Here is a 72,089-nt window from a genome sequence, read left to right as displayed (position 1 = left end):
CTACAGTTCACTGGTTTTGTACAACAGGTTCACATGCAGTCAAGGCCAAAAGAACTTTGAATTTTTTTATAACATGCATGGCAGCTTCAGTTTATTCCTCACACTGTCTAAATTGGTTGGTTTGAGAACTTGTTCTTTTAAATTCCACCTTTCTATTAACCTGCTTTGCTCTGATTGGTCAGAGCAAATACCTGCCAACACTACCGCTTTTCCCTGGGGTCTCTCGTATTTCACACCCATCTCCTGCCACACTCCAGTTTTTTTTTTTTTTTATTTCTCCTGGGAAACGCCTGTAATTTGTATGGCCCAATCTAGTTACAAAATGATGAACCCCATCACCTCACACAATTTACAAAATATTTACAACTTAAGGAATTATTTTGACCTCAATCTGGCAACCTACGTTACAACACAGTTGCACTGTTGATATATGTGCCCTTTTCTTTTTCTTTTTTTTTTTTACATACAGCCTGAATTACAGTCTGAACTACATGCAATCTGATCTACACTTTTTTACATGAAATCTGATCTATACTTTTTTAAAGAGCCCATATTATGGGTTTTTGAAAATTCCCCTCCATGTAGTGTGTAACACAGCTCTAAGTGAAGTGAAGTATCCAGCTAAGGCTTAAATCTGTTAGTGTACAGTGTTTAAAACTGTTGATTCATCTATAAAAGAGTCGACTCATAGTGCTTCAAACGAGTCGCCTTGATACCGATTCATTAGGTGTTTCGCCATGACGTACGAACGAAACCAAGTTATTCACGTGCACGCGCAAACCCGGGAGATTTCAAACCTGAGGCCCCGCCCTCTGACGCAGAAACCTAGACACACACACACACACACACAAACATGCAGGTCGATTGAAGTCACACTGCAGATGGATATATTGAGTCTCTACCCAAACATGAAACCTCAGCATTATAGCCAAGCAGTTGGAAACTTCTGGAAACTACATGCTACAAAGAATACTTCATCAGCGTTTGTTAAAGGAAGGATCAGTAAAGAGTAACTTACTGATGGACGTCAGAATTAATTTTTCTTCCTCCATTTCTCAAGTGTAAGTACGTGCGATTAAAGTTGCCTCGTTGACTCTAGCTTGCAAATGTATTTAGTTGTGATTTGTTACTTGTAACTGCGTGTACTGTATCAGGTTAACTGGCTATATTCTCATATCGCGTGCAAAATCACGTTAAAAACGCGACGCGTGCTGCTTTGTTAACGGAGCTCTGTGGACGAGTAGTAACGTTAGTGTGTGTGTCTGTGTGTGTGTGTGCGTGTGCGTGTGCGCGTGCTGTCGTCCGGAGGTGTGTGTGTGTGCACGCGTGCGCGTTGTCGTCCGGAGCAGGGTTAAGTGCGTGTGTGTGTTTGACAATATGTGTGTGTGTGTGTCTGTGAAAAGAGCAGAGTGAGAAGCTAGGAGATCTCCTCAACTGTTTTTGGAGTTTTTGCTCAATAAAATAGTCAGTCGTCTGTATTTTCAAGTCCATAGTCTGTATTTACATTGACCCACTGGCAGCTAAAATCCACGCCTACACTATTGAGAGTGTATGAACTGTGATTACTTTTATATTGCTGATTAGCTGTTTGGCATTTCACTCTCTGACTGAAGGCAGTCGACCAATCGCAACAGGCTGTCATTGGTCCAATCAGCGCAGATTAGCTTCGCGCTAAGGAGGGGTTTGGGAACAAATGAATCACTGGACGATTCATACAGGAGTCGCTGGGATAATTAGGTAAAAATTAATGCAGATTATAAGACCATGAAAGTGTTTTTTGACCTTGCATGCATATTAAACTGTTGTTGGAGACCCTTACAACCAAGATATGACCCTATTTCATGTATAATATGGGCTCTTTAAGGGCTATCTGATCTACTTTTTTTTTTTTTTACATGCAATCCGATCTACACTTTTTTACATAAAATCTTATCTACACTTTTTAACATACAATCTGTCTACACATTCATTTTACATGAAATCTGATCTACACTTTGTTTACATACAATCTGATCAATTTCTATTTTTATATGTAACATGATTTTTACATGCAATCTGATCAACATTTTCTTTTTTACATGCAATCTGATCTAAATTTTGTTTACATGCAATCTGATCAATTTCTTTTAACATGTAATCTGATTTTTATGTGCAATCTGATCTACTATTTGTTTTTTTACATGCAGTCTGATCTACATTTTCTTTTCTATGTATAATCTGATTTTTACTTGCAATCTTATCTACACTTTATTTTTACATGCAGTCAAATCTACATTTATTACATGCAATCTGGTCTACACTTTTATTTTTGCATGCAATCTGATCTAAAATGCATGCAATCTGATCTACATATAAATTTTTTCATGCAATCTGATCTACATTTTGTTTACATGCAATCTGGTCAATTTCTTTTTTAAATGTAATCAGATTTTTTCATGCAATCTGATCTATGTTTCATTTTTTAACATGTAGTCTGTTTTTAATGTGCAATCTGTTCTACATTTTCTTTTTTTACACATGTAATCTGATTTTTATAAGCAATCTGATGTACACTTGTTTACTTGGAATCTCATCCACATTTTCTTTTTTACATGCAATCTGATCTACACATTCATTTTTACTTGCAATCTAGTCTACATTTTGTTTACATGCAAGCTGATCTACATTTTGTTTACATGCAATCTTATTTACATTTTCTATTTTACGTATAATCTGATTTTTATGTGCAATCTTATCTACACTTTGAGAAGTTTCACAAACTAATTTTGAGTGGAGCACGTAATATGATTGACTGCAGCTGGCCACCCATCTACAATCATTAGTTAGCCTATTAGATTAATAAATCAAATAAGTAGCCTAACTACTACTCCCTTATTTTCGTTTTCCGAAGAAACCCCCCCATCCATGCCTTCTCCTCCATTCCTTCTTTACCACGGGGAGCTCTCAAGAACCACCTGATCTCATACTCCCCTCACATGCTCTATGGACCAGGCGGGAGCCCTGGGATCAACTACATGCAATCTGACCTACAGTTTTTTTTTTTTTTTTACGTGCAGTCTGATCTACACAATCATTTTTACTTGCAATCTATTCAATTTCTTTTTTTACATGTAATCTGATTTTTACATGCAATCTGATCTACAATTTCATTTTTACATGCAGCCTGATCTACATTTTCTTTTTGATGTATAATCTGATTTTTACTTGTAATCTCATCTACACTTTTATTTTTACATGCAGTCTGATCTACAATTTTTAAATGCAATCTGATCTACTCTATAATTTTTACATGCAATCTGATCAATTTCTTTTTTTTTTTTTACATGCGATCTGATTTACACTGTCTTTTATACATGCAATCTAATCAACATTTTCTATTTTGCATATAATCTGATTTTTAAGTGGAATATCATCTACACTATCATTTTTACATGTGGTCTGATAAAAAAAATACATGCAATCTGATCTACACATTCATTTTTACATGCAATCTGGTCTAGATTTTGTTTACATGCAATCTGATCTACATTTCCTTTTTACATGTAATCTGATTTTATGTGCAATCTGATCTAAACTTTCATTTTTACATGCAGTCTGATCTAAAAAAATATGCAATCTTATCAACACATTCATTTTTACATGCAATCTGATCAATTTTCTTTTACAAATTTTCTTTTTTACATTTGTGTGCAATCTGATCTATAATTTATTTTTTACATGCAATCTGAACTACAATTTCTTTTTTTACATGCAATCTGATTTACATTTTCTTTTTTTACACATTTTTTTTTAGATGCAATTTGATCTACACTTTCCTTTTTATTTGCAGTCTTATCTACAATCTTTTACATGCAATCTGATCTACACATTCATTCTTTCATGCAATCTGATCTACATTTTGTTTTTCTGCAATCTGATCAATTTCTTTTTTACATGTAATCTGATCTACACATCTATTTTTACATGCAATGTTTACATGCAAATGCGAAGTTTTTTTATGTGCAATCTGATCAATTTATCTTTACATGTAATCAAAACTACATTTTTTTATGTGCAGTCTGATCTACAGTTTTTTTTATGTGCAATCAAATCAACACACTCATTTTTACATGCAATCTGGTCTCCATTTTGTTTACATAAATCTGATACATTTCATTTTTTTACCTGTAATCAGATTTTTACATGCAATCTGATCTACGATTTCTTTTTTACATGGAATCTGATCTATTTTTATTAACAATCTGATCTACAATTTTCTTTTTAAGTATAATTAGATTTTAACATGCAATCTGATCAACAGTCATTTTTAAACGCAATCTGATCTATTTCTTTTTTACATTTTTCATGCAATCTGATCTATGATTTATTTTTTTACATGCAATCTGGTCTATGATTTTTTTTTACACGTAATTTGATTTTTACATGCAATCTGATCTACATTTTCTTTTTTTACATGTAATCGGATTTTTACACGGAATCTGATCCCCACCTTCTTTTTTACATGCAATCTAATTTACAATTTCTTTTTTTACATTCAATCTGATCTACACTCTTTTTTACATGCAATCTTATTTACACATTCCTTTTCACATGCAATCTGATCTACACATTATTTTTACATACTTTCTTTTTTTTTACATGCAATCTGATCTACACATTCTTTTTTACATGCATTTGGATCTACAATTTATTATTACATGCAATCTGATCTACACTTTTCTTTTTACATACTTTCTTTCTTTACATGCAATCTGATCTACACATTCTTTTTTTACATGCATTTGGATCTACAATTTATTATTACATGCAATCTGATCTACACTTTTCTTTTTTACATGCAATCTGATCTACACTTTATTTTTTGTATGTAATGTAATCTATGGTTTGTTTTTACATCCAATCCGAACTACAATTTCTTTTTACATGCAATGCGATCTACATTTTCTCTGATCGTCTATCCAGGAAGCCCAAAAGTATCTTAGCTGATTTTAGACATGTGCTAGGGCTTCCCTTTCTGCAATATGCCTAGAATGCGAATTTCCATAAAACCTTGTCAGTGGCAGGGAAGCGTTGTCTCTCAATTGAGATATCTCAGAAATGGAGGAAAAAGAGTTAGAGACCTTTTTACATTCACAAACAGCTACATTACACACCATGTTAAAGGTCATATCTGAAAATCATTTTAAAATGCAGTGTGCTTTGGATCATGATCTAGGCTGCATGGTTTGCGCGATTTGTTCCCCCTAAAGAGTAACTAATCTTATCTTCTGCAAAAACATCAATATCTATCAAGAGCAAAGGACCAGTCCGTCATTTTCTGTGATGCATGTTGACTGTTTACGTGTTTCTGTTGGAGAGGACACGCTGTTCTGATGCCTGTAATTACGGACTGAAGGACATTCATTTGTCTGTCCTTCTATTGAGCAGCACACGCATGAATGCAAACTCAAACAGAGTATACTGTGAGATTTGGCAGAAACCTCTCAATAAGGCTTTGTTTTCATTTTTTTCGATGCAAAAGAGGTGATTGGATAAGTTTATCTCAGGAAGACCAGCAGAATACCTGCTCTCCCTGCATATGATTTGATAGATGAAAATGTTTGGCTGTATTGACAGTTCTGTCCACCTGCAATCAGATTTCTGAAAATGCATCGAAGTAGCTAGTGTAAACAGAGCCCTTTGTGCTTTATATTAGCATAGCATGTAAATTAAAAAAGTGTACAAAATAAAAGCATTTCAAGTGTGTGCATATTGCATATTGTACGTTATTGTAGCGGAGGCAAGTTAGCAAAGTGCTATGCAGGTAAACCTCCCTCCTCAGACCGCTAAAGGTGCTCTAAAGACAGATGCTAGAGGCTATGGCCTTTAGCTTCCTTGCAAAAGCAACCAACTCCCATGCAAAGAATCGCCAGTTCAGTCCCAGCTTAGACCAGGTTAGGTGCAGTAGGACTGGTGGGTTACATGTGGGGGATCGTCCGGGATGGGAGTGAGGTTTAGGGGGGTGAGTGTAACGGAGGCCACCTAGCGAAGTGCTATGCAGGTAAACCTCACTCCTCTGACTTCTAAAGGTGCTCTAGCGACAGATGTTAGAGGCCATGGTCTTTAGTCTACTTTCTAGAGGAACAGACTTCCATGCAAAGAATCACCAGTTCAATACCACCTCAGGGTGCAGTAGGTCGGGTGGATTACACATGGGGGCTCATCCGGGATGGGAGTAAGGTTTAGGGGGTTGAGTGTGACAGACGCCAGCTGGCAAAGTGCTCTGCTGGTACACCTAACTCCTCAAACCTCAAAAGGTGCTCTAGCAACAGACGCTGGAGACTTTCTTGTTAGAGCAACATACTCCAATACAAAGAATCACCGGTTCAACTGGATAGGAGCAGTAGGACTGGTGGGTTACATTATATATAATAATTAATATTTTAATATCGATAATTAATATATATATATATATATATATATATATATATATATATATATATATATATATATATATATATATATATATATATATATTTATTTTTATTTTTATTTTTTTTTGATTTGCCATAATTACACAATATTTGACTAGATATTTTCAAGATACTAGTATTCAGCTTAAAATGCAATTTAAAGATGTAACTAGGTTAATTAGGCAAAACGGTGTACAACGGTGGAGTGGTTTGTTCTGTAGTCAAATTGTGTAGTAGTTTTTCCAAAATAAATCAATATAAAGATAAATATAATATGCATTACCTGACAAAAGTCTTGTCATCGATCCCAGTTGTAAGAGCAACAACTAATAACTTCACCTCTAGTTGATCATTTTAAAAAGTGGCAGAAGGTTGATTTTCCCCTGAATCATCTGCTGAACTACATCCCAATCATCACAAATACTGCAGAAGATCCACTTAAACCCACATGGACCCAAGATTCTCATAGAAATCAGTCAAGTTTGGTGAAGAAAATCTCATGGTTTGGGCTTAAACTCAGCATGAGGTCATGCGAGAGATCTGCAGAGTGGATGGCAACATCAACAGCCTGAGGAATCAAGACATTTGTGCTGCTCATTACATTACAAACCACAGGAGAGGGCAAATTCTTCAGCAGGATAGCGCTCCTTCTCATACTTCAGCCTCCACATCAAAGCTCCTGAAAGCAAAGAAGGTCAAGGTGCTCCAGCATTGGCCAGCCCAAGCACCAGACATGAACATTATTAAGCATGCCTGGGGTAAGATGAAGGAGAAGTCATTGAAGATTAATACAAAAATCTTGATGAACTCTGGGAGTCCTGCAAGAACGCTTTCTTTGACATTCCAGATGACTTTATTAATCAGTGATTTGAGTCATTGCAGAGATGTATGGATGCAGTCCTCCAAGCTCATGATGGAGTCAGACACAATATTCATTCTGTCTCCACTGCAGCATGACTTTATATTTTTTACTGGACATTATTTCTTTTCAGTGACAAGACTTTTGTCTAAGCAAAGTCAGACCTTAATGTCCTCATTAAATCATTAAAAATCAAGGCATAATCATATTTTATTTTGGCAAAATAAGTGTAATCTAGAGGCCTTTGGCTTTAATACAAGCCACTTCTTATACCAAACGATCAACTAGAAGTAAAGTTATTATTTGTGGTTCCTAAAACTTGGATAGGCGGCAAGACATTTGTCAGGTAGTGTAAATAGTTTTCCATTATAAATAAATATAAATATATTCCAGCCTAACTAAAAGAAATGAAAAGAAATAAGACCTATTTAGAAAATAAAAAAGAAATACTTAAAATGTCCTTGCTCTTTTTAACATAGCTTGGGAAATATAAGAAAATGAATTAAAATTCTATAATTTTATTTAATAATAATTATTTCTTCAATGGTGCCTATGATGGAAAATGTGCATAATACATACAGTTGAAGTCAGAATTATTAGCCCCCTGTTTATTTTTTCCCCAATTTCTGTTTAACGGAGAGCAGATTTTTTTCAGCACATTTCTAAACATAATAGTTTTAATAACTCATTTCTAATAACTGATTTATTTTATCTTTGCCATGATGACAGTAAAAAATATTTGACTCAATATTTTTCAAGACACTTCTATACAGCTTAAAGTGGCATTAAGGGCGTACTCACACTATGCCATCCGTACCGTGCCCAGGCCCGTTTCCCGGATCGTTTGAGAAGTGTGTGTGTGCTGAATCGGGCTCAAGCATGGTTCACTTGGCCGCCCCTGGCCCGGTTGGAAGAGGTGTGCCTGGGCGCGGTTCACTTGGGCTTTGGCACGGTACGCTTGTGTGTGAGTGCAAAACGCGCCAAAGCCCGAAACTGAAAGCGAGACGTGACTTTTAAGGGACTGTTTCATATGGATTTATTAATCATTCTTACTGTTCAGTGAACGCAAACTGCCGTAGTTTATTAAAGACGCAAACTCCTCACAGCACGACAGCTACACGCCTTTAGCAAACCACCTCATTCCTAAATAAAGCACGAGAGCTTTATGATTGTTTATGAGCGCTAAAAGTGGCGGATCTGTTCGACGAAATATCTGACTGCGTGTCCCCGCATTCCTAAGGACTGTTTGGCGAAATATTTGACGGCATATCAAACGACTGAAACGATTTAACTAGAGAAATCTCCACTGTGCTGCTGAGTGAGAGAGCGCTTCTCACAGAACAGCACAGCAGCGATGACGTAAGCGTGCCGAAGCCCGTTTGTGGTGTGAGAGCGGGCCGTCGGGGGAGACGGGAGGGGGGACAAGCGTGCTTTGGCCCGGTTCGAGGCAACTGTACCTAGTGTGAGTACGGCCTTAAAATCTTAACTAGCTTAAAATAGGTTACCTAGGTAGGTTAGGGTAATTATGGCAAGTCGTTGTATAGTTTGTAGACTATCGAAAAAATTTGTTTAAAGGGGCTAATAATTTTGACCTTAAAATGATTTTTTAAATTTTTTTTTATTAAAAACTGCTTTTATTTTATCCTAAATAAAACAAAAACGTATTTCCCCAGAATAAAAAATATGATCAGACATACTGTAAGAATTTCCTTGCTCTGTTAAACATAATTTGGAAAACATTTAAAAAGAAAAATAAATAAATCAAAGGGGGGCTAATAATTCTGACTTCAGCTGTACATAGGAGTTAAATATATGCATATTTTATACAAAAGACAGAAACAGTCCTCTACTTTAATACTTCGCATACTGCCTCATAGCAGGAATAGAAGAGAGTACAGTACATGGTGTATAATACAGTATGCAGGACGCATACAGGACACAGTCCTACATTTTAACATTCTGAGCACTCTGTAGCTTTCTTTTAAAAACAGTAGATATGGTCTAGTCTACAGTACTCCCAGAGAATTTGCATTATAAATCTATTGAAAGCCATTGAACTTGATCTCTGCAGCAGACGGCACGTCCTCAGTCCATTCACTGACCGTCTGATGCATACCGCACTCATAAAATTAAACACACTAGCAGACACTGGCAGTTTAATCTAATTTGCTGTTTTCTACGCAACATGAAGTCATGCTTAAAGGATGCCAGATTGATGCAGGGATCTTTTTTTTTTTGAGAAACAATTAATGACTAAATGCCATTTTCGGGGCTTTCTTTGAATTTCATGGCTGCAGCCCAACACCGCAGTCATGCTGGTTCATTATTAAAGTACACCAAGAACTATTTGGTGCACAAATCCTTTCAACTCAGTGTTTTTCACAGCTAATTGCAAAGAAACAGCAAGCAACACATTAAATTACACTGGATTTTTTGAAGCACAAAGGCTGAGATTTAGCTTTTGCGAAATGAGCTCCAAAAATCTTTGTAAAAATCTAACTAAATGTCTGTAATGGAAAATAAAATACAAAAGCGGGTCACTTTGAAGAGAAAAGGCTGCAGTGAGCAGATTTTAAGGCTTTTCCCTGGTCACCGCAGTCTCTCTTTATGGCAGCTGTGTTTGTTTACTGTCCGTGGAACCCAATATCTCTAATTACATGAGCTTCAGATTTTGCCACCTTCATTTTTCCGTCAGTTTCCATTAATCCACCCACCTGCTCTCTCTTCTTTTCCTCCATAACTGTATTATCCATCCACACACTAAGCCTTCAGATAGATAATTCCTTACTCGCCTTTTTATTCATTTTCCCCTGTCCGGAAACTCGGCCTCTCCACTTCTACACTTCCTTGTTTCCCCTAACACCAGTGCTCGCACCAGAATCTCTTGCCAAATCTTTAATATATGTTTTCTTCTAATCTTTTTATTTTTCTCACACAGTCTCGCTGTTAAACAGCTTCTGGAACTGTGAAGTTTCTCCTAAAAAAAAAGTCTGCAGCCTAAAGATTCCCTGGAGTGTGAATCATTATGAAAATAAAATAGGTTTTGTTACGTTATCAGAGCGACTTGATAAATATTTCCCTCAGGATGCGTTCTGTAATCGTATTATTTTAATTACTACTACTTTTAGGGTCTCAACTGAGGCTTTAAAGCAATTGAAACTCTGAAGATGATCATTTGTCTGAATGAGTCGAAATTGAAAAAAAAAAAACTAAATAATCTGTGTCACAAGAGTTCTGTGATAATAATTATGGTATACTGACTCATACAAAAGGCCTAATATATTTTGCACAAGGTCTCTTCTGGGTAATCAGTGATGCTTTTTGGCTAATCAGTTCTGTTTTTGATGGTCTGTACCAGGATTCACCAATCCTGGTCCTGGAGGGTCGGTGTCCATGCAGGGTTTAGCTCCATCTTGGCTCAACACACCTGCCTGGATGTTTCAAGTATACCTAGTAACACCTTGATTAGCTTGTTCAGGTGTGTTTGATTAAAGTTGGAGCTAAAATCTGCAGGACACCGGCCCTCCAGGAACAAGTTTGGTGACCACTGGTCTAGACCAAGGGCAACAAATGATACATTGTAGCATTTTCTGCCATTTTTTAGGTCCTTTTCACACCACACTGATTGCCTTGGTCCGAACCAGTTGAAAAGAACCAAAATCCACATCACACATTGGCCAGATGCAATTGAATGTATTTCCTAAACTGCTTTTCGATTGGTCAGAATTAACGTAAACAAACTGGCAGACACAAAATACCGCTTTTTACTATGGAGGGACGACTGCGCTGGCTGATTGTATCCCTGGTCATAGCATTTATATAATAATAATAATAATAATAATAATAATAATAATAATAATAATAATAATAATAATAATAATAATAATAATTCCGGTATGAAGCAGTAGTGCAGTAGGTAGTGCTGTTGCCTCACAGCAAGAAGGTCGCTGGTTCGAACCTCGGCTCAGTTGGTGTTTCTGTGTGGAGTTTGCATGTTCTCCCTGCATTTAGCGTGGGTTTCCTCTGGGTGCTTCGGTTTCCCCACAGTCCAAAGACATGCGGTATAGGTGAATTGGGTAGGCTAAATATTCCGTAGTGTATGAGTGTGTGTGTGAATGAGTGTTTGTGGATGTTTCCCAGAGATGAGTTGCGGCTGGAAGGGCATCCGCTGTGTAAAAAACGTGCTGGATAAGTTGGTGGTTCATTCACCTGTGGCAACCCCAGATTAATAAAGGGACTAAGCTGACAAGAAAATGAATGAATGAATAATTCCTTATATTTATATAGGTCTTTTCTCGAAGTGCTTTTACACATAGAATCTCCTCATCCACCACCAGAGTGCAGCATCCATCTGGACCGCACACCACACACCAGTTGATTGGTGGAGAGGGGACAGATTGTTTAAGCCAATTATGACATGATGGACAGAGGCCAGTGGGCAAATTTGGCCAGGAACCAGGCTTAAACCCCTACTCCTACCCCTACTCCTCCTAGTTTTTAACAACCATAGAGAGTCAGAACCTCAGTTTAACGTCTCATTTGAAAGACGGCACTCACTGAGCAGTATGGAGTCTCCTTTACTATACTGGGGTGTTAGGACCCACACAGACTGCATGTTGAGCGCCCCCTGCTGGCCTCATTAACACCCCTTCTGGCAGCAAGCTAGCTTTCCCATGTGGAAAAGCCCTGCTTAGCTTTAGTGGGTGACCATGTGAGAGTTGCAGAGAGTTAGCGGCAGGATGTTACAATTTTTTATAATATAACAGTTGCGATATCAAAACTGAGATTCTGTTATTTTAACTGGAAGATTAAAGTAATATAAGTCATTTACAATAATAATTCAAGGGATCCTCGAGCCTGGAGCCGAGCTCGGTGGATCCCAGAACTCCCCGGCTGCGGTAGCTAAGGGAACAAAAGGGTTAGACAATGCTTGATTGTTATGCATGTGGTATGTCTTTGGATGGTGGGAGGAAACCGGATAACCGAGGAAAAACCCACGCGGACACGGGGCGAACATACAAACTCCTCACAGAAACGCCCACCAGCCTGGTGGGACCAGGGCCGGCAGTGTTCTTGCTCTGGGGCTCACAGTGCTAACCACTGGGCCGCCGTGCCGCCCGATCAGAGGTAAAGGAGGAGAATAGGGGAGGAAGAGGGGTTTCTTCCAAAAGAAGATAAAATGGACTGTAAACTGTGTTTATTTATAGTAGCTTAGGGCTCCTGTGATTGGAAGATAGTGATTAGCAAATACAAGACCGGCCGTGATAAATTATAAGCACGTGATCCTCTCGAAATTAGTTTATAAACAAACTTCACTCAAATTTGATATGAAAACGGCTTTTGCCACTCCATTTTCAACTCGTTTTTCATTGAATCAGCAAACCAAAGATTAGACCATCAGCATCTCGCTTTGAAATGAACAAATTTATTTTATATATTTTATATATTTATTTAGATATATTTTTCCTCTTAACTGTATAATTCACCCCAAAAAATAAACAACCCGGGCTCATTGTGGAAACGTAGCCCCGCGGATGTTTTCTGCGGACCGCGATTTACGTCCCGGGAGGTACGTATTTGAGCGATTTTTGTTTTCGCGGATCCGCGAGAGGCCACTGTGCGCGCTTTTTCGCGTCTCGGGCGCCTCTCGGGAGCGCGCGCCGTTCACGCCGTTCTCGAGCGAAAAGCCGCAGTATCGGTCGACTCGGCCGCCCTCCTCTTCCTCCTTCCCTAAACCCGAGCGACGGTTCGCAAAAGCCGTCCAGAAAAAAAAAAAGCAAAAGCCCAAAGAGGAGGGTCGGAGCGGCGCCACACCGTCCCCCATGTTTGCTCAAAAAGAACTAAATGCGGCATTACGTACCTCCGGCCACGTAAATCGCGGTCTCCAGGAATGTCCGCGGGGCTACGTTTCCAGAATGAGCTTGGGTTAAAAATAAAAGCTGTCATAATTTACTCAACCTTGTTTCAAATCGGTTTGTCTTTTTTTTTTATTCTGTTGATTACACACACACAAAATAATAATATGAAGAAAGCTGGAAAACTGTAACCATTGACTTCCACAGAAGAAAAAACAAATACTATGGAATAATGGAAGTCAAAATTTACAGGTAACTTATGTTGAATAAATATATATATTGCTAATGAATTAAAAAAAAAAAAACACAGACTTTCATTGTTTCTTTGCCTACTTTAAGGCCCAATCCCAATTTTATTTTTGTACCCCTACCCCTTAGCCCTTCCAACCGAGGGTTAAGGGGAATGGCTTCAAAATGTACCCCTAAGAATTGGGACAGCACCTGCACACTTCATCATATGTCCTCGCGATTTCTTGCTTCATATGAGATCAGATGATCGCGACTGCTGTAGTTATTCCAGTTGTGTTATTTTTTGGTATTTATCTTCAGGAAGTCATTGAAGCCATATATTAGGTTATCATAACGATCCAATGTGGCAATAAGATCGTAACTGTACTGTGCATTTAACACAGTGGCCATAGTCATCAATGTAAACACACGAAAACAATATTAACATTTTAGCAGACACTGTAAAAAGCCCATTGACAGCCACTAGACTTTTCTGACAGGGCATTCCAGTGTCATCGAGTGTCAGAATGTTGTGAGACTGCTGTGCAGGAGTTATCATTATGGATTATAGATCGCCAATAGATTGCGAAATTTAGCGGTTTTTATTTTAGCGTTTTTTTTAAAGCATGACGGTAAAACTTTAACGCGGTAATGAATATATTAAAACATGTGTTTGTTGTAAAAATTTGTAATAATGACAAAAAATACAAATTTGTGGATCTCCTTACTTCCGGGTGCAGCTGTTGCTGGGGTACTCTGGGAAATTTTTCTTACCCCTTCGTTTTAAGAGTGTGGTCCTGAAAAATCTTCATCCAAAGGGCTATTCACCCCCTCCACTTAGGTCTAAACCTTCAAGCTAAAGAGAATTGGGACACCCCTACCCCTTGGCGTACACGCGCAAAACTAGGGGTAGGGGTAAGGGGAAGTGCTAAGGGGTAGATTTGGGATTGGGTCTAAATATTTAGGGTGGGTCGGTAATAGTACATCACCTTTCTTGTTAGGACTACACCACTGGTCACTATAGTCTTGCATTTTAACCCCCAGCTCACACCGTCTCCATCCTCTGCTGATCTCACCTCAACAACTGCTCACTTTGATCAACGTCTCTCTCTGATGCTCAGACGACAAAGAGTTTCAGGAAGTTTTTGATCGTCCGTTTTCCTCCTTCATTTCATTCATCATCCAGATCAGACAGAACTGGTCTTCAAAGAGGCCAAAACTAATTCAGACTCACTTTCTCTGTTTCCACGTCTTCTTTAGTCATCGCTTTGCTAGTCGACTCACGCAAAATCAAACATGCCCTTTAATACCACTGTCATTTGCAAAACAAATTTCCTGTTTCCAGACTCAACAAGATCTGACAAAACGAGAAAGCCGCGAACGCTGATGCCACCGGAAGATACCGGGTGGGAAAGACAGGAGAATTTGTCTCGGCGGGGAAAACCTGCAGACAAAAGCGGACAGAATGAGAGTGTGTAGAGGGGCTTGTTAGCAGCGGAGGGAACAGACAGATGCTACTGTTACTGTGTGACATGCTGGCCCTTCGTGTGCATCTACACGGTCCAGGGGACGCCGAGGAATGGGGCCAATCAGCAGCGTGTGCCGTCCAGACCAGATGAGCCAAACACGAAACAACAAAACCTTCCCTGTAATCAGTAGTCAGAGTGTTCTGCTTGCTTCAAAACATGAATATCTACTGAGATTAGAACAAAAAATAAGTGTTTTATCAGGGGATTGCATGAGAAATTGAATCTCGCCTTCATGTAACAGTGTTTTGAGAAACGCTGAAAGTCCAAATCTGAACTGAGAAACCAGAAATGAAGCATCAAAATTAATAAAAATAAATAAATAATAATATTAATAACAATACTACTACTACTGCTATTACTACTACTACTAATAATAAGAAGAAGAAGAATAAAAATAATATCAATAATAATAATAATAATAATAATAATAATATTAGTAATAAAAATAAAATAATATCAATAATAATAATAATAATAATACCAATAATAGTAAATATTAATGATATTAATAATAATAAAAAACAATAATATGAATAATACAATTAACAACAACAACAACAACAACAATAATAATAATAATAATAATAATACCATAATAATATCAATAATAATATAAATATTAATAATAATAACAACAACAACAACAATAATAATAATATACATAATATACATAATACTATTATTAATAATAATAATAATAATAATATCAATGATAATACTAATAATATCAATAATATGTATAATGATGATGATAATAATAATAATAATAATAATAATAATAATAATAATAATAATAATAATGTTATTAATAATAGTAAATACAAATTTATAATTATTATTATTATTACATTTTTAATAAAGCAATATTTTGTGGAACAATCATAACTTTATAACACCCCAGATGAGCCAAACCAAGGAGACTGCAAAACAACAATACCTTCCTGTTGTTCTGCTTACTGAATATCTACTGAGATTAGAAAAAAATAAATGTTTTATCAGTGGATTGCATGAGAAATTAAACTGCATGACTGTCCATGTAATAGTACTTTGAGAAACTTTAAAAGTCCAAATATATATTTTATATAAATTTATATTTGGAAATATAAATAATAAGCGCCTTTAAGCTATATTTTTTTCGATAGTCTACAGAACAAACCATCATTATACAATAATTTGCCTAATTACCCTAACCTGCCTAGAAAATATCTAGTCAAATATTATTTACTGTCATCAAGGCAAAAATAAAATAAATCAGTTATTAGAAATGGGTTGAAAAAAATCTCAGAAATTGGGGGAAAAAATAAACAGTAAATTCTGACTTCAACTGTACATATAATTATATACAATTATATATAATACATAAAACAACCATACTTTTTCAACACACCAGATGGGCCAAACACAGCGGAGGTTTCAAAACAACAAAACCTTCCCTGTAATTAGTAGTCAGAGTGTTTAATTATTGGATTCCCAGAAATGTGGACCTGGGAATGAATCCGTAACAAGCCTGTTTTTTTTTTTGTTTTGTTTTAAATACGGTGACAGATTTTAAAAAAATTAATAAATCTGTTATTTTCCTCAGAATCTACAGAAGACACCGTGTAGCTCCAACAGTTTTCCCAATTGTCGTGAAACTTCCTGAAGTCGATTGTTTTTTTGTCAAATTGAACACATTTCTGATCTAAAACAGCTCAAAAATAAAGCATTACTGACCTGACATTCTGACTAATTTCATCCGTAGTAACTCAATTTTTTAAAGATAAAAAACACTACATCAGTACATTATATCAGCAAAATTAATACATTATTTTCTTCAACATCACCTCATATTGTAGATTAATCTATTTCATCACATTTTCCAATTTCTTTTTTAATACCTAATTTTTGTATTATGGATACGTTCCCCTGTCTACATTTCTGGAGATCGCGAATTATGTAGCCAGAGGTACATCTGGCTGCATTTTGTCTTTAAAATGAATGCTACAGGGCGGTATGACTGCCGCTGATGGCTTCTGTTTATTTTAGCACTACCAGCTGACCGCTTACCTTGGTATGGACGGCTTTTCCGGTGTTACCAGTTTGCCCAGTAGCTTGCCGCTTACGTTGGCGGACTTGGTACATGGAGCAGAGTGGACTGTTACAGCAGCATTCGGGTCTGGTGAACTGGTTCTAGAAAGTAGGTTCAACAAAAACAAAAGCCAAAAAAATTAAATAAACAAGTAAATAACAGGATGAGAATGTGGTAAAACCTGAAAACGTGGTAAAAATCAGGGGGCTGCAAGGGTTTTTCTTTTCTGGATTGCTTTTGAAAACACTGTTGATTGGGTTAATGATGGGGTCGGTCGGTCAGTCAGTCAGTCAGTGAGTCAGTCAGTCAACAGCGCCCTCTGGTGGATTTAAGTTAGAACAGCAGGCGCATGCGAGAGAAATTTGACAGCGACATCTGGCGGATTTGCGAAAGCAAAAAAAAGTAGCTCCTGGAATGTATTTGGCGCTCTCTAGAAATGTATATAGTGGTTCGTAATCAGAATAAGCCTAGGATGTTTTCCAATTTCATCTGTAATACCTCAATGTTTTTACGTTAAACTGTTTGAAGACAGTGACAGACTTAAAAAAAAATCACACTACATCATCAACATATCAGCAATTATCAATCTATTATATTCCTTGGCATCAGCTTAAGCTGTGTAGCTCCATCAATTTTCCCAGTTGTCCAGCTGTCGTGAAACTTGGCCTTTCCTGAAGTCTAAAGGGAGACATAAAGTGATGGCATTTTAACATTTCTGGAATACGTAATGTGACATGGATCCTTCAGATTGACCCAAACGACCCAGAGCCGGGAGACGTCGTTCGCGACTGGTGGCGCTTCATGAATAATTCTGAAGCCAATAAACAGATCTGTTGACAAGAGTGAGTTACTTACCACACTTAAAATTCAAGGGGTCGGTGCGGACAAACAAAACGGCACTTGGAGAAGGAGCAGCGGCAGGAATACATCAATATAAATGATCCTCAGAGGAGCGCAAGGGAAAGCCGTCACCATCTGTAGCCTTGAGAACGTGGATTTAGACGCTGGAGTGGAGATGACAATAGTCGGGGGACACAATGTTGGAAAACACTCGCTCGCTCGCATCTGAGAGACAGACAGTTAAAGAGACAGTTAATGGATATAATGGCAAAGCAAGGCTAGCTTATTTATAGAGCACATTCAAGGGTAGGCTTGTTTATTTAAATTGGTGGGGATGGGGGAACGGGTGAACTCCCCCACCCCACAAAATGAATATAATTTCTTTTAAATGCTGCTATTATTTATATAACTGCAGCGTTTTTATATAACATTAATTATATTCAAATATATATTAATAATTAATCGTCTCTTCATATAACTTCATTTATTCATTAATTCATTCATTTTCTTTTCGGCTTAGTCACTTTTATTAATCAGGGGTCGCGCCACAGTAGAATGAACCGCCAACTTATCCAACATGATTTACGCAGCAGATGCTCCTCCAGCTGCAACCCAACATTGGGAAACACCCATACACTCTTGCATTTAAACTCATACACTACGGACAGTTTAGTTCATCCAATTCACCTACAGCGCATGTGTTTGGACTGTGGGGGAAACCGGAGCACCCGGAGGAACCAGCGACCTTCTTGCTGTGAGGCAATCATACTACCCACTGCGCCACCACAATGCCCTTCATATAATTTATTCAGTTCAATTAAATACACTGTAAAAATAATAATAATAATAATTTTACAGAAAAAAATCTCTAAATTTTTTAGATATTTTTTGACATTTCACATTATTTTCAAAACTAGTAAAATGACAAACAATCTCTCTGAATTAACAGTTTGACTGTCATTTTATGTACTCTATTATTAAAGAAAAATTACTGACATTTTTGTTTTTTAAACAGAGAAATTACATTTTTACTTTTACAGTATTTTTTCTGTTATTTTAAATTATCTTTAAAATTCAGTAAAAATTACAAACAATATCTGTAAATGAACAGCTTGACTGTTATTTTATGTACTATATAAGTAATGACAAATTACAGCAATTTGTCTTTTTTATACAATAAAATTTACGTATTTTTTACACAGTGTTTTTTCCAGTTTTTTTGAAGTACATTTAAAATTACGTGAAATTAAAGTAATAAATTGTAATTACGTGCTCTGTAAAAAAAGAAAAAAAAAAGATTTTTTTACAGTGTAGTGCAGGGGTGGGCAAACTCGGTCCTGGAGGGCCGGTGTCCTGCACAGTTTAGCTCCAACTCTAATCAAACACACCTGCTTGTAGATTTCTAGTGATCTTGAAGACACTATCTGTGTCCGAAACCGCCTACTACTCAGTAGGTACTGCATTTTAATTTAAACGTACTACTCGGCAGTTAGAAAAGTACGTTCTATACAGTATGAAAGTGAAAAGTATGAATGGAATTCGGACGTACTACATCCGCCATTTTGTCATGGTCACGTGACCTACCTGGGTCAGTTGCATCGCCTCACTTCTATTCATGAATTCGCTCGCGGGGCATCATGGGATAGTGCAGCATGCATGGGATGCGCACTCTGGAATCTCGCCGGAAGTAGTAAGTCATCCGGGTACTTCTCGCATACTGATTTTCGAATTCTATGAATTCGGACACACTACTTGGCTCGCATACTGATTTTGGCGTACTATATAGTATAGAAGTATGCGGTTTCGGACACAGCCACTGATCAGCTTGTTCAGGTGTGTTTGATTAGTGTTGGAACTAAACTGTGCAGGTCACCGCCCTCCAGGACCGAGTTTGTCCATCCATGGTGTAGTGTAATATTAAAGGAAAGGTTATTAGCTGATAAAAACAGAGTTTAATAAAGACTTCTGTTTAGCCATAGTGCAAATGAAACATGTCTCAAATATCAGAATTAACAAAAGATGGAGATGGTAGTTTTTCTCACAAATTGTTTCGGTAACACTTTATAATACTGTAACTACACACTATGAATCATTTACTAAGCGTTAGCATCTAATAAACTCATTATTTGTTAAGCATTAACTCTACATTAATAAACATTAGTAAGCAGTTTATAACTGCAGATACAAATGCTCTATTCTTGACTTATAAGCACCTATAGAATGTGCTTAATAATTGTACTTTCATACTTAGTTATTGATTTATTTTTCATTACTAAATTAAGTATCGCATTATTTACAAACCATTTGTATTTAAGAGTAGTTAAGGGTTTTTAGGATCATTCAGAATGAGTTAGTAAATGATTAATAAACTATTGAAATCAACATTTATATGTCTTATTATTCAGGCATATACTAATAGTCAACTAATATGTTAATAAATGCTTTATTAACTCAACTTCATGCAGTTTTGTGAGCTAATTTAAAGTAAGGACTATACATGCTTTATAACTCCCTTATAAATGACAAATTTAGATAGTGCTTAGATAGTGTTTTAAGCAGCGTGGGGCACATATGTGACTGTCAACAGCTCAAAAAAAATGTGTTTTGGTGTTTCTTGAGCCTTTAAGTAAAAGTACTTGCCTAAAAATGTAGTTCAAGTAAAGTAGAAGTATCTGTTGTGAATATTGCTCAAAGTATGAGTAATAGACGTTTCAAAAGCATTTAAGAGTAGTGAGTATTATTTAAACTTCATGACATAAAAAAGAGACTTTTTGTGTTTCTCTCCCTCTAATATATTTAGTCAAGTCAAGTCAAGTCTACTTTATTGTCAATCAAACCATGCAACAGTACATTACACAGCAGACTGAAATTGCGTTTCTCCCATACTCCAATGTGCAATTTAAAAACAAAAATATGACACACACTAGACATAAACTAAACATTTAACTAATATAGTACAAGATAAATTGACTAAATAGACAATAATAAACTGTGAACAATTACCATATATCCTATTGTTCCAGAATATGACCAAGTTGAGGTATTTATTGTAGTGCAATTAGGTGCAGTATGGCAAAAGTGCAAAGTAGCAGCTTAGAGGTAAGTGAATTTTGTAAACATGTTACACGTGCAGTTACACGTGCAGTTTAAATTTACATTTAGTCATTTAGCAGACGCTTTTATCCAAAGCGACTTACAAATGAGGACATGGAAGCAATTTACACAACTATAAGAGCAACAATGAATAAGTGCTGTAGGCAAGTTTGTGGTATGTAAAGTGTAAGAAGCAAAACATTAGTAATTTTGGTCCCACTTTATATTAAGTGGCCTTAACTAATATGTACTTACACAGGAATTATTAGTTTGTTACAATGTACTTATTGTGTAAATACATGTATTTACTATGTACTTATGCTTGAGTAAATACATGTATGTAACTACCTCTGTAATTAACCTTTGTAATTACATTTGTAAATACACTGTTGGCCATCCCTTACACCTTAACCCACCCTTAAACCTACCCATGCCACCAAACCTGTCCCTAACCCAACCTCTATGCCACCTCAAAAGCACTACAAGTGTTCTCAAATACATTATAAACACAGTAAGTACATTGTATTTATTTTTTGATGTGAGTACATAGTAGTTAAGGACACTTAATATAAAGTGAGACCGTAATTTTTTTTTTTTTGTAGTACAGTTTGTCACGAATTACAGGGAGACCCAATTGCAAGTAAAAAGATTTATTGGACTCAGACAGAGAAGGATGGACGCAGGCAGATGACCGATGAGTGAAGCGAGCAGCAGGAAGATGTATAATGAATAGAACAGGGAAGTACTGTAGAGCAAGTTCAGGGAGCCGTCAATAGAAGTACATGAGTCCAAACACAGAGCTCTTCCAGCGACACACCACCAGTAACTCAGCGACAGGAGCCTGACAGGACACAGACAACAGACGTGAAGATAACGAACTGACACTGTGAGACAGAAACGCTGAACATATAGGCGCGGTAATGCGCTGCACCTGTAGTCCGCTGATTACAGCTGGGCGGTGTTACGCACGGCAAATGCTGGTGACAGCGTACATGTGACCACCCAGCTGATATGTAAACACAACTGATAGCCACGCGACTACAACACAGACACAGAGAAACCCAAACACACACACATTTATACACGCGTATAAGCACCGCACCGCGCACACACAAACACACACACACGCAGACACATCATAGAAGAACATACAGATCCACAATCGTGACACAGTTAGCGGTGGAGACTAAATAGTTGAGTTTTTAGTCGTTTCTTGAAGACAGTGAGTGACTCTGCCGTTCTGATGCAGTTAGGGAGTTCATTCCACCAACTGGGCAGATTGAATGCGAGAGTTTGGGAAAGTGATTTCTTCCCTCTTTGGGATGGAACCACAAGTTTCTGGAGGGCACATAAATCTGCAGAAGTGAGAGCAGATAAGAAGGAGCAAAGTCAGAGGTCGCTTTGTAAGCAAACATCAGAGCTTTGAATTTGATGCGAGCAGCAACTGGCAGCCAGTGCAAACGGATGAGTAGCGGAGTGACATGCTCTTTTAGGTTCATTAAAGATCACTCGTGCTGCTGCGTTCTGAAGCAGCTGACGAGGTTTGATAGGGTTAGCTGGGAGCCCGGCTAGTAGAGAGTTGCAATAGTCCAGTCTGGAGAGAACAAGAGGTTGAACAAGGAGTTGAGCTGCATGTTCAGATAGGAAGGGTCGGACCTTTCTGATGTTATAGAGTGTTGATGTTATATGACACCTACACAAAGTCCAAACAGTTTACAAAAGTTGATTTTTTAGCATAGCTGCCCTTTAAAAGGAGACTAAAATGAGTATTCTGTTTCAGTCCAGACGTGCCTGTTATTACAGCACTGAGCTTCAGTACTCAAACATTGTTCCAGCCACTCTTTGTTGTCATAGTTACCTATTACACTGCACACCTAGTTTCTTTCTCATCCACCTGTGTGTTTATAACCCTCAGTTTGCTCATTTATTTGTCTGATGTTTGTGTTTTCATACACCGTTACATGATTTCTCTTGTGGTTTACAGGCCCTGCTTTTTGGTAAAGCTCTGCATTTAGATCAGTTTCTCTTCATCTTGTCTGACCCCGCCATCGGCGAAATTATTTTAATGGATAAGCTGGACAGGGAACACAAAATGAGGCCTGTTTCCATATAACAAAAGCACTAAAATGACAGAAAGCATCATGTTTTTCTGAAAGTGCGTCATAAATTTGGATGCTGCTTTGGGTTTTGGAATACATGTTCAGTTGAAGTCAGAATTATTCACCCTCCTGTGATTTTTTTACATGCCTGGGGGTGTTGCTCTGTTGTTCCGGCTAAATTTTCACGAGAGGACCAATTTGAAGAGGACGGGGATCATTTAAGCGCTCCAGTGATAGTCATTCTGTTAAATCCGGTTACATCTTGAACATTTGAGCGCCAAAATGTAAGCCACAAGCTAGCAAAATTATTAAGAAACACATATCTTTAGAAGTTGTTTATTCATAAACTAATTTCGAGAGGAGCACGTGATTATGATTGAACACGGCTGGTTCTGCATTAGCATGCTTGATCCACCAATCAGGCCATTCCTAACCACTATAAAGAGCCAGGGTTTTCTCACTACAGTTATCTTCGATTTGAAGAATCCCCCCTTCCACCCCTACCTTTTCACCTTTCTCTCCATAGGGCTCAGTGACTAGCACTGTCGCCTCACAGCAAGAACGTCACCGGTTCTAGTTCCTTAACAGGCCGGTGGTCGTTTCTGTGTGTAGTTTGCATGTTCTTCCCATGCTTGCGTGGGTTTTCCCCGGGTTCTCCGGTTTCCTCCCACATTCCAAAAACATGTACAACAAGTTAATCGTTAAATCTAAATTTCAATACAGGTAATCTAATAATGCAGCATATCTTTTAATAGCCTTCAATCTTAATCTTTAGCTATTATAAAAAGGGGAGTTGTCGAGATCTACCTGAGCTCGAGGCTTCCCTCTCTTCCTCCAAACGGGAGGGAGCCCAGGGCTCAAGAACCTTCGAGCTCAGGGCTCTCTCCCGGGACAGCATGCCAAACTTGCTTATAATCAATCATCAGCTAAGTGTGAACTCTTGAAAGTTCCTTTGCGAAGGGGAACAGGCCCAGTGAAGGACCCATAAACTGCCAAGGATTTGATCCACAACCCATTTGTCAGCAAATCCAGTGAATCCAGCATGTCTGCACAAGAAGATCAACTGCTGAAGATCACAAATGATGGCGGCTGTTCACATACCGCGCACAATTTTGTTATTTCTAATGGAGGCGTGTGGCTTGTGCTTGCATATTGGGAGCGAAACGCTCAAGCCTCCCAGGCGCACCCATTTGAAATCATCTTCAAAATGGCACAAGTGCTCCGTGAGTAATATGACAAGAACTGACCGATCAGCTTCATGTTTTGTATTGAATATACACATTTCGATAGCGCATTCATTCAGTCATTCATTCTTTTTTTAACCGCTTTTCTGGGGCCAGGCTTCCCTCTCCCCAGACACTTCCTCCAGCTCCTCCGGTGTGATCCCGAGGCATTTCCAGGCCAGCCGAGAGACATATCCCTCCAGAATGTCCTTTGTTTTCCCCGAGGTCTCCTCCCGGTGGGACCTCCCTAGGTAGGCATCCAGGAGGCATCCGAAACAGATGCTCGAGCCACCTCAGCTGACTTCTCCAACCCGGGCTTATTGTGGAAACGTAGCCCCGCGGAGGTTTCTGCGGACCGCGATTTACGTCCCGGGAGGTACGTATTTGAGCAATTTTTGTTTTTGCGGATCCGCAAGAGGCCACAGTGCTCGCTTTTTCGCGTCTCGGGCGCTTCTCGGGAGCGCGCGCCGTTCGCGCCCGCGACGTTCTCGCGCAAAAAGCCGCCAGATCGGCCGACTCGGCCGCCCTCCTCTTCCTCCTTCCCTAAACCAGAGCGACGGTTCGCAAAAGCCATCCAGAAAAAAAAAAAAAAAGCAAAAGCCCTCGTCTTCGATTTCGACCGCGTTTTCGGATCCCGCCGCGTTCTCACCCTTATTTTTCGGATTCCGTTTTTCGTCTTACCTGATTTCCGGAACCTGCTGTTCCCCGGACTCGATCCCGGTCGTCGTCCCCACGGCCGGCTCCTCCTCCTCCGGGGCCTCCGCTCCGCCGACGCAACGCTGTGAGCTAAGCGGACAAACTGGTTGTATCGGGAAAGCCCTCCACTCGGAGGCGAGCCGTCGGCCGGCGATCGCGAAGAGGAGGGGCGGAGCGGCACCACACCGCCCCGCAGCGTTCGCTCGAAAAAAACTAAACTAAAGTAAAAAACTAAACTAAAGTAAATCACGGTCTCCAGAAACGTCCGCAGGGCTACGTTTCCAGAATGAGCTTGGGTTGGACTTCTCACAATGTGGAGGTTTGATAGCACCGTGTTTTTTTCATTTTCCCCATAAATAAAACTTGTATCAGAGCTGCAGCAATGTTTTGTCAGCTTGTCATCCTTTGAGAAAATGGTTGAAGGTTCAATTCACTTCAATTCATGTTTATTTCTCTAGCGCTTTTACAATGTTGATTGTGTCAAAGCAGCTTAACACAGAACTTGTAGTAAATTGAAACTTTGTCAGTCCAGTTTTCAGAGCTGAAGTTCAGTTTACTTCAGTTCAGTGTGGTTTCATTTTTACTGAAGACCGAAGAGGAAAACTATCGATGCACAGCTCCACAAGTCCCAACCAAGCAAGCCAGTGGGCACATTTGGTGAGAAACAAACTTCACCAGGAACAAACTTCACCACCTAGCAATCTATAGGGGTGTGTATACCCACCCCTTCCAGCCACTGTAAAATCGTCAAGCATTGACCGTTCCGTGGTGACAAAAAGATTGTGGAACACTTGTCTACAGAAAGTTGCAACACAAGCTCACTGTAAAAACTAACCCATATACATTTCTGGAGAGCATGAATTATGTAGCCAGAGCTACGTATGGCTGCATTTTGTCCTTAAAACGAATGCTACAGGGCGCTATGATGCCGCCAACAGCTTCTGTTTGTTTTTGCAATTCCTGCTGACCTCTTACCTTAATCCGTTGGTAAAAATCTTGAGAGAGCTTTTCTTTTTCTGGATTGCTTTTGAAAACACTGTCAGTTGGGTTTAGGGAAGGGGCTGGGTGGGGTATCGATCAGTCGGTCGGTCAGTCAGTCAGTCGACAGTGGCCTCTGGTGGATTTACGCAAGAACGGCAGATATGAATGGCATCCGCGAGAGAAATTTGAAGCGTACACAGCGGCCTCTGATAAATTTGTGAAAACAAAAACTGCAAAAAGACGTAGCTTCTGGGACGTATTTTGCGATCTCCAGAAATGTATATAGAGGTACATATCAATAATGAGCCTGGGTTGCAAATCATCATTATACAATGACTTGCCTAATTACCCTAGGTAAGCCTTTAAATGTCACTTTAATCTGAATACTAGTATCTTGAAAAGTAGTATCTAGTCAAATAATATATGCTGTCATCAGGGCAAAGATAAAAGAAATCATTCATTCATTTCCATTTGGCGTAGTCCCTTTATTCATCAGGGGTCGCCACAGCGGAATGAACCGCCAACTTATCCAGCATATGTTTTAGACAGCGGATGCCCTTCCAGCTGCAACCCAGTACTGGGAAACACCCATACACACCATACCTGTCAACATTGGAATGTGAAAATAAGGGATTTGCCCACCATAATAAGGGATCCCACCCCCTCCTCCTTTAAAAAATCCCCAAATTACTAAATATGTTCATTTGGAGCGGTTTCATTGTAAATAAACAGTTAAACAGGCAGTAATATGTTTTATTATTATTATTTACAATAGAAAAAAAATAAATATATACATTAGCAGCAAAAACATTAGCAAACAGTTCAGCTTATTAAAATAAATAGCTGTTATAATGAAATAAAATCAAGCTATCAAATCTCATTAACCGTTTCTTCACTGTATAACCTACACATTCTGATTAAAGAGCAACGAATGAATCTCTTATTTATTTAGATTTTTTCATTTAATTACATTAAATAACAGGCGTCACTTTAAAAGTGCATACATCTAACGTTATAATAAAGGCATTCAATTGCTTTCCTAACTTTTTATGCTCACTTAAGATAAAATTAGTTGTGTTTGAAAAAAAAAATACAGCAAGATCGACATCTTTAGATGTTATTATTATTAATTATGTGTGTATGTCTGTTTAAACACGCACCCAAAAGCCAGAGTTTCGCTCCGCTTCAAATCCCGTGTACAGAATCCATTTGGGAAACAGAGTCTATTTATCACTATGGAGTGCGTCAGCTGAGAGTCATGCACTAATAATGACTGTTTTGAGGATTGCATAGAAGGGGTGACGGCACCTGTAATGAAAAGAAAGGGAATCGCGCCGTTTTTATATTTATTTCAAAGGGTTTTCGTGCCTAAACAAAGCAGAAGCACAGAACAGACTCACATTTTAGAGCAAGGGGCGGCCCCTGGTGGTTCGGCGGTGTGAATGAGGTATAGGGAGGCTCGGCTCTTTAATGTTTCCTCCCACCCTTCAGAGAAACACTGAAAATACGGGAGAAATACGGTAAAATACCTTTACGGGATGATAGCGAGATAGAACTTTAAAATACGGGAAAATCCCGGGAAAAACAGGAGGGTTGACAGGTATGACACACACTTATCACAAACACTCATACTCTACAGCTGATTTAGTTTCTTCAATTCCTCAATATAGAGCAGAGGAAACCTAAAATAATTCAGTTTTTAGAAATAAGGTATTAAACTATTGTGTTTAGAAATGTGTTGAAAAAAAATCTTCTTTCCTTTAAACATAATTTGTGGAAAAAATATAGAGGAGGGTGAATAATTCTGACTTTAGCTGTATTTGTAGGTTCATCTGTGCCAGGTTTCAATGTAAAGATGTGAAATATGAATGAAAAAGTGGGATCTGACCTGTTCTATATCTGCCTCTGTGTGCAGGTGTTCAGGTGGGCTGCTGGTGGTCTGTTTCACGCATGAGAGCTCGACGGAGAGATGACAGGGGGACGCTCAGGTGTGAGGAGACGCGGATCAGCCCTCAGGTCTTGCAGAGAGGTCAGGGGTCACACAGCAGCCAACTCACATCATCTCAGAGGAGTTCAGGTGTTCTCAGGTGGACACACACACACAAAGCACACGTACACATGCACATGCGCACACGCACACATACACACAAACAGAAGATGGACGCAGTCTGAATCAAATCAGCAGGATGCCCTTCTGGATCTTTCGCTTACTTCGAAGACATTACCCTGCTGACAAAATCCAGTTTAAACCAGCCCAAGCTGATTGGCTGGTTTTAGCTGGTCGACCAGCCTGGTTTTAAAGGGGTTTTGTTCATTTTCAGCCTGGTCTTAGCTGGTCAGGCTGGAAAATGACCAGCTAAAACCAACTTGACCAGCACATGGCTGGTTTTGGCTGGGCTCCCAGCCTGGCTAGGCTGGTCAAGCTGATGTTAGCTGGTTATTTCCCAGCCTGACCAGCTAAGACCAGGCTGGACATGGCTGGAAACCAGCCTGGAAATGGCCAAAACCCCTGTAAAACCAGGCTGGTTGACCATCTAAAACCAGCCAACCATCCTAGGCTGGTTTAAGCTGGATTTCTCAGCAGGGTACAGACTAAGACTTCACATGGACATCTGCAGTGTTGGGCAAGCTACTTGAAAAATGTAGTGAGCTAAGTTATTAGCTACTCTACTTAAAATATACACTGTAAATTCTAACATGTTCAGTTTACTTAAAAAAAGTTTGGAAACCGATTGCCTTATTTTTGCAATATAAACTTACAAGGAAATCTTAAGTTAAGTTTAATTATTGCCTTGAAGTAAGAAAACTAAAACTTATAAAGTAAACTAACTGTTAAAAATTAAGTAAGTTTAATAGAAAATTCTAGTTAACATACTTGTCATTATTTAGTAATCTTACTTAGGGTTTTATAGTAAGATTACTTTAATAACTCTATTTAACTAATACTGTTCTACCATGTTCAGTTAACATCTTGAATGCTAGTAGTCTCAACATTGTTTTAATCCACCATTTTAAGTAATGTCAACTAAAGAAACTACGTGCAATCGGTTTCCACATTTTCTTCAATTAAACTGAACATAAAATATGTAGTTCAACTTACAAGTAATGACATTATACAGGTCTTAAATGTAAACATTTTATTTGACAAAATTAGCAGAATTTCACAATACACTTGTGATATTTTAGTATCACAATACACTTGTACACAATACAGTTTTGTAAAAACCTGTTGTAAAGTGCTGTAATATACTGTAAACAGCAATACAGACAAAAAATATAATAAACATGTTCAAACCTTAGACAAGTTTTCGAAAAGGTTTGAAAATCTATCAAAAAAACTTTAAATACTTGACACTTGGAAAAAAGATACTTGAATTAGTGTAATTAAACATGCCATTGCACCAGCACCTTAAACATGGCAGCATATAGACACTCACAGAGGAACAGATATTAAGCTTTAAAGCTAATTTGTTAGACTGTGTAGTTTAGATTTTCCTACAGAAAATATCACATTAGTGTGGTCAAAAGTATTGAGTTTGGTATCAATCAATACTGAAATATTAAAAATATCCATTTTCCACCAGCATTTGAGTGCTACTGAGCTCGTTCTTAAACACCATTGATTGGCCACTGTGTTCACATGCTCAACAGAAATGACTGTGATTGGCTGTGACTGTCATAGGTTTACCATTTTTCACTGAGTCCAAACAAAGTTACACAGACACTGAAGTGTTTCAAAGCCATGTCGATAGCTGATTTGTTTAGAAGCTAACATATAAGCTATCTGGTGATGAATCGACTGATCGACAGTGCTTTGAAGTTATCCAGTGTCTTTGTATCTTTGCACCTGGTGAACAGTGGTGAAGTGTGGTAAAAATAATGACCTTCAAAGCCAATCAGTCATATCTACTGAGCATGTGAACACAATGGCCAATCAGTTCTTGCAATGTTAGTGGGAAATGGATGGACTTTTTTTTTTATTTATTTCAGTACCGATTGGTACCAAACTCAATACTTTTGACAACCCTATAAATCACAATACACTTTTTTGGTAAAAAAAAAAAAAAAAAGTGTTTTAAACACCAAAATGCTGCAGTCCTAAATGTAACACTGCAAACAGCAACATGTTAAAAAGCAACACTTTGTAATTAAACATGCCATTATACCTGAACCTTTAAACATAAAGCACAGCAGTATATAGGCACTCGACGAATAAAACACATTACGCTTCCCTCCCAGCAAAAGCAACACACGTTGAACAAATTCAAATGCATTGCTCAAAGTCTTTGGGTAGTCCGAATTCAGTGTGTAAATCAAAGCAAAAAAAGAGACATACTGCATGTGGCAAAGTCCATAACCACTTTTCCTTCCAGTATAAAGGCCCACATTGCATCCATAATGAGGTTCTTTAGACATCTTCACACACGACAGTCAGCAGGCCAACATCTTCTGCACTGAAGTCCGACTCTACAATTACATCCTATGAATAGAGAAAGAAAAATAAGTAAAGTTTGATATTCTAAATGGCACTAATAAAGCCTGTAGTGGCCAGGAGACCAAAAGCAGCGGTGAAAAAAATACAATTCCTTGTGCTTAATTTAGAAACACTTTAGTAGGAACCAATTACCCTATTAACTAGTTGCTTATTAGCATGACTATTTGTGTTTATAGTACATTTTACATTCAAATGCTTCTTATAAGAAGGCTTTGCTATGGTGCTCCTTCTTCAATGTAGACCAACACGATGGATTTGCCTGTACTGCTTCTACTAGGCTTGTCATGATAGTGGAATTTATTACCAATCCATATAGTAATTTTAAAAACATCCATTTCCTGCTAACATTTGAGCATTGTTGAGTGTCATTTCTGTTAAGCATGTGAACAGAATGGCAAAACAGTGCTGTTTAAAAATGTGCTCAAAAGTGCTTAAAATGTTAGCAGGAAATTTGCTGCTTAAAATTGCAGCAGAGATTGGTACTAAATTCCAGTATCTTGAACATGATACTATTCTAAAGGAACAATAATTTTTTTTTTGATTAAAGAAACACTGTAATGTAATAAAACAAACTGCAGTAAAAGTACTTTTAAAACATTTTCAAGAAATTAAATGCAAATGTGTGAGAGACCAATTGGTGCTACATAATCAATATAAATATTTTGTAGGGAAAACTTAATAAATTGGGAACCGATTAATGAATGCATTTGGTTTTGCTAGATTAAAGCAGTGAGTCAAGTTTGCATTATTTAGCACACTTTTTAAAAATGTATTAATAACTATTTTTTAATAAGAAAATTGATGTTTTAGTATGGCTTTTAGAACAAGGGTGCAGCCATCTACAATCCCACAGCAGGTGACTTCACAGGGTTGGTTATAATACGGAGCATCTTTGACTTTGTGGCTTTTAACACTATCTTTTTACATCTTAATCCAGCAGGTTCTTTCAACTGAAATTATAGTTCTCTCAACATATTACATAGGTATTACACTTATTAAGATTTTTTTTTCAAGCTAATCTTCCTCCTTTTCAAAACAAGTGTGTTTAAAAATTAAAGAAATGCATTCATTACTTCACTGGCCTATGAAGCTAACTGACCCTGTGACGGCACAAGCTGCTGTATTTGCAACATAGCAATGCTCTTGCTCCAAAGGCCATAATATAACATCCCTCTTACTTTCAAATACTTACATTAAATGCATTTGTTTTATTTTTATAAAATTGAAAATTTTTATTAATAAGTGAAGTAAACTGGAATGACTGCTTCATTTCCAGTCTAAGAAAGCAGAAACAATAATACTACTTACAAAACACATCCTGAAAATTTCTTTAGACTCATCCCTCTAAAGGACTGAAAGACCCCGGAGAACTGCTGCCAGATGACCTTGAAAAATTAAAGACAGGTAGACATGCATTATAGCCCAATGAAAACATCAAATGCAATTTATTGCAATCAAATGCAAATTATGATTCAAAGATGATGTCACAAAAATACCTTTGAATTAACATGTTGAAAATTTCTTCTAGTTTTCTTCTGCAATTTTCTCCTGTTTTTTTTATTTTTATTTCAATCAAACGAGCAGTGTGTGTCCAATGCAGCGTAGAACTTGGATCTCACATTTCTTCCTGATATTCGATTGAATTCTGCAAAGATCCAATCAAAACATTATTAGTCATTAATAACATTCAAAAACACAAATTCACAAAATCACAAAGTTTTGAAAAGAAAACAAACCTTCTGCAGCACTTGCATCAGCTGGTGTTTCCTCTATGACTTCCTTCTGGATGTCACTGTTGTGCACAAAAACGTAAAGTGTTATTGACATGGCTAAGCGAAATTCTAAAACAAAAAACAGAAATCAGAAACACATGCAATGATACAATGCAATGCCATTTAGCAACAGATGTTACACTTTAACATGACATAGTTAAATGTTCTTGAATAATAAAAGCTGCCAAATACTCCCGGCGCCTGTCATCAAAAGCATGAGCTATACTTGTCACCAAACAGTAATAAACACAACCCCCGATTAAATATAATCATGGCATTGTTGCTGGTGTGCCTTACTTTTATGCGCATTAAAAGTAGAATAAATATTTGTCTCAATTGATGTCTTTAAAAGGACACTGAACTTTCTGACTAGGGTTGCACGGTTTACCGGTACTATGGTAGTATCGTGATACAATGGCTCCAAGATACTGGCGGTGCCACTGTAGTTTGTAAACGGTAGTATTGTCATTAACAGTCTGCCTACAATACATAATGCTGCATGTGAAAAAGTCACTAAAATACACGATTCAGCAACAATAGATCATTGTATTTTAATAGTCTATGGAGCCTTCTAAGGTTGTAAAACTGTAGAATTTGCGCCTTTTATAGTAGCCTATTGCATATTTTGTGATGGTTCATTTTGAATCGGAATTCGTTTATTTCTGTTCCTGTCAATATGATATAATAGCTACAACAACCGTGACAATCTATTAAAAAGAATGACTCATAAAGTGAAATTTTGAATTACTTTGGATTCTTATCCGATAATAAGTGTGAAAAAAGTATGATAGATGAAAAACCCAAAATAGCAACAGGAAACAATTTTTGACCACTTCATATAGCCTAGGTTTGTTGGAAAAATGCTCTTTTCTTTATGTATCTTTATTTTAATGTATTTTTTTTTTTGCTGGAATGAATACATTTTAGGTGAAGAGATGTGCAAATACTTTTTTCAACAATAAGGGAATTATTTAAATTCAAGTAGGCCTATAATAACATATACAATATATTATTTCTGACATTTTTCTTTATTTCATGGATTTAAGTTATGAATTACAGTATTGCAATACTACTTGGTATCACCATACTTCAGCTGGTATAGTATTGTAACATAAATTAATGGTATCACAACACAACAACCCTATTTCTAACTAGTCCTCAGATGATTATTCAAATGGACAAAATATTCGGACTATTCTTGATCATGCAGTTCTTTGCTGAGAATTTTGTTAAATGTACTTTTAATGCATTAAACGATTTAAAATTACCCTGACACTCAGTATGGAGACAAGGTAACGTTAATAGAACAATTCATGAATATGTTCTATGGCTTGTGCGGTATTGTTCAAAAAGTTTTTCTTTGATGTGTAAGTTAAGTGCAAAACTTACATTTCCACTGCATATCAGCTCACAAACTGGTAGTCTGAAATAAAAAATAAATAAAGGGTATAATGATATTACAAACCAAATATGCCACTCACAATACTCTAATGGTGTGCTACATTTTAAACAACCTTGTAATTGTTCAAATTTATTTGCCCTAAATTGTTAAAAATTAGTGAAACCTTCTTTAAAAATGCAAACTAACAGGTTTGGCAAAGCCTGTATCTTTACAGAAAGTTTGCTTATAACAAATGCTTGTTGATGCCTTTGTGTGATATTGAGCAAACAAAGGGATGTTTCTGTGCTTGGTTGTACGAGTTATACCACTTCATCATTAACGTTATCCATCACACATATTCAGTCGCGTCTGGTCAGATTTATTTGTCATTACAGCAATACAAAACACTTAATAACGTAACGGCAACACTGGAATAAACCTTCAAAACGGCATAAAGAAAAGACAAATAGCATATAAAACAAATAAATGAGTTAATTAAATATCTCTCGCATTTTCATAAGTTTAACTTTAAGTTTCATAGGGATTGTTAGCATAAGCACACTTTAGCATCATGTGTAAATATGTATCTGCCTCATACAGTGACACGAATCGTAATCGCATCGAAATCCTAAATTACCTACGACACTCACGGGTCCATTTTGAGCTGAAACTGCTTTATAATGTTCTAAAAGCCTCGGCGGGTTAAAACTGCTGCTGCCCCGGCGATCATGGAGAAAAAAACGACTGGTCTGGTCATGAGCCGCTCGCTGACGCCGGACCGAATCACAGCTGATCTCCTCACCTGCTTCCTGCAGGTGATCTCATAAAAGTAAATGTTAAAAAAAAAACACGCATATTTTCGTCACAACAAGCGCCACTAAAGTTCAGCGATAACTAACGTTACTGTATTTGTAATGCGGATAAATAGGTTTCGTTTTCTTTTTTAAAAATGTAGACCTACAGCTATGTGTTAACTTTACATCTATTTGAACGGATCATTGCGCGCGCTCTTGCTCTCTCAGTGCATCATTTAAAATGGCGCGGCCCACTCTTTTAGAGCATAACGCCCACTTTACAAATTACTACTAACTTTACAAATTATTAATAGTTATTAAAAAGGACTAAGCAGCTAAAAATAGCTTATCTAGTAAAGTAGACAGTATTGCAAATAACGTGCAGTGGTCAAAACGTTTAGTCACAACATCATGGGCTATTAATTAGTTCACAAAACAGCAAACAATTTCACAAAGTGCAGGAAATAAACAGATTACTGATACTATACAAATAAAATCAAAGTAGTAATTAAAACGAAAAGTTTACCTTGATTTACAGCAGTACATCTTCTCAATATGAAATCCTGTCCTTCAATGGCGGTGCTGGGTGGCGGTTGGTTGTGACTCGGGATGGGGGATGGGAAATCACCACCCAGTACGCATGCGTAACAGCATGGCTTAGCCCTTATAAGCAATTTTACTCAAATTACATTAGTTATGGGAACTTTACCTTACTATGTCAGCAACACTAATGCATTTCTAGTAAACTCAACAATTAGCTTAAAATTAAGTAAACACACTAGAATTTTGATAGTAAGGAATACTATTCGCATTTACAGTGTAGCTTAATTAGACTAAAAGCTACCCCATCAAAAACGCAGCAAGCTAAGCTAAAAGCTACATGGAAAAAAGTAGCTTAGCTACATCTAAGCTATTTTTATAGTTTTCATTTTTAAATCGAAGGAACTTAAATCCTAGTCAATCATATCTCAATCATATATATTTATATATATAGACCTTTTTCTCAGAACACAAAATTACCCATTATGCTTTGCATGTAAGCGCAAGGAGAATGCTAAGCACATCCTGTCGGCAGCTGATGCGTATAAACAGTCACATTTGGACAGCTTTGAAATGAGAGTTTTAATCTGTTTTACCTGCTTTTATCATCTTTGAACTTATACTGTTGTCGATCAGAGCCACCTCCTGGACTGATCATTTAAAAAATGTGATAATAGGATTGAAAAAACTGCTGTGAGGCATTTTCCACCTGGGGATTTTCATCCTGAGGCCCTCAGACTATGCAGAGTCACTGATTCGATTTAAGACCAGAGACAAGATGATCCCAAGGTCTCCATATCCTGGACCAGGCCGAATCCTGAGCAGCTGCTGCGGTGGTCATGGAGGAGTGGAGAACATGAGACGAGTCTTCGCTGAGGCCCAGCTTCCAGCCTCCGCTGTTGAGACTACAGCTCAGCACAAGACGTTTGGCCAGCGGTAAAATAAAAATGGTGGTGCCCAACTGAGTCTGGTTACTCTCAAGGTTTTTTTTCTTCACTTTCGGCAATTTGTGAAGTTTTTATTTCTCTCTCCACTGTCGCCACTGGCTTGCATGGTGTGGGATCGGTAGAGCTATGCATCGATGGATTTGCCCTCCAGTGTTTAGACCTTCAGTAGTGATTATTAAACCATACTGAACTGAACTGAACTTAAACACAAAAAAACTGAACTACACTGTTCCAATTTACTATGATCTTTTATGTGAAGCTGCTTTGACACAATCTAACATGGCCGTCGGCATCGCTGATGCGCACCTGTCAAAAAATTTAACTACACGTCGCAACGACGCATAGCGCAAGCTCTGTGATTGGTCGGCTTGGAAGCGGTGATGAGTGTGGGCGGGACCGAAAGCCGCGTGAGTCCATCGGAGCAACTGTTTACAAGTGTTGAGTCCCGTGAAGGAGCTCCAGATGGAAGGTTTTGTTTTGTGTTTACCTTATGGTTAAAGTTGTTGCACGTCCGCCGGTTACTGCCTTAAAATGAGCGAGTTTGAACCACTTGTACATTAAGGAAGCAATCAGAAAAAACAAAACATCAGCGAAGAAACTCAATAACAGAGAAACATAAACACCTTCTGCCAGCTAGCGTTTTGTAAGTGTTATTGCAGAGCAACAGAAATGGCATGCAGAAGTATAAATGCACAGATACGTGCGTTGCATGCACCGTGGGTCAAGCCGACCGCTTGACGCAGAAGTATAAACCAGACTGTGGCGAGGGGGCGTGGCCGAGAGCCGTGGGAACGTTGTGAGGCCACCGCATAAGTGGATACACCTGCGGTGCGCACCTGCCTCGGATCCCACGGAAGGAGCTCTGGACCATAAAAGGAGGACTGATGGCAGAGGAAGGCGAGAGAGGACAGGGCCCGGACATATTGTTTTAGTTTTGCTTTCAGTTTGACGGCAGTCTCCGTGAGGAGCTGCCGTCCGTTTGTTTTGGTTTAGACGGCAGCCTCCGTGAGGAGCTGCCGTCATTGTTATTAATAAATATTTTAAACCTGCGTCGGTTCTCCGCCTCCTTCTTCCCGGTGGCCAAAGGGCCGTAAACTTCATTACACAGACTAAAGGTGAACTTCCTGAGAGCGAGACATCTGATAAGTAAAACTTTGGTTTATTTTGTCTATAATATAGTGCATATTTGGACGGTGGGAGGAAACCGGGGAACCTGGGAAAAACCAATGCGGACACAGGGAGAAAGTGCAAACTCCACACAAAAATTCTTGCTGTGAGGCAACAGTGCTAGTCACTGGGCCACCGTGCCAACCATTCTAAATAAAGGTGGAAGAAGCAGATGAGAGGGGGTTTCTTCCAGATGAAGTTAGTTGTAGTAAGGAAAACGAGGACATATTTAGGATCCTTTGATGGGAGGATCACGATTAGCTAATATATGCCAGCTGGGTCAATCATTAGCGCGTGCTTCTCTCGAAATTAGTTTAATATTAAACATCACGCAGCAGGGAAAATAAGTATGGAACATATCATTTTTTTTCTGGGTATAATATTTCTAAATAAGCTGTTGACATGGAATTGAAACAGATTTTGGTAAAAACCCAAACAATACAAACATTAAAAAAATAAAATAAATAAAAAATATAATCTGAAAAGTTCTGTGTTATAAGAATGAAATGACACAAGGAGAAAGTTCTGATCTACTGAAATGTGTTTAATACTTTTTATAAAAGGCTTTTTTGGTGATGGAAGCTTAAAGATGCCTCTTATATGGAGAATGAAGTCACATGCATTGCTCAGTTGTGAGTTAAAATCTTGATGGTTTTGTGGGTCTCGTCTTTCAAATCTGAGCTTTATTTTGTATTCTCTATTGGATTCAACTCAGGTGATTGGCTGGGCCATTCTACAGCTTGTTTTTCTTTCTCTGAAAGCATTTGAGAGTTTGCTTGGCTGTGTTTTGGATCATTGTCTTGCTGAAATGTCCACCCTGGATTCATCTTCATACTCCTGCTAATGTAGATGTTGGACTGAAGCAGCTGATATTCGTTTACTCTGAGGAAGAGCAGAGGCTTGCTGAAGAACTACTGAAAGATTTCAGCAGCTGTCTGGGCAGTTACTCCCTTTCTAAACCTCCCTTTCTTCATGTGTTCAATACTTTTTCCCTGCAACATTTCATTTTATTAAACAATCCTAAATTCGTAAACTTATTATTCTATGCATATTTGGATTTATTTGGTTGTTACCAATGACTGTAAAAAATATGGACGACGCGACAGCCCCTTTTCCCATTGAACGCCTTGAGGGCAAAACGCCTGCTTGACGGGCACAAACTGTCGCAAAAGACTGCTGAAATTGGAGCCAGACATGCGCAGAAGGACTGTCTGATGGAGCCAGAGGAGGAGCCGCGATAATGAGCGGAGTCGAGCTTCCAACCAAACGCTTTATGTAAAATCAACCACGCCCCCCGAACGTCTCACTCGACTGCCGGTGTCTGCACTATAACAAACGCTCGCTGAAGTAAATAGAAGCACTTACATTAAAAAAACACAATAATATACGGTTTAAAAACGGTGTGATGTAAGCTGTTAAACTTTAATAAAAGCAATACATGGTGGACTGCAGAACTAAACGATCTTTTATACACTCTAGCCTGAATATGAGCACAAATAATATATTCTCTTATTGTTATATTTGTTGTTGGTATTTCTTATCTTCATAGGGATAGAAATAACACTTGTAAAATATGAACAATAACATATAAACAACACATACATTTTTAGAAAGATTTTTATTTTTAATTAGCCATCAACAGAACCCAAAATATAGCCTACACACCATAAAGATTTACCATGCGGGAACAATCGTGCGTTTAGAAGATAAATACAGCAAGATTACTAAATATCAACAGGATATTTACACATCCCAACCCCGCAATTTGTCAATTTGTGCAAAAAAACTTTGCACTATTAATACAATGTCTATCTGCTGCAACATCACTAGTATATTGTTTATTCATTTTCGCTTGAATTGTTTATTTATTTAATTTTTTTGCCTCCATTTTCATTTGGTTTATTCGATGCCTTCATTATATCTGGCAACGAGGAATTTACATTCATTTTAATGTTAGCTGGAGTGTTCAAATAAAACGCCAACAGTAAATGATGTAAATAAATAATATCTAACATTTACAGCTCTATTAGGTTATATAAGATTCGATTTCAAGAACCTTATAATGATTTATAACAGCAAATTCAGTAGATTACTTAATAACATGCCAAAACTTAAAATGCAGAGACGTCCTGTAAAGCAAGTTCAAATAACCATACAGGAGATCAACGTGGAGATTATTATTTAGACACAAAGAGAATTACTGCTAACGATCTCCTGTATTTTCCCCGTACTTAAATGGGTTTATTTTATTGTGCAGTTTTATTGTCATTTTCGTATTTCTTAATTCTTGTGCACTACAAAATGTATTCAATTGTATTATTATTTAATACTTGTGCAATCGATACAGGTTTATTGTTATTTATTTTGTCCTTTATTTAAATAATTGCTATGTATGCTGTTTGCATCTTTATTCAAAGGTTAAACTCAGTGATACACTTTGCGTTCACATAGTAGCATGCGTTTGTTGTTATATCAACAAAAATGGTTGTAATAACGTTAACAAATGTGAGGGTTTTATATAATGAAGATTCAATCGCGCCAGCTCCGGACTGCAGCGCATAACCTACTCGCGGCGTCGCGGGCTGATTCCGGCTCGCATGCGGCAGCGCCTGCTCGCTCGGCCGCCGCATCTGGCTCAATTGACTCAGGCTGGAATCGGGCAGTGAGTCCAGGCATCCGGAGTAGGTCCAGCAGAGGTAGTCAGTCTGAGGGGTAAGTCTCCGGCAGGCAAGAACTGGCCCCAGTGTATTTTGCTATCTGGGTGGCTAGGCGTGTATTAGCAAACTAATAAAGCCCGAAAAAAGCTCTGACCTTAGCGAATAAACAGTGTTCCACCAGGATCATGTATGTCAGAAACTGTAGTTTACTGCTGAACTCATTTTGTCGTAGTAAAATATCACAGAAATCGAGTAATAACACTTCAGTCTTCTGCCGAAGCTCAGACGCCGGGCTTTGAGAAACTGTCAATCACAACTGTCAATCACGATGACACGCCCAGCATTAAATTACTGCTAAAAACAAACTGTTTACAAAAATGAAGATCTGCACCTATTTCAGCACAATAATCAGTGCCTTAATCGACCAGAACCATCTTTCGGGATATTTTATTGCAAGTGTAATACATTTTTTTATTTGGGCTCAAGTCTCCTTCATTAACACGGAGGAGGCGGGCTTTATGACTTGTACTGCAGCCAGCCCCCAGGGGGCGATCTAACGGCCAAGACCTTCACTCAAACGCAGGCTTGCGGCACACTTGGTTGTTACCAATACTTATTTCCCCCTCTGTATTACTTCATGTTTGTTTTTGGTTTTGTTTGTCCTTTTAAAACATAAAATAGGACAAACAGTCTCAGTGGACAAGCTCAGACCAGATACAAGTCCATTTAACACAACATAGATTTCCACAATGAGCTCACAAGACTAACATTCATCATAAAGAAAGCCTAAACTCATACCTGACCCTTCTGTAAACATGGACTAAAAATGTTTCCAGACAAGTCCTGCATGCTTTTTCAATCATTACAGCTGAAATTGTGCGTGTATTTAAAGGTATTTCTGTACAAACATAGTAAACAAATGCATTCGGCTTTTGGGACACACAGTAAACTCATGCGCGAGTGCACAAATCAAAGAAAGGTGAAGGGTCAATTGAAGAACCGTGATTTATCACCTACAGAAATCCATGAGAGAGACTATTAATATCACAGAGGTTTAATATCAGAGGTATTACGTTGGGAATTGAACAGGTCCAGCGTGGGTTTCCTCCAGACCCCGAAGATTTCCCAATGGATCAAACCACAGCATTAATGAATCCTCAACGGTGTGGGGCAACATCATACAACAACAATACACTGATTTATGATTCCTCGGTTTTAGTTTTGTGGAAGAAATCAGGTTCGCTCGGAGGTTACAGCGCTGCACAAACAGATGCGAACCAGAGCATTTAATGTGGATGAATGTACTACAACAACAAGCTGCTACAACCATTACTCTTACACTTCCCTCGCGATAAACACTTTATCCTGCCAAAACAACAACACTGTAATCGAACTACAAAAACTGTGTTTGCTCCCTTAAGGCAAAGCAACTTAATGCACTAAAACAGTGAAGGTTTTTATCAGGTTATCGATCAGCATACAGTTCATCTAAACAGGTGGACGCAACCGCAGTGTGATAAATGCATCTTTTTTGATAGGAAAATACCTAATGGCGTAATGTACTGTAGCAATGCCCTTGAAAGATCGAATTCACACTTTATTGATAATAAATACTGTTTACAGACTAATAAATGAACCCTAAATCTAAATGCAAATTGCAAAGGCTTCAAGCTGTTTCAAATAATGGGGAATCCATATGGAGAGGATCATTTTAGCAGCATATTTTACTTAATGATGCACATGCTGAATCATATGTAGATACCACGGGTTTGTTTATTGATTTCATTGAATTTATTGAATGGGATAGCCCCTTGAGATGAATCCCTAAAAGTTCACAAATCAAACGGAGTACAACACATCATAAAGTACATACACTTGACAAGACAAACAAACAAACAATCAAACAAGCAGCACACTCCACCTGAAACACTTCCCATAATCCGAAGCCTAAATAAGCAACAACATATAACCAAAAGTACAAACAATTTGATATGCAAATAAATAATAAACATTTAATTTAATTTAATTTAATTTAATTTAATTTAATTTGGAGCCAAATTTAATAAAATTCGCAAGTTGTTTCCAAAAGAAAAAAAAAAATTAGCCCAAAAAAGACGAAGTGATTTAATTGATTTAAAGAGCCCATATTATACATGAAATAGGGTCATATCTTGGTTGTAAGGGTCTCCAACAACAGTTAAATATGCATGCAAGGTCAAAAAACACTTTCATGGTCCTATAATCTGCATTTATTTTTACCTAATTATCCCAGCGACTCCTGAATCGTACAATGATTCATTTGTTCCCAAACCCCTCCTTAGCGCGAAGCTAATCTGCGCTGATTGGACCGATGACAGCCTGTTGCGATTGGTCGACTGCCTTCAGTGAGAGACAGAGTGAAATGCCAAACAGCTAATCAGCAATATAAAAGTAATCACAGTTCATACACGCTCATTAGTGTAGGCGTGGATTTTAGCTGCCAGTGGGTCAATGTAAATACAGACTATTGACTTGAAAATACAGACTAACTATTTTATTGAGCAAAAACTCCAAAAACAGTTGAGGAGATCTCCTAGCTTCTCACTCTGCTCTTTCAACAGACACACACACACATATTGCACACACACACACACACACACACACACACACACACACTTACACACACATACACACACAAACACACACACCTCCGGACGACAGCGCGCGCACACGCACACACAGACACACACACTACTCCTCGTCCACGGAGCTCCGTTAACAAAGCAGCACGCGTCGCGTTTTTAACGTGACTTTGCACGCGATAAGATAATATATCCAGTTAACCTGATACAGTACACGCGGTTACAAGTAACAAATCACAACTAAATACATTTGCAAGCTAGAGTCAACGAGGCAACAACTTTAATCGCACGTACTTACATTTGAGAAATGGAGGAAGAAAAATCCATCCTGACGTCCATCAGTAAGTTACTCTTTACTGATCCTTCCTTTAACAAACGCTGATGAAGTATTCTTTGTAGCATGTAGCTTCCAGAAGTTTCCAGTAGTTTCCAACTGCTTGGTTAAAATGCTGAGGTTTCATCTTTTGGTAGAGACTCAATATATCCATCTGCAGTGTGACTTCAATCGACCGCCATGTTTGTGGTTGTGTGTGTGTGTGTGTGTGTGTCTTGGTTTCAGCGTCAGAGGGCGGGCCGCAGGTTTGAAATCTCCCGGGTTTGCGCGTGCACGTGAATAACTTGGTTTCGTTCGTACATCATGGCGAAACACCTAATGAATCGGTTTTAAGGCGACTCGTTTGAAGCACTATGAGTCGACTCTTTTATAGATGAATCAACCGTTTTAAACACTGTACACTAACAGATTTAAGCCTTAGCTGGATACTTCACTTCACTTAGAGCTGTGTTACACACTACATGGAGAGGAATTTTCAAAAACTGATAATATGGGCTCTTTAAAAAAGAAAGGGAGATTGTTCCAGTCGAAAGGAGCTTTGTATCGAAAGGACCTACGGCCACTTTCTGTAGAAATTCTGGGAACCAAAAAATAATTCTGTTGCACATGATGAAGCGAATATGATGATGTAAATGGAACAAAAAACTGCTTTAAATAAAAAGGTAAATTAAAGTAAACACATTTTAAAAGAAACAAATACCAATGATACTGTCTGCAGAACTTAGGTTAAAGCAAACCAAGTGTTTCGTATGATATACAATGATGGGTTCTATAAGGACATCTTAAAACAAATCGACACAGAGAATTGAAGACAGTATTTAAAGGTTTTTAATTAATATCAGAGGTATTGTTATAAATAATATCAGCATAATCAATGATAGGAAAGATTGAGAGATACATTTTTTTTCTTGCTTTAAATAAAAAACAATTAATAGAACGATAGAGAGAACCTAAGCACTGATATGACTTTTTAATTACACAATTATTATGAACAATTAAATGTTATTTATGAGTAGGGATGCACCGATCCTGATACTTGTATCGGATATTGGTTAGATACCGCATATTTTTGCTGGATTGGGTATCGGCCAGCTGGTACCGTTCCAAATTCGATCTTGCATGTGCGCTATATTCTGTGTAATGTATAAGCCAACAAAAGCCCCGAAGGCAGCCTATTATTGTCAGGTCCTCTGTCTGATCACCTGGGTTTGTTTCTGTTTTGCATTTGTTTACATGTGTTTCAGCATGGGTTTGTTCTTTGTACCTCGCTTAAATGATCTAAGATGATTTGGCAGATCCCGGATCTTTAAATCTTGATAACTGATCTCTCGCTAATTTGGTTGTTCAAACAAGTTCGCGAATCAGATTAGAATGTCTGGATAAACTGATCTGAGATCGTTGCGTGTGTTGTGAAGGACAGATCTATCGATCCTCAAAATCATGATCAGCAATGCAGCGATTGGCTGACGGCACAGCTGCGTAATGACATCATCTGATTAATATTCAATTATCCATGTGAGCAAAATTACATCAAATTAGCAGTAAACGGCTTGTTAAATATGACACGCAATAACCTTCCACATTTGTTGTGAGCTGCAGGCTTTACACTCTCATGTGTCAGTTGTATTCATCATGTATTTCAATACAAATCAATGTATTTAGTTCTATATTTAGAGAAGATTTTCTTTATTATAGTAGCCGTTTTTTAATTGGTGTAAAGAATAACTGGATGTTTACAAAAGCATTTTGATATTGGTAAAGGCGTCTGCAACTTTTGTGAAGCATCAAATCAGCGGCATATTAACTGTCAAATCTGTAATTTCTCACAGCATGTTTAACAAGAAAAGTGTTAGCCTTGGAAACTTGCTTCATTCCTGCAGTGAGCTCTTGGCTTATTGTCAAAAAAAAAAAAAAAACATTGCAAATATAAAGCTTTATTCTTTTGGCAGTAAATAATGTTTTTTTTTTTTTTTTTTTGATAATTGTTTTAGGTCATTAATCTTCATTTAATAACTATAAATGAGTAAATACATTCAGCAGGAACATCATACACTCCGTCATCTGATCATCTGTGAATGTTATGCTTAACGAAATTAATTTTATATATTACAGTGTGTCCCGTTTTGTAGTTGTTGTTTTTTTCTGGGGGAAAATAATGGTTATCTTACCATTTCATAACACGAATTACAGGAGTCACCTATAAAAATGCCACTAGTTTTTATATAGTAAAAATGTAAAAGGCTTAAGAACAGAAAATCCTGTCTGGTATATTAGGAACAAGAATCGTTTGGTGACAAAACACAGTCTTTATCCAGATGGCTTTGTTTTTTTGGCAGTAATTTTTTGCTCGAAAGAAATATAAGCTGCGTCCCAAATGGCACACTATACACTATGCACTCATGCACTATGTACTTATGCACTTACACACTCAACAGGATAGTATATGTATGTAGTGTTGTCCCAAATGGCACACTAATGTTTTTTTACTAAGCAGAAATTCAAACCGTTTCCCTGATGACGTTTGACGGTTGCCAAATCAGTGAAATAAACGACTGAATTATCAAATAATACCTGCCGTGACTATTGCCGAATTCACCATTGGGAGGCGCTATAATCACTCTCGTAAGAGAATTTTGCTTTTACCATCCAAAATAAATAAAGTTATTCAACATGTGCGTCCGATCGCTCCGCCCCTTCCGCTACGTAAGCAAACCTGCGGTCGTTAAGTGCGTGAAGTGTCCATCATTACACACTTCATTATAGCGGCTGAATTAGTGCATCATCCGGGTAATTAAAGTGCACTTATTATTTTTAGAGTTTTCAATGTGAACACACTACTTACACTATTTATACTACAAAATGGCGTAAAATAGTGCATAAGTATGCGATTTGGGACGCAGCTATAGTGATTGTTTTAAGGCATTAATCTCCATTTAATGCAACCAAGCTCATTCTGGAAACGTAGCCCCGCGGACGTTTCTGGAGACCGCGATTTACGTGGCCGGAGGTACGTATGGCCGCATTAGGTTTTTTTTGAGTGAACGCTGCGGGGCGGTGTGGCACTGCTACGCTCCTCCTCTTCACGCTCGCCGGCCGACGGCTCGCCTCCGTGTGGAGGGCTTTCCCGCTGCAACCAGTTTGTCCGCTTAGCTCGCAGCGTTATGTCGGTGAAGCGGATGCCCGAAGGAGGAGGAGCCGGCCGCGGGGACGACTGGGATCGGGTCCGGGGAAGAGCGGTTCCAGAAATCAGGTAAGATAAAAAACAATCGAAAAAATAAGGGCGAGAACGTGGCGAGATCCGAAAACACGGTTGAAATCAAAGACGAGGGCTTTTGCTTTTTTTTTTCTGGACGGCTTTTGCAAACCGTCGATTGGGTTTAGGGAAGGAGGAGGAGGAGGAAGAGGAGGGCCCGGTTCAGTCGTTCAGCCAGTCAGTCCGACGAACGGTCGCTCCACAGTGTCCTCCGGCGGCTTTTCACGCGAGAACAGCGCGGGAGCGAACGGCGTGCGCTCTCGAGAGATGCGCGAAAACAAAAACTGCTCGAATATGTACCTCCCGGGTCTGCAGAAACGTCCGCAGGGCTACGTTTCCACAATGAGCCCGGGTTGATTTAATGACAATAAATAAGAGAAAATACATTCATCATACATCATACACTCCCTCATCTGATCGTCTGATAAATTTTATGCATTATGCAATGAATTATAAACAATAGTATGTGCATTTTTTCATACATTTCTTTTACCATGATTTACAGGAGACACCCAATTCAATTTCAATTCAATTCAGATCTTTAGTTCTCTAGCGCTTTTATAATTGTGTCAAAGCAGCTTAACATTGAAGTTCTAGTAAATTGAAACTGTGTCAGTCCAGTTTTCAGCCTTGAAGTTCAGTTTACTTCAGTTCAGTGTGGTTTCATTTTTACTGCTGAAAGTCCAAACACTGAAGAGAAAATCCATGGATGTTCAGCTCCACAAGTCCCAAACCAAGCAAGCCAGTGGCGAGGAACAAACTTTACCAACTGACAAAAGTGAAACCTTGAGAAAAAACCAGGCTGTTGGGCACGATCAATTCTCCTCTGGCCAAATTACTTGTGCAGAGCTGCAGTCTATGTGCCGGAGGCTGGAGAAGGCTGGACGTTCATCGTGGAAAAGCTAAAGGTGTGAGTAGGTCAGCGACTGGTGTTCAGGCTGGCCCACAGGATCAATGCGGAGACTCATCTGTCACTGGGGTCTTTCAGGAATCAATCTCATGCTCTCCACTCCTCCATGACCACGACAGCATCTGCTCAGGATGCGGCCTGGTCCAGGATTATGGAGAGGTCGGAATAAGAAAAAACAGACTATCACAAGTGTAGATGCTGTTCAAATTATAGTGTCTTTTGGCATATGTAATGTCTTTGTATAATCTTATATAATGTCTTATAATGTCTTTTACAATAAAATGCCACCAGTATAGTTTATAGTAAACATGAAAAGTTTATGGACAGAAAATCCTGCCAGGATAAACGATCTTTATCTGGAAATTTAAGTTTTTGTTCTTTTGGCTGTAGTGTTTTTTAATTCAATATGTTTTTGGTCATTAATCTCCATTTAATGTCTGTAAATAAGTAAATACATTGAGCAGGAACATTACACACTTTCTCACAGGGCCAGAGTTGGACTCTTTTTTGAGTTTCAAGCCTTAGACCGGCCCACCTCAGTTCACCACTGACTATATTAAAATAAGGTCATTTCTAATTCAGTTTCTAATTACACTATCATGTCTTTTTTTTGGAGAAAACAGCTGTTTTAGAACTTTAAATGTTCAACAACCCTTACAGTATTATATGTCTTAACAATAAAAATGAAATAAAAAAGTTACTCAGACGAGGACCGAACCCAGGTTGGCGGCGTCATAAACTAACATGCTGCATCCTGCTTACGAGGCTACGAGAAAATAGATAAAAAGAGCAGAGCTGCAGTAAAATAATGAATAAGAAGACTGTGGTCAAGTAAATAAATAAATAATTTTTAAAAAGTGTGACTGCTGAGAGCGACAGATTCTGGAGCTAGGGACACCGGCCCTCGCGGCCAAAAAACAGACCGGCCCACCGGGAATTCTCCCAGTCCTCCTGATTAGCCAATCCGGGCCTGCTTTCTCATCTGATCATCCATCATCACATTTCCATTATACCGAAGGTCATCAAACCCAGTTTCTCAAGAGCCATCGACACACAAAGAACACAAGCACTCTTTATCCCCCCTTGATAACCGGCAGGCCTTTGCCTCTAATGGAAAGCTAATGAAAGGATGCGTCCGAGATGGAAACGCACACAGTAAAATATCGTTTTTGAGCCTGAAATTGTTGACAGCAAATAGCCATCTACTCAAGATCCATTGAGGACGAGAGGCAGCGCTGTATAATTTACTCTTTCTGGAGTGGCTGACCGGACCTCCTCCGCTTTAATCAGAGCCGCTAAATGAGGAATGGTAATTTCCTTCATCTTTTCAGAGGCGTTGTTGTTTAGACGCGCTTCGGAGGTGTTTACTCAGCAAATGAAATCGTAGCTTTCGCAGTCCGAGGTCAATGGTTTAGTGAAGCGCGTTTAGTTCATCAAAGACATGCGCTTCGCTGGAGTGTTTACTCGCTTTTATCCTTAATGCACGCTGTAGCTTTTTTCTTGGAGGACATTTTGCATGTGGTAAACATACTTTAGAAAGGCAAAAATGAAGGTTTCGAATAGTTCAATTATAATTCTTTTTGGTTAACACTTTACTACTAATTCTCACTATTAAGTAGTGGCTGTAGAAGCTTGTAAAAAGGTAAAACTTTATTTTAAGGGTCCAAAATAATGCATTAACTAATGGTTAATTTGTTCACAATTAGGCATTAGTTAAAAACAAAAGCACTAGTAATTAATGGTTAACTAAACCTTTTAAGGGTCCCGAATTATACATGGTAACACTTTATAGTAACTACACACTATGAACCATGTAATAAGCATTAGCAAATAGTTAAATCATTATCTGTTCAGCATTACCTACACATTAATAGAAGGTGGTAAGCAGTTTATATATACAGACACAAATGCTCTAATCTTGACTTTTAAGCACATGTATAATATGTTTAATGATAGAATTTTCGGTTACACTTTACAATAAGGTTCTTTAGTTAATGCATTTACTAACATGAACTAATCATGAAGAACACATGTACAGCATTTATTAATCACAATTAAACATTTACTAATGCATTATTAACATCCAAGTCCATGCTTGTTAACATTAGTTAATGCACCATGAGTTAACATGAACTAACAATGAACTACTGTATTTTCATTAACTAACGTTAACTAACATGAACAAATACAGTAGTACAGTGGTTCTCAAACTTTTTTCACCAAGTACCACCTTAGAAAAAAATCGTCTCTCCAAGTACCACCTTACGACGCTATTTTTTAACCAGTATTAAAAAATAGCGTCGTAAGCCTAATTAAGCAGCTACAGGTGTGCACAGTTTAAAAACGATGCAGATTAAATCCTATTATTAAGAATATGTATTATTGTCAGTCACTTTAAACATTTGAAATAGTCTGAACATTAACTGTGCTTGCAGATAAAAAAAAAAAAAAAGTTTTAGTTAAAATGTGTTTTTAAAAGTTCTTAAAAAGTAAAAAGAAAACTGCTGTACTTAAATCTAAAGTATTCATAGTAGCCTATTTATCAAAAGCTGGAAATGCTGCTTGGACCTTATAAATATAGGCTATATGTCATATTCCTACACTTTCAGACAAATCTTGAAATAAATGTTAAATGTACATGACAGGGTTCATACAGGCACAGCCTAATGAAAGTCAATTCCAGCACCTATTTTTTTTTCAAGACTGACATGCTATGTATTAAAGACCTGAAATGTATTCTCAGAAACCCATAAAACATTGCATAGGAATAGATACAAATAAAAACCATTAATAATAATATTTATTAATCATATATTAATAATAAAATAAATCTGCACTAAGTGCTTGTGAAATCTTTTTTGTACTCAAGTAAAAATACTATCACACTGCTAAAATAACAAAAATTTAAGTAAATAATACTAATATTAGGTAAAAGTACAAATTACTCTTTTAAAAAGTACTAGTTGGTTATTTTTAAAAAAAAATCTGATTTTCATTATGAAATTACTTTTTTTTTAAAGTGTAAACCTAATTTAATGGTTGGATTGCTTACATCCCAAAGCTACATGTATAATTTGCACTAACAAAGGAAGTATAGTCAATTTTTCCTTTCATGACAATTAATCTTTTTCAATAGCACTGGTAAAACTACCAAATGATCTTTAAGGCCATAGAGACACTTTTTGCCCATTTTTAAAAATATATATTTTTAAGCTTTGAAAGGTTAAATTAAAGTATATGGTAAAAAGATTTAAATTAAGCGTTTTATTTACATATTTTACACTATTTTCTTTACAATATGGCAAATTTGTTTCTTAAATAGCTGTACATCACATGTAAATTTTATTTTACACTTGATCTTAACCTAAAATAGAAACGTAAAAAAATACAAGTACACTGTCAGTAAAAAAATAAAACAAATGACTTCATTTTACTTGAGGTATTTGAAATATGACGACACTACATTTATTAAAGCAGTGCTTTAAGAGCCTTATTGTAAATTGTGATAAATAAACAATAAGTAGGCTAACAATGGATTGCTTTGACCTGTAATGCTTTAGGACAGATCAGAATACAGCTAAATGTATAAATCACACAAATACCTCATCCAGAAACATTTCCAGCATAATTCTTTTGTCGTAAAGAAATAAAAAATGTTCCACCTTTGCTAAAAGTAAGTTTCACTTCACAACACAGCCAAATAAGAAGACCATTAGCATTGTCATCGATCATGTATCAATCTATTTCTAAATATTTGATAACTTTGAATACTTTTGACTAAATTTAGTTAAGGAGCAAAGATAAATAATGTCTACTTTAATAGTGGAAAGATCGCGATTGTATTCTATCTGAGCACACAGGCGATCATGAGAGCACTGCAGTTCATTTGAAAAAAGCCTATTTAAGAGCTCGCATATCTGTTTTAGCGATTTACGTACATGAATGCGCTCTCGTGTTAAAATAAAGCACTCGCCGCATTTGCAGAAATGAGTTATTGCGCAATACCTTCATTCCCGCGCCGCCATTCAGACTGTGTTTAGAGGAGTGACAGGTCAGAGGCGAGTCGACTGGCTGTTGGAGAGCGAAACGTGTATGAAGATCATCAAATAGGCAGGAAATATGTCCGCGGTTTAATTACTCTGCTAGACATCTCTGCAGTGAAAACATCCGAGAAGCATTATTCCAACAAAACATTTGTTTTTAAGTTGTTTTTTTCTGTCTCTGCAACACAGAAAGCCTTTGTCCCGCCCTTTCGTTTCACGCAACTAGACAAGGTCGACTGTGATTGGCCACTTTTCATGTCAGTCAAATCACGCTTCAGAGTCAATTCTTAAACTTCGGAAACAGATTTTCAGCAGCTTATGACACAATGCACTAAAATAAACACTCTAAGCACAGCGCTGTGATCGTACGCTTCACAAAACAGCCAATGCTGATCACATCAATGTTATATTACGCATTAAAGGATTAAAGTGTTAATTGTTTCTTTCATTATTCAGCGATTCCTCCGCGTACCACTAGGAGGAAGCCCGCGTACCACTAGTGGTACGCGTACCACAGTTTGAGAACCACTGCAGTAGTAGATATATTGTTCATTATTGGTTCATGCTAGTAAATGCATTAATTAACATTAACTAATGAACCTTATTGTAAAGTGTGACTGAATTTTCATACTTTGTTATTATAATTTTTTTATTAAAGAAGTATTGCATTATTTATAAACTAGTTATTTCAGAATAGTTGATGGTTTTGGTAACACTATAATAACTACACACTATAAATCATCTATTAAGCATTTGCAAATAGTGAATTCATTAGTTGTTAAGCATTAACTTTTCATTAATAGACGTTAGTAAGCAGTTTATAACTGCAGATACAAATGATGTACTCTTGACTTCTAAGCATATTTATAATCTGCTTAATGATTATATTTTAATACTTCACTACTTATTAATTGTTCATTACTAAATTATTGATTATTGAATAGTTTATTAATTGTTTACTAAATAAATCTTAGGCCGTACTCACACTAGGTACAGTTGCCTCGAACCAGACCAAAGCACGCTTGTCCCCCCTCCCGTCTCCCCCCACGGCCCGCGCTCACACCACAAACGGGCTTCGGCACGCTTACGTCATCGCTGCTGCGCTGCTCTGTGAGAAGCGCTCTCTCACTCTGCAGTACAGTGGAGATTTCTCTAGTTATATCGTTTCAGTCGTTTGATATGCCGTCAAATATTTCGCCAAACAGTCCTTAGGGATGCGGGGACACGCAGTCAGATATTTCGCTGAACAGATCCGCCACTTTTGGCGCTCATAAACAATCATAAAGCTCTTGTGCTTTATTTAGGAATGAGGAGGTTTGCTGAAGGCGTGCAGCTGTCGTGCAGTGAGGAGTTTGCGTCTTTAATAAACTACGGCAGTTTGCGTTCACTGAACAGTAAGAATGATTAATAAATCCATATGAAACAGTCCCTTAAAAGTCACGTCTCGCTTTCAGTTTCGGGCTTTGGCGGGTTTTGCACTCACACACAAGCGTACCACGCCAAAGCCCAAGTGAACCGCGCCCAGGCACACCTCTTCCAAGCGGGCCAGGGCCGGCCAAGTGAACCGTGCTTGAGCCCGGTTCAGCACACTCACACTTCTCAAACGATCCGGGAAACGGGCCTGGGCACGGTACGGATGGCATAGTGTGAGTAGGCCCCTAATTTCAACCTAAGCTCTTTCTGAAAACATAGCCCCGCGGACTTTTCTGGAGACGTGGCTGGAGGTACGTATGGCCGCATTTGGTTTTTTCGAGCAAACACTACGGGGCGGTGTGACGCCGCTCCTCTTCTTCACGCTCGCCGGCTGTGACGACTCACTCACCTCCGTGTGGAGGGCTTTCCCGCTGCAACCAGTTTGTTCGCTTAGCTCGTAGTGTTACGTCGGCAGAGCGGAGGCCCGGAGGAGGAGGAGCCACCCGCGGCGACGACCAGGTTCGAGTCCGGGGAAGAATGGTTCCAGAAATCAGGCAAGATGAAAAACAGAATCCAAAAAATGAAAGTGAACGAGTTTTATTACGGGGCGAGAATGCGGTGAAATCCGAAAACTCGGTCAAAATCGGATGAGAGCTTTTGCTTTTCTTTTCTGGACGGCTTTTGTAAATCGTCGCTTGGGTTTAGGGAAGGAGGAGGAGGGTGGCTGGGTCGGCCGATTGGCCTGCCGTTCAGTCGATCGTTCAGTCAGTCAGACAGACGGTCGCTCGACAACGGCCTCCAGCGGCTTTTCACGCGAGAACAGCGAAGCCGCAAATGGCACACGCTCCCGTGAAAACAAAAACTGCACAAATACGTACCTCCTGGGACGTATTTCGCGGTCTCCAGAAATGTCCGCGGGGCTACGTTTCCACAATGAGCCTGGGTTGCTTAATTTAGTAATGAACAATTAATAAGTAATGAATTTATTATAGTTATTAAGCACATTATAATTGTGCTTATAAGAATACAGCGTTTGTAACTGTATTTATTAACTGCTTACTAACACCTGTTAATGTAGAGTTAATGTAGAGTTAACAAATGAATTAACTATTAGTGATGGGAAGTTTGGATCATTTTACTGACTCGGTCTTTCAGTCTCGTTCATCAAGTCTCGTTCATCACGAATCTTTTTTCGAGTCATTTCGTTCATTTGGTTTAATTTGCCAAAATATTATTAAATGTTACGAATTGCTTCCAAACACATCTACAACTAGCCCGATATAAGAAGGAGAAAATAATAATTCAATGTTTACCTGCTCTTTTGTCTATGAAGGTATTGTTGTCTCTTTGCTCAGCTCACCTCTTCACGTCTTCAAATGTCAGTGGTTCATTCACGTTACACTGACAGTCACATATAATCTTAATCAATGTACACAGTCTGAGCCGATAGGAGCCATGATCGTTCGTTCATCACGTGACAGAATGACTCAAACCCGAGAAATTGAGAGTTAAACGGTTCAATTCTTTTTCCGGCTCTAAACGCGTATGATTGGCCCGTGAGGAACGAATGACTCAGACCCGATAGAGGACTCGAGAGGTGAGCGGATCAATTCTTTTTCCTGCTCTAAACGCATATGATTGGCTTCTGCCAATGTGATGAAGACTTGAAATGAACGATACCACCTGCACAAATGTGCGCATGCACGGATGAACGAATCCCTCCCTGAGAGGACTCGTAGTTCCCGAGTCATATTGAAGATTCGTTCAAAATGACCCATCACTATTAACTATTTGCTAATGCTTGATAGATTAATGCAGCGGATGCCCTTCCAGCCACAACCCAGTACTGGGAAACACCCGTACACTCTCATTCACACACATACACCATGGCCAATTTAGATTCTTTAATTCACCTATAGCCTATGTGTCTGAACTGTGGAGGAAACTGGAGCACCCAGAGGACACCCACGCCAACAAAGGGTGAACATGCTAACTCCACACAGAAATGCCAAATCGAGCCAGTGACCTTCTTGCTGTGAGGCGACAGTGCTAACCACTCAGCCACTGTGTTAGCCCTTATACTAAACAAGTTATGAAAAAAGTTTTCATAAAGTTAAAGCTAAAAAATTAGATATAAATGAGATATAAAGCTAAAATAATGAGATCCCCAGGACAAAGAAGCTTCATAACACAGTATGTTGATTTTCTCTGAGGTAAATGCGGTATAAACATTGTCAATAATTGTGCGTGGGCAGATTTCTGCCTCTAGGACCAAAGCTCGCATCGAGACGAGAGGAAATCTGTGGATCATCAGTATTGGAGTTCAACAAACACTGACAAAATACTGATAAATAATTGATAAACAGGAGACAGTGTTCCCATTGACAGCTCAATAGCAGATAAGACAAACAAAGAGCAGAAATCATTACATTCTGATGTACACAAGGCCATCTCTGCGCAGTTTGCTGCAAACCTTATTAGATGATGCAGGTTGTGTTTGAAACAGAGACATAAACTACTAGAACATTCATTCATTCTCCTTTGGCTTTGTAACTTATTTGTCAGGGGTCGCCACAGCGGAATGAACCGCCAACTATTCTAGCATATGTTTTACCCAGCGGATGCCCTTCCAGCCGCAACCAAGTACAGGGAAACACCTATACACTCTTGCACTCACTCACTCATACACCAAAGACAATAAAGCCTACCCAATTCATGTGTTTGGACTGTGGGGGAAACCGGAGCACCCAGAGAAACGTTGGTATTAATATCGGATCGATAGTAGCTCTCCTAGATAGATACTTTTATTTAAATGTCATCTAATTTTTCACTAAAGTACATTGCCCCTGTTTCCTAAAAGAGCGGACATGTCTCTTGAAGGATTCGGATTTCTGCTTTCCAATCCGTCTCATCATGGACCAACGTTTATCCTTTTCATCATCCTGTTTCTCAGTATTTAACTGTGAATTGATTTTAATTAATGAATAAGTTCAACCCGGGCTCATTGTGGAAATGTAGCCCAGCGGACGTTTCTGCGGACCGCGATTTACGTCCCGGGAGGTACATATTCGAGCGTTTTTTTGTTTTCGCGGATCCGCGAGAGGCCGCTGTGCGCGCTTTTTCGCGTCTTGGGCGGGTGCCTCTCGGGAGCGTTCTCGCGCGAAAAGCCGCCGGATCGGAAAAAAAAAAAAAAAAAAAGCCCTCGTCTTCAATTTCGACCACGTTTTCGGATCCCGCCACGTTCTCGCCCTCACTTTACGGATTCCGTTTTTCGTCTTACCTGATTTTCGGAACCTGCTGTTCCCCGGACTCGATCTCGGTCGTCGTCGACCGTGGCCGGCTCCTCCTGCTCCTCAGGTGCCTCCGCTCCGCGACGCAATGCTGTGAGCTAAGCGGACAAACTAATTGCGTCAGGAAAGCCCTGCACTCGGAGGCGAGCCGTCGGCCGGCGAGCGCGAAGAGGAGGGGCGGAGCGGCGCCACACCGCCCCGCAGCGTTCGCTCGAAAAAAAACAAACGCGGCCTTTACGTACCTCCGGCCACGTAAATCGCGGTCTCCAGAAACGTCCGCGGGGCTACGTTTCCAGAATGAGCTTGGGTTGATTAAGTTAACACATTGCTTAATATAAGAATGTTCAGTGCATTTGCCAGTCTCTTTATAACTATTTTCAGAAGCCACCAATCTAGGTCAGAGGTCACGGAGACCTTGAGAGGAACTGAGGGCTGAGGACTGGAAGCAACTGTTTCTATTGTTATTTCTACGAGTTAATATTGTCTAAAGTGATTTTGCTATTTTTATGGTTAATTCTTTTAAAGTGATTCTACTTTTTATTCAAGATAGACTTCGTGTAGTAAGGAATTATAACTGCCTGAATGTAGATTCTACCGGTTTTTAACCAGTTTTGATAAAGACGGCTGAGAATACACTCAGCCTTGGATAAGAAACAGATTATACTTTATGTGTGTGTGTTCTATTTGATTGTTGATCCGTTTCACAGGTCTAAAGTCAGCTCTAATCAGTCTAAGGGATGTCTGACGTTTATGTTCAGATATTGTTCAGAGTTGTACGCACGAACCTCACGTGGAAATGTTCCTAGTCTATCTGTGTTTTAACCAATCAGGTTAGAACACCTGTATGTATGACGCAGTTAATGACGTTATGTGAGAGTATAATTGTTATTGATTGGTGATTGTAAGCAGAGCGGCCTAGGAACTCATTGCGAGTGTTGAAGCTGGCTTCTGCGGATGAAACTGCAAACTATCTTCAGTAAACTTGATTCATTTATTTAAATCTCTGACTCCGGCTCTTCTTCATCTACCAGACTGGTCATTCTTTGGGTCAAACTGTAAACTATCCCTACACTCTAAACACCCCGCTCCTTTTATGTCTCGTGCACCATTGCTCTTTTCTGCTCTGCTGTTATTAGTTGTCCTTTCATCACGTGACTCAGCAGCGCCAAAGCGCAAGCACTTTTGGCTGTTCTGAGATGACGGGAAAAAAAAGAATAGAGCTGTTTGGAGTTATTTCACCACAGTAAACAAACATATTGCAAACTGCGATGTTTGTAAAAAGTCTTTTCGATACTGTGGCAACACAACAAGTCGACACAAACACTTAAAACGACAGAAAAAAGAGAACGACGAGCTGCAAAAAAGGAGAGAGGAGGAGGCAAATCCTCCAGAGAGACCCCCAGCAGTGCCAGCCCATAGATATATACACTAGATATCGCATAGAGACCCTGAGCATGCGTCAATAGCGCCGCCACATTGGTACAGTGCTCCCAGGACAAGTGTCATTCAACCGCACTAGTCAAGACAGTGTTATTACGTGAAGATGTGGGACTTTAACGCTGTCTACGGGTGTAGTAATGAGCAAACAAAGAAAACAAAGCACAAAGGCAGAACATTTCATAGGTAACATTACATTTTTTTTCTGTTTTTGTATGTTCTGAACTTTTGTGCTAATCAGGTAACGTTATTGATGATAACAGTCACTTACTGCCTTTACCATAAGGCAAAGCAGCTCCAACTCACACTAAACACTCGGCTTATGCTAGTTTTGTTGAATAAAATCAGCAAACAATGCAAAAGAAATATGACAACGAGATGCTGCGCTGCCAGAAACTTGTATTATTGTCGGCTAACGTTAGTGAAAGAGTCGTTCGGGGGATTCATTCACAAGCGAATCGCTCCCTCCGTCAGTATGAGAAGTGAAAGCAGGAGAGGAGCTGTGTTTCAGGATATGATTAGATTAAATTTAACAGGGAGGGTGAATAGTACATTTCTGTACACACAAACACAAGCTTTTTGTCAGGAATGGCCGTGCGGTCACTGATCCATCAATGTAGAAAAGTGATGTAAAATTATAATTTTCGTAATTAGAAAAAAAATGACACACTAACATCCAGAAAAACTCCCGATCATAGGTATATGTGTATATGTGTATATCTCTGGCTTTGGATGGCCACAGTCCTCCACTGTACCTTGGTCCCGCATTCATTTCAAAGGAGCGCTACCCTGTACCAAGATGGCGGCATTATTATATGGCGACATCTAATATATATATATCTATGGTGCCAGCCCTGAGACAGAGATCACTGACCGAGTCGTTTCAGAGAGGCAATGAATATTCAGGTGGCTAGCTACAGTGGTGAAATTAGTATTTCAGTTATGTAGGACATTCAGTATTCAGTAAATGCCAATTTGAAAAAAAGAAAAAGAAAGTTGAACTTGTTACATTCATCATCAGGCTGATTAAATAAAGCCTATAGTCAGCATATATACCCGCTATCTATATGAATTATTTTGCAATTTAAAAATGTACACTGCTGGCCAAAATTATTAGAAGGGTATTTTTTCACCCAGAAAAAGCCAAAAAAAAAAAAAAAGGGTTTTAAGTCAGTTATCTTTTGTTGTAGTGTTAGTAGAAGGAAATAATAAAAAATAAACGGTAACACTTTATAATAACCTCACACTATAAATCATTTAAGCATTAGCAAATAGTGAATTCATTATCTGTTAAGCATTAACTCTACATTAATAAACGTTAGTAAGCAGTTTATAACTGCAGATACAAATGCTGTATTCTTGACTTATTAGCACCTGTATAATGTGCTTAATAATTGTATTTTCATACTTAGTTATTGATTTATTTTTCATTACTAAATTAAGTATTGCATTATTTACAAACCATTTGTATTTAAGAGTAGTTAAGGGTTTTTAGGATCATTCAGAATGAGTTAGTAAATGATTAATAAACTATTAAAATCTACATTTATATATCTTATTATTCAGGCATATACTAATAGCTCACTAATATGTTAATAAATGCTTTATTAACTCAACTTCATGCAGTTTTGTGAGCTAATCTAAAGTGAGGACTATTCATGCTTTATAAATCCCTTATAAATGACAAATAAAGGCTCAGAATCAAATGAACAATAATCGTTGCAATCTTTTCTAAAAAGTTAAATTACTGTAAAGTTTAAACATTTAAACATTGCTGAATAACAGGAGTGCCAAAATACGACATAAAACTGGATAAAACAACAACAACAACAACAATATAACAATTTAACACTATAATAAGAAGTCATGTTTAAACTCCACAGAGATTTTATTTTAGATCAACTTGCAAAGATTTATTTTGCATTTGAAGTACAGTTTCATTTGAGTATCTTTAAATGAATAGGAATGAATAATGTCATTTTTCCTGTTTAGAATTTAACTGAGCCTTTATTTGTCATTCATAAGGGATTTATAAAGCATGAATAGGCCTCACTTTAGATTAGGTCACAAAACTAGATGAAGTTGAGTTAATAAAGCATTTATTAACATACATAGTAACCATTACTATATGCCTGAATAATAAGACATAAACGTTGATTTCAATATTTCATTAATCATTTACTAACTCATTCTGAATGATCCTAAAAACCCTCAACTACTCTTCAATACAAATGGTTTGTAAATAATGTGATAATTAATTTAGTAATGAAAAATAAATCATTAACAAAGTATGAAAGTACAATTATTAAGCACATTATAAATATCGTGCTTAATAATATTGTAAGTCAAGAATAGAGCATTTGTAGCTGCAGTTATAAACTGCTTACTAACGCTTATTAATGTAGAGTTAATACTTAAGATATAATGAATTCACTATTTGCTAATGCTTAATAAATTATTTATAGTGTGTAGCTATTATGAAGTGTTAAAGAAACATTTAAAAACACTTACGTAAAACATTTTTTAACTGGTGAGAATACAGGTGTTCTAATTATTCTGGCCACCACTGTATACCATAAACTTAAAATATGAAAATGTCAGAATATTCATCATTATCTACATGCAGCTGCTTGCACTTTGTTAATAAAAAAGAAAATGTTTAGTGTCTAATGAAAGACAAACACTTTATTTTGTTATTTTGAACATAAACTGAAAAAGTTTAAAAACATTTGTTCGCCAGTAATACTTTTGTGGTCTTTGTTTATTAAAAATGTATTTGAAATGCAAATTTGTTTTACATTTGTTTAAAGACACTGAAGTGCTAAAATAGAAATGGTTTTGTTATTATTACATTATTATTTCTGAACAAAAACCCCAGACTGAAGGAAAGTAAAAAAAAAAAACATTCTGTAATATTTTCACACCCCAATGTTGACGGGTATGATTAGAAGGGAAACATATTTTGTTTAATCTAAAAAAAAAAAAAAAATGCTATAATAAAATAAACATGATATAACAATTAAAAAAAAAAAAAAAGAAGAAGAAGGGAAACATATTTGGTGTCATTTTAATGCAGTGTTCCTAATCATATCTTAACCCTTCTGTTATTTTCAGGATGCCTATGAGTTGCTGTTTAGTCTTAATTTGGCCACAACTTTCTCTGTTTCAGCAAATAGATTCATTTTAGGTGACAAATCTTATTTGGACATATATTTTGGGAAAATGTTGTGACTCAGTAATACACTGTGGGCAAATGGACTACCCTTTCATTATGTTGGGGGCTGTTTTTGCCCCACTGACTTCCATTATAATGACATGTGTTTTTTTTTTTTATTGCAAAGTCAAGACACCATATAATTGTCACCGACTCGGTCCCGGTCATTCCCCTCGCTGGCCAGCAGAGGCCACCATCTCCGGACTTTTAACATTACATCATCCATTCACACTGATTGCGCATACACCTGAGCTCAATCTGGTTAACGACCCACGTACCTCATATAAGCCGCACTCAAACACTCAGTCAGTGCGAAGTCTTGTTCAGCCCCGGCCAGCACTACTGAGCGTTTATCTCCAGCCTGATCTCTTGTGTACGACTCCAGCCTGCCTCTTACTTTGCTTCGCCTTCTGCCTGCCCACGACCCACGCTTGTTATACGGACTCTGACTCTCTCTGCCTGCCCACGAACTACGCCTGTTATACGGACTCTGATCCTTGCTGCCTGCCCTCGACCCAAGCCTGAATAACGGACTCTGACTCTCGCTCTCTCCCCTCCACTCATGCCTGGTAACTCACTCTGTGTCTGTTCATCACCATTCTTGTTACCTATACTACTACTGTGGATGTGTGTGTGTGCACTCCGGTGCATATTGTGTGTTTGAGTGAAGTTGTGATTAATAAATACTGCATAATAGATCCCTCCGTGTCAGTCTCCTCGTTACAATAATCATGCATTCTTGATTGTTGGTGGCTTTCCCAGTTGGGAAGAGTTACAATTTGTAACTTACTGTTGTTATAACGGAAGTCAAAATGGCGAATAAAGCCACTATAAGAGCAAATGAGGAAGAGAAAAATTAAATATAATGCTACAAAACTAACAATGCATCAGACCAATGTTACTATTCCTTCACATGTCCAATACCAAAAATACACTTGCTGGCCACTTACTAGTACCAGGTTGGACCCCTATTTTGCTTTCAGACCTGCCCTAATCCTTCGTATTCTCTAATAAGTTTATGCTTGCAAATCCAGATCATTATTATATTAAAAATGATTTTTATTTGGCCTAAAAGTGTTTAAAACTTGTCCTGGGTTTTAACAAATACATTTAGTTTTAGCTGCTTTGATAGCATTCAACTCATGAATCATCACACACTGTTCTCCCCTACAGAAAAGTACATTTAGGTTCAAGCGCATGCTTTTTAAAGTAAAAGTATCAGCATTGGTATCGATATCGGCAATACTGGCCCTGTATTATTTAATTGGTATCGGATCGATACCAAATTTTGCAGTATTTCTCAGGCCTACCAAATGGCCAAGCGACCGGCTCGAACCAGCGACCTTGCTGTGAGGCGATCGTGCTACCCACTGTGCCACCATGATGGCCAACAATCGCACGTTTGTAGAAAACACCAGATAACAGATGACCCTGTGAAGGAGGAATCACTTTAAATCTTCTTCACTTTTGTACCCGTTTTTAACACCGTCAAACAAGTTTAATGTGAATCCATACGCATCAGAACACAATAACACACCTTCCAAAGCAAAGTTTGCAGCTCGGCGAAACAAACCCACAGGATATGAGAAGCAGAAATGGTGGCCTAGTTTATTTAAATGCCAGAAGGGGTTGGGTAACTGATTTTGATGGATGGGATGGCGATATATTATCTGAAGGAGGGGCCCGGCGGCTCGTGGCAAGAGATGGAGGTAGACAGGTGCAGAGGCTGGAAGATGCCGAGCGCGTTTACAAATCCTGCCAGAGCCCAGTCACACGGCTCAGCTTTTTTAATGCCATTTAGACAGCAGGCTGTTGGGAAGGAAGAGAGAGAGAGAGAGGGAGGCTGCTACAACAGCACAGAGGAAATGAACTGTTCCACATCAGTAAATATTGGAAGGGAACATTTGGAGAATGCCAAAAGACGGCACAAAGCCAGCGGCACATTTTTATTCATGCAGCGTGGCGGCTTAAGGGCATAAGCCAATATAATACATCTGTGATGATGATAAGACTGTCCCTGCATTATCATAATAATCAAAACTTATATTATTATCGGATAGACGGTGGCGGAGGAATTCGCTTTCACCTCTAATGTTTTGAAAGGTGCGTCATGCACCGGTGAAAGTCAATCCCTGTTTACTGCGGCGAAAATGTTGGGTTTTACATTTTCTGAATGCAATCTTTAGAGGTGTTTAGCTGTTCAAAACATTAGATTAATTAACTTTAGATTAATTATTCAATATACAGTTTAAGTTATTTTTTTCTCAATTTCTGTTTAACGGGGAGATGATTTTCTCAACACATTTCTAAGCATAATAGTTTTAATGACTCATTTCTAATAACTGATTTATTTTATCTTTGTCATGATGACAGCAAATAATATTTGACTAGATATTTTTCAAGACACTTCTATACAGCTTAAAGTGACATTTAAAGGCTTAACTAGGTTAATTAGGGTAACTAGGCAGGTTAGGGTAATTAGGCAAGTTATTGTATAACGATGGTTTGTTCTATAGACTATCAGAAAAAAAAATAGCTTAAAGGGGCTAATGAAATTATCCTTAAAATGGTGTTTAAAAAGTTATTAACTGGTTTTATTTTAGGCAAAATAAAAGAAATAAGACTTTTTTTCCAAAAGAAAAAATATTATCAGACATACTGTAAAAATTTCCTCGCTCTGTGAAACATCATTTGGGAAATATATTAAAAAAAATACACATTTCAAAGGGGCCCTAATAATTCTGACTTCAACTGTATATATATATATATATATATATATATATATATATATATATATATATATATATATATATATATATATATATATATATATATATATATATATATATATATATATATATATATTAGGGTTGGGCATCTAAGCTATAATGCCGATCCGATACGCATCTCGATACAAAGAATACGATCCGATATATTAGCGATACATTTGTGACATATTGCGATGCAACACGATACGATTCACACCCATATCACGATACAATGCGATATTTCAGCACTAGCTAATTAGATCAAGTTTATGAGATGATGTGAAAGAGGATGCTGTGCCATTGAATGAGTTTGATTATTTATAAACCAAGCAAAACCAAGACTTTTTTTTACAAACTGGCTCTTCTCTCAGAGCCAGAGTGTCAGTTTACAGTAGAGGGCCATTTTAGAACCTATAGCACATATTATTTAAGTATTTTCAAGATAAACAGAATGTATAAGTGCAATATATATTAAAATATAGATATATTTGCACTCTTTCAACATAAAGGTTTAGCATTGCACAACAAGAATTGTGATTTAACTTTTCAACTATGAAAACAAGTTTTACAAAGATATTTTGCCACTGAATATTCAAAACTTAAGGTGGTGAACTAGCAGTGTTATGCTGCTTTGAAACATCACTGTCACTGTAAACAACAGGCTATTAAAAATATAACAAACCAGCAATCTTCTTGCTGTGAGGTGGTCAAACTACCCACTGTGCCACCGTGACACCCATTATTTTTATCATTATTATTATTAATATTATTATTATTATAATTAAAAAAAAATAAACAGGAGGAGGTGTTTAAAACCTTAGTTTTCCGTGACACTAGGCTGAATATCTTTGCAGATGAACAATGCAATAGCATTTGTTATTGGAGTAGAGCGCACAAAACTGTTGCGCACGGAAAAAAAAAAACTTGCAATGCTTTTCTCACCACTTTTGGAGCTGGTAGCTACAGTTGAAGCAGTGCGAAAGCCGGGGATGCAGGAACACTGGAAAATGCTTTCACAACAACACCGTGGCGCCGCTTCAAGTGAGATTTCAGATTAGTCATACTGCCCGCGTATTTTACAGATGCGCGGCACATTTTGCAAATTGCATCTGTCCTGTCATGTCGTCCATCCTTAAATCCATAAAGTTGCCATACTTTAGATTTAAAACTCAGTGGGGACTAAAATGTTTGTTTTGCTTCTCGCGCTTGCTGAGGGCGCACCACTAGCTTCATCCGCACACCTGATACACTGAGTTGTAGTGAAAGTGTACACATCCGCAAATCCGTTGCTAAGGCTTACTTTATGTAGGTCGATTAAATTATGAGCCAAAAACAGGTTGACAACACTTGTTAATAAATAAAAAATACATTCTATATTAAAAATATAAGCTGTATCTCGGAAAAATCGATGCATCTCGCAAAAACCGATGCATCTCGATTTGCTTCCAAAATTTCATTCATCCTCTGCTGCTCAACCGATGCACTCGCATCGTGCACGCGCATGACCGCGTATCGATACATATCGATGAATCTTCCCATCCCTAATATATATACATTTACATATATATATATATATATTTGACATTTTGTTCATTACACTGTAAAAAACATCCTTAAATAAGCAGTTTTCTGTATTTTGAGATTCATGTTTTTATTTTTTATTTTATTTTATGGTTTTTTATTTTATTATGGGATCTTCCTTTTAATTAGTTTTAACCTTGAAAAGTTCAAAAAAGTGACTTTCCTCACAACCATCTCTAGGGTTTACAGAGAATGATCTGAAAAAGAGAAAATGTCCAGAAAGTGTCAGTTCTGTGCGCGCAAATACCTTGTTAACACCAGAAGTCAGAGGAGAATGGATAGACTAGTTCAATATAAAGGCAGCATTACCTCAAATAAACACTTGTTACAACCAAGGTCTGCAGAAGAGCATCTCTGAACTCGCAAAACGTTCAACCTTGAGGCGGATGGGCTACAGCAGCAGAAGACCACAATGGGTGCCGCTCCTGTCAGCTAAGAACAGGAAACTGAGGATACAATTCACACAGGCTCACAAAAACTGGACAATAGAAGATTGGAAAAACGTTGCCTGGTCTGATGAGTCTCCATTTCTGCAGCAACATTCAAATGGTAGGGTAAGAATTTGGCGTCAACAACATGAAAACATGGATCCATTCTGCCTTCCCAGCAGGCACACAACATCATAAGATGTTAATATTAAGTTATATTTGGGTCATGACGTAAGGTGATCAAAATATTTTACTAAGGTGATAAAAACATGGTCTAGTCCAATAATGATGTCAAATTACATTGATAATTGGCTGATTTTAGGTTGTATTGGAAAGTGACCAAAATCCAAAGTCTGATAAAATGTCATAGTGGTATGGTCCACACAATGTCAAGGTGTAACATGATTAGACGTTGATATTTGGTTGATTTTAGGTTGGACATTGACCTAACACCTTTTTTAATTTCCAAACAAGCAACGTTAGGGTACATTGGGGTACAATGGAGGATAACGCGTCATGTTACAAAGCGGGAATCATCTCAAACTGGTATCACATGACAATGAGTTCACTGTACTCAAATGGCCTCCACAGTCACTGGAGCTCAATCCAATAGAGCAACTTGGGGATGTGGTGGAACGGGAGATTGGCATCATGGATGTTCAGCCGACAAATCTGCAGCAACTGCATGATGCTATCATGTCAATATGAAGCAAAATCTCTGAGGAATATTTCCAGTACCTTGTTGAACCTATGACACGAAGGATTAAGGAAGTTCTGAAGGCAAAATGGGGGTCCAACCCAGTACTAGTAAGTGGCCAGCAAGTGTATTTTTACTATTAAGGACATTCTTGGACATGTGAAGGAATAGTAACATTGGTCTGATGCATTGTTAATTTTGTAGCATCATATTTTATTTTTCTCTTCCTCATTTGCTCTTATAGTGGTTTTATTCGCCATTTTGACTTCCATTATAACAACAGTAAAAGTTACAAATTGTAACTCTTCCCAACCGGGAAAACCACCAACAATCAAGAATGCATGATCATATGGTGTCATGACTTTGCAATAAAAACAAAAACAAAAAAACATGTCATTATAATGGAAGTCAGTGGGGCAAAAACAGCCCCCAACATAATGAAAGGGTAGTCCATTTGCCCACAGTGTATTATTGAGTCACAACATTTTCCCAAAATATATGTCCAAATAACATTTGTCACCTAAAATGATTCCATTTGCTGAAACAGAGAAAGTTGTGGCCAAATTAGGACTCAACAGCAACTCATAGACATCCTGAAAATAACAGAAGGGTTAAGAAATGATTAGGAACACTGCATAAATATGACACCACCAAATATGTTTCCCTTCTTATCATATTCGTCAACATTGGGATGTGAAAATAGAGATAATAAGGGATACTTATTATTATTATTATTAATTAATTCATTTTCTTCTCGGCTTAGTCCCTTTATTAATCTGGGGTCGCCACAGCAGAATGAACCGCTATTATTATTATTAGCATTGTTGTTATGATGATGATGATGATGTGTATTTGGCGAGTTAGCGTTGCTGTAAGGAGTTTGCATGTTCTCCCTGCCTTCGTGTGGGTTTCCTCCGGGTGCTCCGGTTTCCCCCAAAGTCCAAAGACATGCGGTACACGTGAATTGGGTAGGCTAAATTGTCCGTGTGTGTGTGGATGTTTCCCAGAGATGCGTTGCGGCTGGAAGTGCATCCGCTGCGTAAAAACTTGCTGGATAAGTTGGCGGTTAGCTCCGTGGATTAATGAAGCGACTAAGCCGACAAGAAAATGAATGAATGAATGATGTGTATATGTCTGTTCAAACACGCACCCAAAACCCAGTGTCCACTTGAGCTCCACATCAAATCGCGTACGTACAGAATCCGCTTGAGAAACAGCGTCTATTTATCACTATGGAGCGCATCAGATGACAGTCATGCGTTGTTATTTGAACTGACTGTTTTGAGGATTGCTTAGGGGCAATGGTGCCTGTAATGAAAAGGAAATGAATCGTGTCGTTTTTATGTTTATTTCAAAGTGTTTTCATGCCTAAATAAAATGTAAGCACAGAACAGATTCACATTTAGGAGCAAGGGGTGACCCCTGGTGGTTCGGCGGTATTCACAGAAAGATAAAAAAAGTCGGGAGAAATAAGGTAAAATTCCTTTAAGGGATATCATCGGGATAGAGCCATAAAATACGGGAGAATCCTTGGAAAAACGGGAGGGTTGACAGGTATGCTTCTAATTCTGTTGTCAGTGCACACTTAACTTTACTTAGCTTAAAGCATATTGACTGTTCTGAAAGTGTCTATTATCGGATGGAAGACTTTATTTTCAGCATTAATCCTTGTTTACTGCGGCAAAAATCTTGTGTTTACATTTTTTAAATACAATACGAGTGATGATTAGCTGTGCAAAACTCCATGCTGGGGTTTTTGGATGATTGCCAAGGTGCTGCCATTGGGTCACTAGCTGTGTATCGCCTTAAATTAGTCCACTGTGAGATTTAGATCTGCTCATATGGACTTCAGTGTCAAGCATACTGCCAACATGTTGTTATGTGGTCGCTGAGGGTGTTTTGCATTTACATTACTTTCCATTTAATCATTTGGCAGATGGTTTTATCCAAAGTGACTTCTGTGCAAATGAGAAAGGTGGATATAATCACATCAACATCATGTAAATAATATGATAATTCCTTGATTATTTAATGCACTACACATTTTATATATAGTTACTGAATTGAGTATAGAGTCAAAGATGTTGTTTTTTAGAGTAGAAGTGTAGAGAAGGTCAAATGTTAATGAAAAAGATTGTTATGCTTTTCTTGAAAATGATTAAAGGTTTGCATGTAAACTCATGCAATACACAGCACAAATGCTTTCCTTACTTAGAATTTTTCGTTTTGTTTCTAGTCCAAATATCTACAACTTTTTTAATGAAGCGATTTCTAGACAAGTCTTGTTTTAAGAAATAATGAGTCAAAACTAGGTGAGTTTCTCTTTAAAACAAGCAAAATAATCTGCTAATGTGCCGAGCAAAATAATTGTATGTCAAAACAAAAAACACAATTATTTTAATTACCCTTTAGCAGATTGTTTTAGGGAAAAACACACTTAATTTTGCAAATTCTGATTGTTTCTGAAAACAAGACAATGGGCCCTATCAAACACCCGGCGCAATAAGGTGCAAGAAGTGTTTCTATGACGTGTTGCTATTTTAAGACTATAATTTTCCTGTTTTGCGCCACATTGTTTAAATCGTAAATCCATTTGCACCAATTTTTGGAGGAGGTGTGTTGAGGCGCATTGCTGGTGCGTTGCTATTTTGAGGAATTAAATAGACTGCACAATATCCAGCAGAAAGCAGGTCTAAAGTCCAGCGCAGAGTGCGGTAGTTGTGCGCCTTGCTTAAACATTGCTTAATACACACAGGATGTACATCAATACACAAATATCTTTACAAATGAAAAAGAATTAAGAGATTTAAATATTACAAAAAAATATTATTTTCAACAAAAATATAAAAACCACTGCCTCTATGCCTTCTTCATCTCGGGAGGCTTTTTCAGTTTATTCATAACAATTAGCTTTTGTATAATGTTATTATTATTAGCAGTATTATTTATTATATGCATATTCATATTTGTTTCATTAAAAGCGACTTGTTCACCTGTCAGGTTTTAGACCAAATGGGGCACAGCATGTGTATTAGGAAATAACTCAGTTTTTTGACCACACTTCGTTATTATTGCTTATTTAATAGTAATAATAATAATAATAATATTAATAATAATAATAATAATTCCTTACATTAATATAGCACTTTTCTGGGCACTCAAAGCACTTCACACAATGGGGGAAACTCCTCATGCACCAATAGTGTGCAGCATCCACCTGGATGACATGGCGACAGTCATATTGAGCCAGACCGCACACAAGCTGATTGGTTGAGAGGAGACAGAGTGATGAAGCCAATTATGATATGGGGAGGGTTAGGAGGCCATGATGAACAGTGGGCAAATTTGGCCAGGATGCCGGGGTGAAACCCCTACTCTTTTTTCGAAGGACACCCTGGGATTTTTAATGACCACAGAGAGTCAGGACTCTGGCTTTAACGTCTCATCCGAAAGACTGAGCAGTATAGAGTCCCCATCACTATACTGGGGCATTAGGACCCACACAGACCACAGGTTGAGCGCCCCCTGCTGGCCTCACTAACACCACTTCCGACAGCAGCCTACATTTTCCCATGTGGTCTCCCTTCCAGGTACTGCCCGGGCGCAGCCCTGCTTAGCTTCAGCGGGCGACCATGTGAGAGCTGCAGAGAGCTAGCGGTTTGCCGGAAATTAGAACTGAATTTAGAAATAGTTTTGAAACAAATCTTTGTGCTTAACAAAGAAAATTAATTATTTATAGGATAATTGATGTCTGTGCGTACAAGGTTTCCCTATCCACGAGAGCGAAAGTGAAAGTAGATAATGAGAGGCCTCATCTCTCATTCTCGCGCTGCAGATGCTGTTTAACTGTTTTCTTGCTAGTGAAATGTTCAGTTTTTCCACTTAAAAAGTCGTCATGTAAATAGCAAATGCACCATGGCGCGACGCAACTGACTCTTAAAGGGAATGGGAGATGACACTGATTGGTTTATTCTCAAAACACACCTATAACTCATTAAGAAAATAAGATCAACCCTTTTAGATCATGTGCCACGGGAAAAGCAGATTTTTCCATCCTTATATTAGCATAAGTGGATTCTGACACGCCCTAAATGCGTTTGCACACTGCACTTTGCGCATGGATCGTCAAAATAGAGCCCTTTGTGTAAAGTAACCAGCTCATTTGTAACTCAAACTCAAAATAAATGAGAAACCAGTACTTATTTCATTAAGAATGTACATTGTATTCTGCTTACGTTATTGTTGTAATTAATAATGAAACACAATCATTAATTCAAACAATAACAGCTTGTGTATTGTACATAACATTTCTTCAACACACTATACATTTTGTCATCTAGAAACAGTTTGCTGACATGTAAAGTTCCTAAAATAAACCTTTGTGTACTGAGAATCGTCCTCCCTGTCAGACGGCGTGTGTTCATTGTTTGGCAATGAAGAGGAAATGAAGGCAAACACTTCCTGTTCCCTCTCTCAGAGTCTCCGGTGCTTTGTGCTTTGGCTGCGTGCGAAAAAAAAGAGAGTGAAACCGTCCAAAAAACAAACAAACAACAAAACAAAATAAAAATCAAGCCACAAATGTCATATCAGTCCAGTTAAAGGTGTTCAAATCCTTCAAGATCTTCCAAGTGTCTTATTGTGATTCCTCTCCTGATATTGCAGCCTTTTACATTTCTCAAATAAACACACTTGACTGTGTTTTATTCATATCCTAAAATAAAACTAGCAGATAATGACAGGTATAAATGTCTGTGTGTGTGTGTGTGTGTGTGTGTGTGTGTGTGTGTGTGTGTGTGTGTGTGTGTGTGTGTGTGTGTGTGCGTGTGTGTGTGTGTGTGTGTGTGTGTGTGTGTGTGTGTGATATAATCAGGTTCATACAAAATATGTCCAATCCAAGTCAAGATATTTTACTTTAACTAGAAATAATGATATACAGTGGGGGAAATAAGTATCGAACATGTCATCAATTTCCCTCAGAAAACCTATTTCTAAAGGTGCTGTTGACTTGAAATCTTTACCAGATGCTGGTAACAACCAAAGAAATCCATATATATGCAAAGAAAACTAAAGTAATTAGTTTACAAATGAAGTTCTGTGTAATAAAATAAAATGATGCAGGGAAGAAGTATTGAACACATGAAGAAAGGGAGGTGTAGAAAGGCAGTGAAAGCCCAGACAGCAGCTGAAATTTCTCAGTATTATTTAGCAAGCCTCTGCTTTTCCTCGTTGTAAATGAATATCAGCTGCTTTAGTCCAACATCTACATTAGCAGGAGGATGAAGATGAAACCAGGGTGGACATTTCAGCAGGACAATGATCTAAAACACAGCCAAGGAGACTCTCAAATGCTTTCAGAGAAAGAAAAACAAGCTGTAGAATGGCCCAGCCAATCCTGTGACTCCAGTCCAATAGAAAATACAAATTACAGCTCAGATTTGATAGACTTGATTTTTGATACTCTGTTGAAGTCTGTGTGAAACTCATACTCGAGCAATGCATGTGACTTCAGTCCTCATATGAGATGCGTCTTTAAGCTGTCATCACCAAAAGAGCCTTTTATATACAGTATTAAACACATTTCAGTAGTTCAGCGCTTTCTTCTAGTGTCTTCACATTGTTACATACAGTAGGTCAGAATTATTAGCCCCCCTGAATAATTAGGGCCCCTTTTTATTTTTTTCCCAATTTCTGTTTAACAGAGGGAAGATTGTTTTAACACATTTCTAATCATAATAGTTTTAATGACTCATTTCTAATAACTGATTTATTTTATCTTTGTCATGATGACAGTAAATAATATTTGACTAGATATTTTTCAAGACACTTCTATACAGCTTAAAGTGACATTTAAAGGCTTAACTAGGTTAATAAGGTGAACTAGGCAGGTTAGGGTAATTAGGCAAGTTATTGTATAATGATGGTTTGTTCTCACTGAAAAAAGTGTTGCAAACAATTTATTTGTGTTGCATTTAAACAAACAAATTAAATTTGTTCAACGTAATTTGTTTGTTAAATTCAGCCCAAATAAATTGTTTACCACCACTTAACGTAAAAGAATTGAGTAAATCCAAGGAATCATCTTTGAATAAATTTTTTCAGTGTAGATTATCGGAAAAGAAATTAGCTTAAAAGGGCTAATAATTTTGTCCCAAAAATGTTTTTTCAAAAATTAATAACTGCCTTCATTGTAGCCGAAATAAAAAAATGAGACTTTCTCTAGAAGAAAAAATATTATCAGACATACAGTGAAAATTTCCTTGCTTTGTTAAAAATCATTTGGGAAATATTTAAAAGAGAAAAAAAAAATCAAAAGGGGGCTAATAATTCTGACTAACTGTACATACATACAACTCATTTTTCAGATTTTTAAAATTTGTTTTATTTTTATGTTTGTATTGTTTGGGTTTTTACTAAAATCTGGTTC

General features: G+C 38.0%; 2 long non-coding RNA genes across 4 annotated transcripts; both read right to left on the bottom strand.

Annotated features, from left to right (window-relative positions):
* Window positions 1–29,045: 29,045 nt before the first annotated feature.
* LOC147839888 (uncharacterized) lies at window positions 29,046–34,940 on the bottom strand. 3 transcript variants are annotated; one of them, XR_015512957.1, is made up of 6 exons: window positions 34,892–34,940; window positions 33,580–33,613; window positions 32,155–32,210; window positions 31,915–32,063; window positions 31,727–31,803; window positions 29,046–30,403 (listed from the first exon to the last, which is right to left on the bottom strand). It is a non-coding gene; the product is annotated as an uncharacterized LOC147839888 (long non-coding RNA). The 3 variants fall into 3 exon arrangements; XR_015512958.2 differs by lacking the exon at window positions 34,892–34,940 and adding an exon at window positions 34,222–34,599; XR_015512959.1 differs by lacking the exon at window positions 34,892–34,940 and adding an exon at window positions 34,209–34,362.
* A 9,635-nt stretch (window positions 34,941–44,575) lies between these two features.
* On the bottom strand, window positions 44,576–56,671 carry LOC147832998 (uncharacterized). The gene is made up of 4 exons (XR_015513047.1): window positions 56,613–56,671; window positions 54,959–55,123; window positions 45,533–46,932; window positions 44,576–44,994 (listed from the first exon to the last, which is right to left on the bottom strand). It is a non-coding gene; the product is annotated as an uncharacterized LOC147832998 (long non-coding RNA).
* Window positions 56,672–72,089: the final 15,418 nt, after the last annotated feature.

This window comes from Danio rerio, chromosome 17, assembly GCF_052040795.2.
Source record: "Danio rerio strain M-AB ecotype USA chromosome 17, GRCz13ab, whole genome shotgun sequence".
In the NCBI taxonomy this organism is placed as follows: Eukaryota; Metazoa; Chordata; class Actinopteri; order Cypriniformes; family Danionidae; genus Danio; species Danio rerio.
This window is presented reverse-complemented; position numbering and strand designations above follow the sequence as displayed.